Below are 72,089 nucleotides of genomic sequence, written 5' to 3' on the forward strand. Positions count from 1 at the left end.
AGGATGCTTTCCCTGTGCCCTCTGGTGAGTCTGGCTAAGGGTTTATCTATCTTGTTGATTTTCTCAAAGAACCAGCTCCTTGATTGGTTGATTCTTTGAATAGTTTTTCTTGTTTCCACTTGGTTGATTTCACCCCTGAGTTTGATTATTTCCTGCCGTCTACTCCTCTTGGGTGAATTTGCTTCCTTTTGTTCTAGTGCTTTTAGGTGTGTTGTCAAGCTGCTAATGTGTGCTCTCTCTAGTTTCCTTTTGGAGGCACTCAGAGCTATGAGTTTTCCTCTTAAAAATGCTTTCATTGCGTCCCATAAGTTTGGGTATGTTGTGGCTTCATTTTCATTGAACTCTAAAAAGTCCTTAATTTCTTTCTTTATTCCTTCCTTGACCAAGGTATCATTGAGAAGAGTGTTGTTCAGTTTCCACGTGAAGGTTGGCTTTCTATTATTTATTTTGTTATTGAAGATCAGCCTTAGTCCATGGTGATCTGATAGGATGCATGGGACAATTTCAATATTTTTATATCTGTTGAGGCCTGCTTTGTGACCAATTATGTGGTCAATTTTGGAGAAGGTACCATGAGGTGCTGAGAAGAAGGTATATCCTTTTGTTTTAGGATAGAATGTTCTGTAGATATCTGCCAGATCCATTTGATTCATAATTTCTCTTAGTTTCACTGTGTCCCTGTTTAGTTTCTGTTTCCATGATCTGTCCATTGGTGAAAGTGGTGTGTTGAAGTCTCCCACTATTATTGTATGAGGTGCAATGTGTGCTTTGAGCTTTACTAAAGTTTCTTTAATGAATGTGGCTGCCTTTGTATTTGGAGCATAGATATTCAGGATTGATAGTTCCTCTTGGAGGATTTTACCTTTGATGAGTATGAAGTGTCCCTCCCTGTCTTTTTTAATGACTTTGGGTTGGAAGTCAATCTTATCAGATATTAGAATGGCTACTCCAGCTTGTTTCTTCATGCCATTTGCTTGGAAAATTGTTTTCCAGCCTTTCATTCTGAGGTAGTGTCTATCCTTTTCTCTGAGATGAGTTTCCTGTAAGCAGCAAAATGTTGGGTCTTGTTTGTGTAGCCAGTTTGTTAGTCTATGTCTTTTTATCGGGGAGTTGAGTCCATTGATATTAAGAGATATTAAGGAAAAGTAATTGTTGTTTCCTGTTATTTTTGATGTTAAAGTTGGCATTTTGTTCTTGTGGCTGTCTTCTTTTAGGTTTGTTGAGGGATTACCTTCTTGTTGTTTCTAGGGCGTGGTTCCTGTCCTTGTATTGGTTTTTTTCTGTTATTATCCTTTGAAGGGCTGGATTCGTGGAGAGATAATGTGTGAATTTGGTTTTGTCGTGGAATACTTTGGTTTCTCCATCTATGTTAATTGAGAGTTTGGCTGGGTATAGTAGCCTGGGCTGGAATTTGTGTTCTTTTAGTGTCTGTATAACATCCGTCCAGGATCTTCTGGCTTTCATAGTCTCTGGTGAAAAGTCTGGTGTAATTCTGATAGGCTTGCCTTTATATGTTACTTGGCCTTTTTCTCTTACTGCTTTTAGTATTCTATCTTTATTTAGAGCATTTGTTGCTCTGATTATTATGTGTCGGGAGGTATTTCTTTTCTGGTCCAGTCTATTTGGAGTTCTGTAGGCTTCTTGTATGTTCATGGGCATCTCTTTCTTTAGATTTGGGAAGTTTTCTTCTATAATTTTGTTGAAGATGTTTGCTGGTCCTTTGAGTTGAAAATCTTCATTCTCATCCACTCCTATTATCCGTAGGTTTGGTCTTCTCATTGTGTCCTGTATTTCTTGGATGTTCTGAGTTAGGATCTTTTTGCATTTTACATTTTCCTTGATTGTTGTGCCGATGGTCTCTATGGAATCTTCTGCACCTGAGATTCTCTCTTCCATCTCTTGTAATCTGTTGCTGATGCTCGTATCTCTGGTTCCAGATTTCTTTCCTAGGGTTTCTATCTCCAGTGTTGCCTCATTTTGGGTTTTCTTTATTGTGTCTACTTCCCTTTTTAGGTCTAGTATGGTTTTGTTCATTTCCATCATCTGTTTGGATGTGTTTTCCTGTTTTTCTGTAAGGACTTCTACCTGTTTGATTATGTTATCCTGTTTTTCTTTAAGGATTTGTAACTCTTTAGCAGTGTTCTCCTGCAATTCTTTAAGGGATTTTTGTGCTTCTTTGAGGGATTTTTGTGCTTCCTCTTTATTGTCTTCTGCCTTTTTAGCAGTGTTCTCCTGCATTTCTTTAATTGTGTTATTAAAATCCTTCTTGAAGTCCTCTATCATCATCAGGAGATATGCTTTTAAATCCGTGTCTAGCTTTTCCGGTGTGTTGGGGTGCCCTGGACTGGGTGAAGTGGGGGTGCTGGGTTCTGATGATGGTGAGTGGTCTTGGTTTCTGTTAGTAAGATTATTACGTTTACCTTTCGCCATCTGGTAATCTCTGGGGTTAGTTGTTATCGTTGTCACTATTTAAAGATTGGAGCAGAAGTTGTGTTCCACTCACCAGCAGTCTCTAAATCCTGCGGCGGGGGTCGTGGGTAGCTGACGGTACCCCGGTGCTGGTCCAGCCGGAAGAGGCTTGTGGTCCTACTCAGGCCGTTTTTCTGCTTCCCTAACTAATGCAGTCTCTGGTCCCGCGTGCAATTGGATTGGAGCAGAAGCTGTGTTCCACTCTCCAGAAGTCTTAAGATCCAGCAGTCCCAAAATCCTGCGGCGGGGGTCGTGGGTAGCTGGCGGGTGTCAGGTAACCCTGCGCTCCCGCTACCCCGGCGCTGATCCTGCTGGATGAGGCCTGTGGCCCTACTCCGGATTAACTCTTAAGAGAGGAACAGTGGTATGTCCGTTCTTAATAGGCCCTATAAGGCCCCACTGCTCTACCTTCCTCACATTTGTTTAATCAGTTTCTTTTGATTGAAATCAGGCTGTAGCTATTGCTTTGAGCTATTCTTTATATACAAAGCAGTTGCTTTTCACCTGAACCTCATTCCAAGTGATGCATTTCACAAGCCACATTCTGCACCATCCTGAGTGTAGACACTGGTGCAGGTTTACCTTATTCTGCATGAAGGCACCACTGCCATGTCCAGCACCACCCATGAAGTGCATTCCCAGAGTCAGAAGCCATTACCCTATAAAATTATCAATCTAGACGGAGACCATGTGAGTACATAGGAATGCCATGAAAGCAAGGCCTGAGAATTTATGAATGAACTAGACCAAACAAATAATGTCAGACCCTTACCTGGAACCCATAAGTGAAGGCCACGTAGCACTCTGGTGGCCCCAGACCCCACTGGCCTGTCATATGACCACTAATATTTAAGTCAAAGGAAGTTAGTAGAGAACTCCTGACTGTAATGGTGCTTTCAGATCAACTCAGTCTCTGCTACTGTCACAGCATAATTCACAAATTGCCATCCATTCATCCATCCATCCATCTATCCATCCATCCATCCATCCATCCATCCATCCATCCATCCATCCATTTGTCCATTCAAACCCACTACTGTGGTTGTTATCCATAGTCTTTTTAACTTGCATTTCTTCTCCAGGGCATTCTCACCTCAGCATCTGGACTAGTCTAAAGATTTCCCTAACTCTGTGGCAGGGATCAAGCCTGTGACCCTTCAGCTCAGCTGGGTTCATTATTGGCATTTATCCATCCCTTTGAAGCTGAATGTGCTTCCTTCTTTTGCCTCAGGAAAGCCTCTTTTACCTGCTTGAACTGTGCTTCAGTCTCTTTAAAATGTGTCGAGCCTATAGCACACAGAGAGAGAGAGAGAGAGAGAGAGAATTACTGTGGGATATGTAATGTGTGAGCTGAGAATTAATATTAGTAATTAAGATTGGAACAAAAGAACCCATGTTTGCCCCTGTCAGCTATCAAGAAAAAGCAAGCAAGACTACTTGGCAGACTGAAACCAAGGAAACTGGCAAAGCTTCTGAATTTATTATTATTCAATAAAGTCTGACACTGGGGGAAAGACACAGATATGTCAGTGTGTGTTGCTGACATCCAGTGCTCCTCTATGGAATTTTAAATATTAAGGAGCAGGACCGTGATGCTTTCCCCCTTCTTTTGCATGATATTTCAAACCTAAGGAGGGCAATTGTGATATTTCCTTCTTTATTGGAATTAATGTGTTACTGAGGACACGGGAAGGAAGCCCAAAGCTAATTATGGGGAAGGTCTTCAGTGACCTAATTGCTAACTAGCTACCAAGTGTGAGGGAATCACTAAGAAGGCTTCTGAAAAAGTGAAAAGGCACACTTTGTCCATGAACACATGCCAGCTTCACCAGAGGGTTCTGGGCTTGAGATCTTTGTTTGCTATGTAATCTTTGATCTATTACTTAACTCATGCACTGTAACAGGAAACAATGACACTTGGCATATAGTGTAAAGATGAAAGACAATCTGTAAAGTATTGCTCAATGTCAGCTCTCAATTCCCAGAAACTATTGCTAATTTTCTTATCAGGCCCACTGTTGTTAGATGGTATTTACCTCTTCTGGCAAGGAAGAATAAAAAAGACAGGGACAGGTTGGAATCTGAGAGTAAGGACCTTAAGAGGCTGTTTCCATCAAGAGATGTATGAATGACTCACGATGGATAGTTTTGATTTCCTTTTTATTATCTTGGGGAAGGACACTTCATTACTTCTCAGGGACCTTTATTCAGTGTCTCATTGTCTTAGTGGCGATGGACCTCATCCTGCAGTCAGCAGAAACCTGGTTTCATGGATCTTGTTTCCACACATTTAGCCCCAAGGAGAAAAGAGAGGCAACTCTGTGAGGATTTCTGCTGAGGAGCCATCACCTGGAATCCCAAGAATCCGCACTCTCTCCAGTGTCCCAGGCCAACTGACCCTAGGGCCTCTGCACTCTTCCTAGATCTCAGTTCGAAGACACTGCCATCTTTGCTTCAGTTTTACTATACAGGTATAATCTTGTTCACATCTAGTTAAAAGCTCACCCTTGTCTTCATAGAGAGCTGAACTATTACAGGATCCTAGGAAGAGACATCACAGGCCTGTTAAAGATTGAAAAAAAGAAAACAAAAGATTATTTTGAGGATATGCTAACAAATCTCAGGGCTTCTTTAGAAAAAACTTCCAGCCACTGGAAAAGACCCCTGGGTACTCATCATGGTGATCCAGGATATTTGCCAAGGGGACTTCTGGAGTTGTCAGTTTTCAATTCACAGAAACTATTATCAATAGCTCTTCTCTGTTCCAAGGTCTCAGCTTTCTCTATTAAAGAAGGAATTTTCCCATTCTTTCTTCTACAAACCACTGGATATCTAGATTTTGATGTATATCAAAGAATAATTTTTATTAAGTTACCCTTTCTCTGAACATAAGCCATCTCAAAATTGTCCATTGAGGTCCATGTAATTTTGGTTCAAAGGTTTGTAATTGACTTTTGGTTTCATTATATTATTTATCATATTATTATGAGGTACACTTAAAAGAAAAGGGAGTTCTCTTTTCAGAGACTATGTAATAATTACAGTTGTATGATATACCATTTTAATTCTATGCATCTCTAGTTTTATCTATCTGATAAAATGACTGGAAATGAATAAAATTAAGTTTTTGTTGTTTGCCAAAATACACTACCAGCGGAAAATACTAACTTCAAAATCAATTCATAGGCAACCACATGTCCTAGTGATGAGCTGTTTCCTGTCAGTTCCAAGGTCACCTTTCCCACCTGCTTTTTTCTTCATAGTGGACACATGTTCATCCTTTTCAGAACACTGAACAGCAGGCATGCAGCAGGAGATGGCCTCAATGGAAGTCAATGGACTTGTGAATTGAGGCGAGGGACCTACTGGAGCTTTGGCATAGCTGTGTGTTTAGAACTACTCCAATCCAGCCTGGTGCTTGTTCTGTGGTCTTTCAATGGAAATCAGCATTTTATGGCTAGGATATGTCAAATCCCTCTTTAGGTCCCTGTGAAGAGTCCTCTCATCCACTGCTGCTCTGCACACTCCCGTACTGGTTGGTGTCTGGTGCATCCCGACATTGGGTTGACAGCATACCAGCACAAACTCCAGCAAGCCAGTCAAGGTCCCAGTGTCAGGAATAAAGCCATACATTTGCAAGCCGTAGGCCTGTCTGTATCTTTATATTCCTTTGGTATTCCCCCTAAGGTCTAGGGTTCAAGAGAATGGTGTTTTCGCATCTTCTGTATCAGATGTTAATTTATCATTTATATGAAGGTTCTATGGTTTTCTTCTCCTAGATAGTTTTAGGTAACCCACAGTAATGTGTCTCTCCTAGGTCTTTGGCTGTATGAGGCATCATTGATTGAAGACCTTAAGTAATGCTGTGATGTAAGATCCCAGCGTTCAAGCCTTTCAGTGCTCTCACATTTCACATTTCCTTTCAGTGCTCTCAGCCCACAATGGAGAACATAGGGACACTAGGACAGGTTACTCCCTGGTTGATGAGAGTGCATTTAATGGGTAGCCCTGGATAAAGAATTCCCCCTGCAGATTTCTTCTGTATTAGTCTCAAAGATTTATCCCATCCAAGCTTTTCTTTCCTATTTTATCCAGACTAGTTCATCTCTCCTAACACCTTACCCGCTTGTTCTCAAATCAGTTTTTTCACAAACCTCTCATAACTCTAGATTTAATCTCTTCTTCTCAGAGAACCTAAAAAAGGGCACTTAAGTCAGAGATTGGATGAGTTAGTACAGCAAAGTCTGTACTAAGTTCCTAATACTCAGAACACTGGTGTTCACTTCATTAGTCAAGCATTGGAAACTTTTAGGGTGTCTCTGGAGGTGCCAAGACAGACAGTGATCTGTGGAGATATGGGAATAAAAACTTGGTTCAGATTGATTTCATCAATCTGGATCAAACTGTAGAGAATCTGATGCCAGGCAGTTTATTACCATCATATTTAAACCCAGTATAATTTGAAGAAAAGTTGTCTGGTGTAACAAAATCCATGGTGTACAACGAAGCATAACTACATTAAAATTAAACTCAAGGTACATGTTATTTCTTCCAAGAAGATGGGTTCTGAAGCCAGCACTTAGGAAAGGATCTGATGTAGTCTTGGTCATATAGATAGAGTAGAGGTTATTTGGCTATTATCCACTTCTGGTCCTGTTTATAGGAGCTTGGGGAGCCTCTGACTATGCAGATAACATAGGGGTCATTTAGACTATTAGGTATCTCTAGTCCTGGTTGTGGGAACTTGGAGGAGCCCCTGGCTATACAGGTAATGTAAAAGTCATTTAGTTTACTAGCCACATCTTGTCCTGGTTGTGGGAGCTTGATATGACCTGGGTCAACAAATACTATAAATCACCGGGCTATTAAAAACTCCATTTCCCAGATTTCTAGATGGAAGAACAGGTTATACATTGATTACCTTGAGAGGACAACTCTGTGTGCTTACCATTCCTAGTTTTCCTGAAAATCTATGGGCATAAAGACCTTTGAGATCCCAACAAATTTTGTCTCTAAAGGGACCACTGTGAAGCAATCTGGGTCTCTTGCTATGTTGAAGAAGAAATGATTATTGCAGGAGATAAATTTCCCAATTTCATTGCTGGCCCAGCTTGTCCCTTTTCATTTCTCCTGAGATAAGGAGTATCTCAGGCTTCCTCTGCCCCCTAGAACAGACTGCCTAGAAACCTCTCACCTAGCCAGCCCAATGGCTCCTGCATAAACTCCAGGATAGATTATGCTTTGAGTCTCAAACCCTTCTGCCTTAGGAAACTTTTTTAATTCTTTGATGTTAGCTGGCCATGAACCCTAGGTTTCTATAATATGAGTAAGATGGCTGTTTTGCTCACTTTGGTCCATTGAGCCCTCTGACTCACTAGACACATGCAGATGAACAAACTGAGATGACTTGTGGAGAGCCATGCTGCAAGCAATCACCATTATAAGATGGCACTGGCCTCCGCTGTGCCTAACTAGTAAACAAGCCTTGTATGCAGGTGCGAGAGTGAACTCACGCCTAGTCACTGCCCATCTCTGGGCGTAGTAATGGGGTGATGGGCGAGCAACGAATCAGGAGCTGACACACCACATCAGGTGCTGAAATGCCATGGCTGAGGGCTATATAAGCAACGCCATTTTCCGGGGTCTGGGTCTTCCCTTCTGAAGAAGCAATAAAGTTTTTTGCTGCAGAAGAATCCGGTTGTCCGAGTGTGTTCTTGCGGGGGGGAGAATGGTAGCTTGGGACAAGTGGCGCCAAGGAACCTGGGAACTTTATACCATCACACCGGTTCAAGGGAGATCCCCCGTTCACGGGGCAGAATCAGAACTGCAGGACATTAAGGCTCTGTAAGGTATATACAGTCTTGAAATTTCTCCAGAGTTAGACGCCCACCCTTTTGATTGTTTTCACGGCGATTATTCCTTCCCTTTCGGTTTCGTTTTGCTTCCACCGCTGGAACTGCTGACTGGTTCTCAGTTGCAGTCAGGCCTGGACAGTGACCAGTATGGGAATCTCCCACTCTGTAGTAATGGCCTTACGGTTGGTCTTGAAGCAGTGCGGCCTGAAAATCGCCACTAAGACTATAGAGGGATTTGTCAGGGAGATAGACCGTGTGGCACCATGGAATGCTTGCTCAGGGTCATTAACTGTTGCCTCATGGGACAAACTGAAAGGAGATCTAGTTAGGGAACAGCAGAACATCAAACTTAAAGCAGGGGCCATGCCATTGTGGAAACTGGTAAGATCGTGCTTAACAGACGAGGATTGTAAGCAAATGGTTGAGGCAGGGCAGAAGATCCTGGAGGAGGTTCAAGACAGTCTATCAGAGACAGAGTGGGGAGAGAGAGAAGAGTTGAGAGGAAACAAGGTGCACTGAAGAATAAAGGCCTTTCCATGGGCCTTGAGCCCGAGGAAAAGAGAAATAAGGGGAAAAAATGCCCTGGGAGAGCTTAGAAAAAGGGATGGAAAGGGAGAGAAGAGAGATGGAGCTGGGGAGGCACATAAGGAAAGGAGCCTCTACCCGCCATTAGATGAGTTCAAGGCAGAATTAAAGCCTTTATTTGATATATTAGAGGGAGATACCCACATCTCCTCCCACAGAGCACTTACCCTAGCTGCATGTCAAGCTTTACAAACTATAGACAAGATGCTCAATTACAACACATTGACAAGTCAAAGTCATTTGAATTGTGCATATTAAAAACTGCACAGTTGCCAACAGCAGTCTTGTGGCAAAATGGACCCTTATTGTGGGTCCACCCTAATGCTTCCCCTGCAAAAATCATTGAGTGGTAACCTAATGCAGTTGCTCAACTTGCACTTTGGGGGATAAAAGCAGCCATTACTCATTTTGGGAAAGAACCTCATATGCTAATTGTGCCTTATACCTCTGCTCAAGTTCAAACCCTGGCAGCAACAACTAATGATTGGGCAGTCTTGGTTGCCTCCTATTCAGGACAAATTGATAATCATTATCCAAAACATCCAATTTTACAGTTTGCCTTAAGCCAAGCCATAGTGTTTCCAGTAGTAACAGCCAAACACCCACTTCTGGATGGGGTAGTAGTGTATACAGATGGATCCAAATCTGGTATAGGTGCATATGTAGTAAATGGTCAAGTAACATCTAAACAATATAATGAACCCCAAGTTGTAGAGTGTTTGGTAGTTCTAGAGGTCCTTGAAACTTTTCCAGGACTGCTCAATATTGTATCTGATTCCTTATATGTGGTTAATGAAGTTAATACGCTTGAAGTTGCTGGCTTAATTAGACCCTCTAGCAAGCTTGTTCACATCTTTCAGCAAATTCAGTCAGCCCTGTTACATAGAAGACATCTTGTGTATATTACTCATGTTAGGGCTCATTCTGGCCTTGCTGGCCCCATGTCTCATGGAAATGACTTGGCAGACAAAGCCACTAGAATCGTGGCTGCTGCTCTGTCCTCGCAGGCAGAGGCTGCAAGGGAGTTTCATAAATACTTCCACGTGACGGCTGAAACATTACGCCGCCGTTTCACTTTAACCAGGAAGGAAGCTCGTGACATTGTCACCCAATGTCAAAACTGTGGTCAATTTCTGCCTACTCCTCATGTAGGGGTAAACCCCCGAGGCATCAGGCCGTTACAGGTCTGGCAAATGGATGTCACTCATATTTCCTCCTTTGGAAGAAATCAATATTTACATGTTTCCATTGACACCTGCTCTGGTGTTATGTTTGCTACACCTTTACCAGGTGAGAAAGCCTCACATGTTATACAGCACTGTTTAGAAGCGTGGAGTGCTTGGGGAAAGCCCACAATTCTTAAAACGGATAATGGGCCAGCATATACCTCTACTAAATTTCAGCAATTTTGTCATCAAATGGATGTCACTCACCTGACTGGCCTTCCTTATAATCCTCAAGGACAAGGCATTGTGGAATGTGCCCACTGTACACTCAAGTCTTATTTTATAAAACAAAAGGGGGGAGTTGATGACACTCTGCCCTCAGTGCCAAGAGTAGCTGTATCTATGGCACAGCACTCTTTATATTTAATTTTTTGAATCTTGATGAGCAAGGTCGCTCTGCAGCCAATTGACATAGCTCAGACCCTGATAGATCAAAAGAAATGGTGAAATGGAAGGATGTCTTATCTGGTCTGTGGAAAGGCCCGGATCCTATTTTGATAAGATCCAGGGGAGCTGTTTGTGTTTTTCCACAGAGTGAAGACAACCCATTTTGGCTGCTGGAATGGCTCACCCGAAAGATAATAATCAAGGATGGTGTGGAAGATGCTGACCTCCCGAGGACTGCTCCTGATCCTGACAATGCTGAACTTGTATCAGGTTCCTAGTATGATGGGCGAACAGAGATGGGCCATTCTCTCGACTTTCCCTAAACCAATGCCAGTTCACCATGATTCTATAGTTTTTCCAAAATTCTTTACTACTAATAAAACATTAGATTTGCCATATCTACCCTATGATCCCACCCGAGCACCATTAGGAGAAAATCGCTCTTTATTAGAACAGGATTCTTTATGTTTTCAAATTAATGGACCAGGAAAATGTATCAACCTCACAGCCCGAGCCTTAGGGATGTTTAATGAGCACCGAGGAGGGTGGGTGAGCACAACCCAAGATACTTCCAACGCAAATATAACCATTACAAATCTGACCTTATGGCAGGAGGCATTGGGTTAATGGTACATTTCTACCTCCTAACTTTTCAGACAAAGAACGTCCTCCCCAACCAAAAATAGCCCCTCATTGTAGCTTGGAAGATGAAAGGCTGATTCTGCCTTGGTTTGATTGTCAATCCTTCATCACTCGTTGGGCAGATCAGAGTAAAACCTTTTCCTTTTCTCCCAACATGATAGATGATCCAGAGAAGGAATTTGTTATGAAAAAGGGACTTTTCATACAGGACTTTAGAGTGCATCCCTTTCACAAGTGGGTGCTTTGTGGAGTCAATGGCAGTTGTACAGAACTCAATCCTTTGATCTTTATCCAGGGAGGAGCAGTTGGAAAGGCTTCTTTTACTGGCATCTCAAGATTTGCTCAGTATTGGGGAATACATGCTGCCTCCCTGGACTCTTATGGATATACTAATACCAGTGTAGAGATCACTGGGTTCAATAAAACTTTGGTAAACCAGATTAATTATCCACCTACCCCAGTCTGTGTTTACCCCCCTTTCTTGTTTATTCTTTCAAATGATTCATTTGAAGTCTGTTTCAATGATTCTTGTTGGATTTCTCAATGTTGGGATGTAAGAAAGGATACCCGTGCCATGGTGGCACGGATCCCACGTTGGATCCCTGTTCCGGTGGAAACACCCTCCACCTTATCCCTGTTTTGACAAAAGAGAGATTTTGGCATTACTGCTGCTGCAATCATAGCAATTTCAGCCAGTGCAGCTGCTGCTACAGCTGCAGGGTATGCTATGGCTAGTACGGTTCAATTAGGCACAAAATTAAGTCAGCTTTCAACAGATCTGACTGATGCCATCACTGTCCAAACTTCTGCTAGTGCCAAGTTAAAGGGAGGGCTGATGATTTTGAATCAGCACCTTGACCTGGCAGAGGAACAGATAGGCTTCCTATACCAGATGGCCCAGTTGGGTTGTGAAAGAAAGTTGGGTGCTCTGTGTATTACCAGTGTACAATATGAAAATTTTACTCGTGCAGCTAATCTGTCTAGACAGCTTTCCTTGTATCTTGCAGGAAATTGGTCCGGGGGATTCAATGATACTCTTGAGGCCCTGAGGGTGGCAGTTTTAAAGATCAACTCAACGCGAGTGGACCTGTCATTGACAGAGGGCCTCTCCTCCTGGATTTCATCTGCATTTTCTTATTTTAAGGAATGGGTGGGAGTAGGTTTATTTGGTGTTGCCACCTGCTGTGGACTTGTGTTCATGCTCTGGTTGGTTTGCAAGCTCAGAACCCAACAAACAAATGACAAGGTGGTGATAGCTCAAGTACTTGCTGCCATTGAGCAAGGGGCCTCCCCTGAAATCTGGCTATCTATGCTCAAGACTTAGTTGACATTGGCGGCTGGCCTCTTTTGTAGAGTTTGCCCTAGGTCATTTAGTAGTTGCTGTCACATAGCACTGAGGTATCCAGGGATGGGCAACTTTCCTCATGCACAGATCAACCTAAGACATGGGGACCAGTGGCGATAGGGTTACCCTATGACAGGAAAGGCTGTGACATAAGAGGAACGACCTAAGACAGGAGCCACAGCGGATGGGCATAATTACACAGATCTAGTCCAGCCTCATTTTAATAAAATAAAAAGGGGGAGATGTGGAGAGCAATGCCGCAAGCAATCGCCATTATAAGATGGCGCTGGCCTCCGCTGTGCCTAACTAGTAAACAAGCCTTGTATGCAGGTGCGAGAGTGAACTCACGCCTAGTCACTGCCCATCTCCGTGCGTAGTAATGGGGTGATGGGTGAGCAACAAATCAGGAGCTGACACGCCACATCAGGTGCTGAAACGCCATGGCTGAGGGCTATATAAGCAACGCCATTTTCCGGGGTCTGGGTCTTCCCTCCTGAAGAAGCAATAAAGCTTTTTGCTGCAGAAGAATCCGGTTGTCCGAGTGTGTTCTTGCCGGGGAGAATGGTAGCTTGGGACAATGACTGGTTTGATGCCATTCCACATGTGTTTGGTCCTTGGTACTGACTCCCAAGCCTCTCTTCCTCCCACTGGTTTTTCAAGAACTCAGGTAACTGATGATGAGAAACAGGTCTCTCTCTCGCCCTGCTCATTTCTGATGTGATTTGCCATATTTTGCACCCCATAACATTAGGCGCTCATTACTCTCTCCTTCTTTTTGTCTTTCATTGTGATCTATGGATTAAAAACAGGGTCTCACCAATGAATGCTTGACAAGTTCTCTAGCACTGAACTACACCCAGTGCTGACTTCCACTAAGAAACTGATTGCAACAGTTTTGCTGTTGATAAAAATGTTACAAGGACTGTTTTTCCATGGAACCCAGCTAGATACTTTTGGAGCCTTCTAAATCAATTCAGAGAATATGGCTAAACATGCTGACTGAATCAAAGCCTAGGTGTCGGGGTTGTTGATGTACATTCTGGAGTCTGCATTCAAGGAGCAACAGTTTCACCTTGAAAATGCAACCTGAACAGAGTTTGCTGCAGGTTAGTTCACTGTCTCTATTACATCTCTGCCACAGAAGAGACAGTTTTTGCAAGCAGAAAAAGTTTGGGACTTACAGGCACAAGCACACATTTAAGCATAAATCATTCTCAAGAAGCCTCCAAAAGTGGTAGCTTTGATGAGTGTGCTCTGCCATATGTCATTTAAACCATTAAAAGAAAATGATGATTTTTAAAGAATTAAAAGTGGATGTGGATCCAATCGGTAGTTACAGAAACAAGTGCCGTTTTAAAGTCTATTGCTGAAAACATTGTGCTAAGCAGAAATGGCAGCTAAGAAATCGATTTCTTTGACAAAGAGAAACCTTTTGTCTTCTCAGCTTTCAGTGGCATGGAACGAGGATTCTGAAATGTACAAGAGTGCAGGATACTTTCTTCTTTTGGCTGGAAGCCAAATATAGAGTTTCATATCATATTCAATTTGCCTCTAAACTTCTCTTTTCCCCTGCTTCACATAAGCCTGCCTGGTGGGAATGACTTCTGCACCTGACAGAGTGGGTATATCCATGAGGACATTACCTCACCATCTTGTCACATGATGACCACATATCTACTGATTTTCCACACCACACAGGGGACTGTGGCCTACTCTCTTTCCACTCCCTAGAGGAGGGACTGGGGATTCTTAAGTGTTTGAGAGATGCCAAATTGGCTCCAGATGAACACAGTTCAGAGGGGCTAGACACATTTTCATTTTAAAATTACATTTCTTATTTTATCTGTGTATGTATGTCACTCAAGGATGGGAGCATGCATACCACAGAATGCTTGTGGAGGTCAGGGGAGAGACAGCGGAAAGGAATTGGTTTTTTCCTTCAACCATGTGGGTCCCAAGGCTCAAACTCAGGTATCATGCTTGGTTCCAGTAACTTGACTCATGAAGTCATCTTGCTGGCCCAAATATACTTTGGTTTGCTTAATTTATTTGTATAGTTGAATGCATGGCAGAGTCATACATAAAGATCAGAGGACAACCTTCTTTTTTTTCCTTTTCTCCTTTTTATTGAAAATAGATTCTTTTCTCATAAACTATATCATGATTACAGTTTCCCTCCCTATACTCCTCCCAGCCCCTCTCCACCTTATTTCCTATCTGGATCCACTCCTTTTCTGTGTCTCACTAGAAAAGAACGGGTATGTAAAAGATAAATGACTAAACATGACAAAAGAAAAATTCTTTTATATAGAATTTGCCACAGCAACCCAGCAGGAGGAAAGAGTCCCAGGAGCAGGCACAAGAGTCAGAGCCCACTTGTTCTCATAGTCAGGAGACCCATAAAAATACTAAACTAATAGCTATATGAAAGGGACTTGGTAGAGACCCATGTAGGCCCTATGGTTGGTGCTTCAGTATCTGTGAGCTCAAATGTGTCTTCCTTAGTTGATTCAGTGGGCCATATTCTCCTGGTATCCTTCACACACCCCTAGACATTACAATCTTTCTGCCTCCTTTTCTGTGAGATTTCCTGAGCTCTGAGGGGAGAGAGATTTGATGGAGATCTCTAATTTAGAATCTCTTCCAAATACTGTCTGGCTATGGGTCTCTGCATATGTTCCCATCTGCTTCCAGAAGAAGCCTCTTTGAAAATGATTGAATAAGGCACTGATCTATAAGTATAACAGAATATCACTAGGAATTATTTTATTGTTTTTTTTTCCATGTATATTTGATTTTACCCTAGACTTCTGGGCTACCTAGTTTCTGGATCTTGGTTATCTAAGCAACATTGTGTATGTATTCCTTCTTATGAAGTGGGTTTAAGTCAAGTCAGTCATTAGTTGACTCTCCCATGTGTTCTGTGCCATCATTGCCCTACCATATTTTGCAGGCAGGATAGATTGTAGGTCACATGTTTCATGGATGGGTTGGTATCCACATTTCTCTTTCAGTAGCATGGAGAGTACATTTATGCATCTAAGAGACTGGAATGTAGGAGGAAAGGCTTCATGTGTATACCAGCTCAACCTCTCCATGTTCAGGGAGCTGTGTGGATATAGTACTAGGCAAGCCTAGTATGAAGCCCTGCTGTCAGCTCACAGAGAACAATCCTTTGTCTTAGCATCAGCTTGGGTTGTTTTGGGATTACCATGGGACCCCCATGGCCAACAAATCAGTGAATGCAATCCAGTCCCTCCACTGGAATCTTTTCCTGGCTACAAGATATGGCTTGTAGCTCTGTACCTCCCATTATTAACATTATTAGCATCACCTTCATAGATTCCAGGAAGTTTTCTGTACACTAGGTTTCCATCACATCTCCCAAATGCCTCCAAATTCCAGCCCAGAGGACAACTTTCAGGAGTCAGTTCTCTCTTTCTACCATGAGACAATGAGAAGTGACTGATCTGGCTGCACGGATAAAACTTCAATGTCCTATGCAAAGATGACTGTCATTCACCAGCCATAATCTAGATACGTTCTTAGTACCCCCATGGTTTTCATTTCATGATAGCTATATTTACCATCACCTCATGCCTGAGAGATAACAGTTTTCATGCAAATATGATTCTGACTTACTTGTTAAACATTTGCACATGTGTGCCTGTATATAGCAGTTTTCAATAGATACTGAACAAATGGCATTAATAGCAGGTATAGATCAGAAAAAAGAAGCATTTCACAGTAGAGTAAGGGGGGCATGGAAGGCAGCGGTGGTGAGTCGATGGACAGAGCCTTAGAGTGAGATCTACTCAAGGTTCATCCAGGAATCACTGATCTAGAGAAACCTGGAACTCCATCTGCAGAGGGACCTAGTTACAAGGTCACTGGCAATGGGATGCTTCAAAGCTGAGGGGTTCTTAAAAAGCAGGAGCTAAGATCCATGTTTAATCAGAAACTTTCTAAAACTGTCTCGGTAGATGGTGCTGCACTAATTATTAACTTGATTGGAATGTTGAAATGTGACCCTGCCTAGGACCTGTCTCCTAGGCCTGCTTCTCTCACCTTCTCATCCCAAATAGCACAGCTACATAGTCCTAATTCCAATCAAGTTGCTCTTTGGAAAATGTGTTTATGTTTTCCTTGCTAATAAGAGCAATAGCTAAGCTTGGTATGATGGTGTGTACCTACAATCCGAGTGTTTGATGAAGGTGAGGTCAAACTGAGTTACAAAATCTTAACAAACACAAACAAAACAAAACAACAAAACCCCCCAAAGACCAAAACTTCCAAAACAAGACACAAAATTCAATTGTGTATCATGAAGGAGAGAGAAAAAAATTAAAAGGAAAGTAATATGCTAGGCAATCCTTTACAGCACTGAACACAACTCAGTCCTTGCTTCACAGCCTACATAGGCTAAAAGTTGGCATTCTTTTGGGAAAGTTGTCTCTGCTGCCCTGTCCCTGTGTCTCAAGAACAAGACTAGCCCTCAGAAAATACCCTAAGATCCCAAAGGAGAAAGATGAGATAGATGAAGTAGCTGGAACAGCCCAAAGCTAGAGCTACATTCTAAAGGGCTAGCACTTAGAGCCAAGGTGCTAGGCTTTCAAAAAGACTTTAAAATCCTATGATCAACTGAATCAAGTGTATAATCTTCAGGCTGTTTAATCACCCCTAATTAACCTCTTATTTTCTCAAGATCCAGTTTTGAGGTAATTATTAATCTATTTCAAATACAAATTTAGCTTTTCCCATTTGTCAGGGTATTTGTTTGTTTGCTTGCTTGTTTTAAAACAGACACTATTTTCAGTGTCATGAGTGATTTAGGGTCAAAGAGCCTAGAAGGTCCCAGATATCTTTATCACATTCACAGAATGAAAAATGTGCTTTAGATTTGAAATACATGCCAGTAGCTAACAAGATTTTTCAACTCATTACAGCAAAAATTGTGAAAATGATTGGGAGATGGATGGTTATGAATCAATAAGATGCTGACACTTCCACACCAGTTAAAGTAGATCTCTCTTTTTGTTTATTAGTTCTTCATTCTTGTGTTCCTGGGACCCCATAATCCCAACAGCTGGGAAGCAATAAGATCAGGAACTGCATGATCTCCTAGGATTGATTTTGAAAATAAACTCAAAATATAACCTGCCAGACTCTCCCTGTTGCCATCTAAAGGAAACAGCTGCTTCTGCCTAGACCTTTGCAGTTGATCCCTAAGCGTATCTAACAAGCCATCAGTCACAATCTCCCAACTTTTCTGCATGCTTCTCTTCTCCAAATAGAAATTTCAGAACTATATATTCAAAACTGCAAGAGCTGGTATAATTCTTCAAGTTTCATGATGCCTGTCACATTTGTTTTTTACTTAGCAAACAGTTTAAGAACAGACACTGAAAGCACACAGCTTATCCTCTTTTCTTTCCAGATGGAGCCCAAAACATTTGCCAGTAACACTGCTTTCTCCTGACTTAGAATAGAAGAAATATATAGTGATCCTAATAATTCTCCCCGCTACAGACTATTTTCTGCAATTAACAACGGAAATAACAGAAATGCTGGGAAAACACAGATTCATCAAAATAGCAGAATTTTGTCTTTGTGAGCTGTAATTAGTTCCTATGGCAATTCTATCCTCTGAATTGTATGCTGGATGATATACAATTTCTGGTGTGTGCAGGAAAAATGAATGTATTAGCTCATAAGCATATCGTGACCAGATTATAAATTAGCTTCCCTGGACAATATTCCAGTAATAAAGTCTTTCAGAGAGAAGTCCTTCATCCCAGAAGTGTTTATTCAGGAATCTTGCTTTCTACTCCTTTGCTGATTTTTTGTCTTTGGTGGTGCAATTTTTCACACCATTTTACTTAGGTGTATGCTTAAGTGTAGAGAAAATTCTTCAATTTATTTATGCATCACTTCCTAACCAGCATGATCATTGAAACCAACCATACAGCTTAGAAATACTGATACCAAGGCCGGACTCCAAAGATCCAGGCTATTACCTGGGTGTTGGACAATTTAAAGTCTCCAGTTAGGCTAAGGGTTGGGATACACAGGCTTTGAGCCCTGTTCAGTAGCAAGAGCCGAATGGAAAGCTCAGTATCCCACCTTCCCATCCAGCCAGGGGCACTATAGACTTTTGTCCAAGTGAGAAGTAGAAACCCCGGAAGGATAATCTACTTTCATCTCCTTCACTACAAGGGGTGCGACAAACACCTCATGAATAAAAAGTTTATATTTTCTTTTCTTAGGAATCTTTTCTTATGCTTATTACCTATCTTGTTACTGGTGTATAATAATAATTCCTTAATCAGCCCAAGGTCTCCTAAAAGGAGGTTTTGTTTATGTGATTTGTTTTGTTGGCCTGACTCTTTTGTGGGATTTTTTTTTCCTCCCTATGAGGAATAGCTTTTATACCATAAAATTATGAAGTTTTACCTCTGAGTTGTGTGTCTCTGACAAAGTTTTCCTCATTCTGAAATTATTTTGTCAACAACACAAAAAAGATCTTTTTGAATTTTATTGGCTTTATTTTGATACTTGAAATGTTTATCCTAGCATTATTGTGATATATGCTGTATGACATACTAATTTTATTATTTACCCAGATGTTCAAATCTCCTAGACTGAGTAGTTAATCCCCCCATTTATTTGAAATATCACCATATCAAACGCTAAACTACCATATGTGAAGGTTATTCTACATTGTCAATGTGACTGGATTTAAAATTTCCCAGGAGACCATGGCACACCTGTGAGAGTGTCTGGGAGGGCTTTTCAGAGGGGCTTAACTGAAGGGGAACAACATGCCCTGATGTCAGTAGTCCAGGCATCAGTTGCTGTAATTTAGATCTGCAGTGTCCCCTTGTGACCCATGTGTTGAAGGCTTGTTCCCAGCCCGTGGCACTACTGGGAGGGGGGAACATTTAGAAGTCAGAACTCAGTGGGAAAAAGTTAGGTCATTGAGGGCGTGCCCTTGAGCATGATACTGGGGCCACAGTAGCTTGTCTTGCTTTTGTTGCAGTGAGTTAAGCATCCTCTTTTGTGCTGCACTCCCTGTCATGTAGTCTTACCAGAGAGGTCTGGAACCTGTACAGCTGTGAGCCAAAATTAAATTATCCTCTTTTAAGTTGATTTCTTTGAAATATTTCTATATTATGATTTGTAGCTGATTCATATACTAGCCCAGTGCTAATAATTAATTTATTATAATTATAGTATTACTTGTTATTACATTAATATATTTTATTTTGTATATTTATAATTCCATTCTTATTAATTATAATATAACTTATTGTATTATAAGTTTATGACTAAGATTTGTTACACATTATGACAAGTGTACTATAATTTCTGTTGTTCACTTTGAAGTCCACTCTTCTACTTCTAGGAACTCTGCAAGCTTCTCTGGAGGCTGTGTTGGATTTATTGAATTACAACAGCACATAGTCCTTCAGTGACCCACATCTTACTAATATCTGCTTATACCATGGAAGTCCCAGCATTCGCTGGTACCCATGATCAAACTGCTGCTTCTCAACATTATCAGTTCATCTGCTCTCTGAGGGCATGGGTCAATCCTCTCTTGCCCAGCATCCTTTCCTGATGTCTCCACTGCTTACTCTGTCCCTCAGCTTAGCAATATTGTTTTTTTTTTTCAAAAGGGTTGGTGATTCTTCAAGGACCACTCTGTACCCTATATTATAGTAGTCTGTTCACAGGTAGAAGGGCTAAGACTTAAGCATGCAAAACATTGAAAAGCTATATTTCTGCAATGGATCTTATTTTACTTTAAAGTGTCCATATCATTTGTGAATTGGGAAGGGAAATGCCTTTAAAATTACTATCTAATATCACTTTTAAATTTAAAAAGTCTTAGTGTTCAGTAATCTAATAGCTCCAGTTCCCTTCAGAGCTGATTTTGGTCTATGACTGCCCTTCCTGTCTCCTGTCAAATGGTATTTGAGCCTATAAGAGCTTTTTTGGCTCTGACAGAAAGGATCTCTGCAGAGTCTCTTGTGCTCAGCTCAGGCTTGGCAATGGAAGCTACTATAACCATGCTCACACAGTAGCCATATTTGTGGGGCTTCTCACTCTGGCACCACTAAAAGCCTTTGTAAACGTTTTCCATTTGATGTGCTTGTTGAACAAGGCTTCATTCTGGTACTCTGAAAGCCAAGAGGCCTAAGACTGAGGACATGGGTGTCTTGGATTGCTTGAAAGGCTCTGTGACCTTAGTCAAGTTTACTTTCAGTGCTTTAGACAATTCATATATAAAGCAGATGATGTTGTTGAATGCTGATCTCTGATTGTAATAGCCATTACCGTCTCAATCAGAGCATCTCTGTCGGCTCAGAAGAGACCCTCAAGATAGAGTGTGTTTATGTTGCTGCATTGAAGCAGGGCTTTGGGGAGGGTTATTAGGCCTTTGTATCAGATTTCAGGCAACTATTCCTATACCATTCTGTCAGCTGTATACAATTTAGCTCAAGCTGCATCTGATCTTGTGGTCTGGAGAGTGTTTGTGATCTACATAGTCATGTATAGACTGACTAAAGCTAGCATTCCACCTATGCAGCTCTAGGGAAGTCATTATCTGTCCAGGGCTGAGACTTTCCAGTGGTGCAGCTGTTTGGGGGGGTCACCCACACTTCTGTATATGCCCTCTCACTTGTGCTCTGTAAATGAGCACAATAAACTCAATGGTACCCCAAGCTACACTTAGGTGGAATCATTACATCTGTCTGTTATCCATGCTCTGTCTGGAGTGAATAGACATTTGCTTACTTTTAAACTTACTTTTAACAAGGATTTTCAAATGCTTTGAGCCCCCCCTTCTAGCCAACCATCCAAAGGTAGGGATGAAAAGATGGTAAATAGGATAAGGGAATGCATTTTTATGTACAGATGGATTGTGCCTACTTGGTTATGGCTTTCAATACATGCATTCAATGAGTATGTGCAACTTTATCATTTATTGTTATACTGTTCTACTCCACATCTACCTTAGGTACAGTTATGGTATAAAGAAGCATCAGAATACAGACATTTACTGATGAACTTCCTGAAATAGAAATTTCTGGATGTCATGTGATACAGATTCACGTGGTGAGGCTGATTCAAGTGGTGTTTTGCTTAAGCAAGACCCGTGGGAGGACACATGTTATTTGGAGAAAGTCTAAGTAGGATTCAACAGACAATGACAGAGTACTTACCTAGCTAGCTTTGCAATGCTTCCTTGGTGCCGAATCCTTGTCTTTGCTGATCTTAGCTTCATTGAGGAAGGCATTGCAGAGAACTTCTCCTAGCATCCCAGCTGGTCCTGGTTGCTCCTGCTGACTCCTGCTAGTTCAGCAGAGGCCTAGATGTTTCTTCTGGATTGGGCCATCACTCCTGATTTGTATTTGGTATCCTGATGCAATGGAACCGGACTGCTGATATACTGACAAAGAGAGATTGGAATCACCCCAAGGAACTACTTCTAAACAGGTCCACATCCTCTTTTCCTATTTACCATCTTGTATTCCCTTCTTTTGGATGGTGGACTAGAAGGGGGTGAGGGGCCTAAGCACTTGAAAACCCTTATTAAAAATTGGTTTAGAAAACCTAAGCCTACAATTCACCTTCTTTTCTAACTTAATATGGTAAATAAATAGGATAGTTCTATTTTTACTTCATTTTTTTGTTGCTCGTAGATTATTTGAAATATACATAATGAAGATATTTGCATTGGTTACCCACATATTTAAAAAACATTCTTGTGTAGATATCCACTTATGGGTATTACAAACCGTAGACATTTCCACTTTTATGCAGAAAATAATAAATTGAACACACTACAGACATTTTTCTGATAAAATCTGAATGTAAAGAGAAGCAGACAGACTAGTGGACAGTGCACGCTTTCCCAAGGGAAGATAGAGTGACTCCATAGGTCCACATGGCAGAGACAACAGGGCCTTGAGTCCAAATGGAATAATTCAGATTTTCTGATGCAAGAAACCAAAGGAAACTTAGGAGCAATGAATGTTGGAAAGAATGTGTAGGTGGGACAATACTGGAAGGGGAAAAATAGAGAGGATCCCCAGTCTCTATCCATACATCTCAGACAGACTCCCAAATGCATGTGCATTAAAGAGACTAAGTTAAATGTAAGAACTGCTACCAAACTGCTGTCCAATAAACAATTCAAGTTCAATAGCAGGCAAGAAAATCATCTATTTACAAAAAAGAAATAACACTATAGGAAACAAGTTACATCATCCAGGATCTATGAACATCTGTAATGACTGAGATACAATTCAAGATTTTCCCATTCATAATGATGCAGGAAAATGGAATGCATTCTCAAGAGAAAAGAAAATGATATGTGTCCAAGCTGAAAACGAATCAGCTGTTGGATATTCAAGCAGTAATTATTGGAATGCAAGGAAATGCCACAGGGTATGCTTGCTGTGAGTGGAAATCTCAGCAGAGAACTTTAAATCTCAAAAGAGAAAAACAATAACATACAGAAGGAGATTTCTAGACCTACAAATTGTAAGTTTAAGATAGTTCTTGGAAAAACACAATTTTTAAATAGGCATAAAAGAGGAAAAAGAAGTTGACTCAAAATTCACTAGGCATGATCCATGGTGAAAACTAGAATATTTAGAAAAATTAACAGTATTCTGTTAAACTAATAAGTTTTATCTCCACCCCCCCACACACATACAAACACACACACGGGTGATATACACTTAAATACATAAGAATATCAGATAGGAAGATAAGGGAAACAAAATCATCTTTTTGAAGAAATAATAGCTGGATATTTATTTAATTTGATGACAGACTTGATTGATTAGATGATTAGATACATGAGGATCTCCAAATAGCAATACAATGGATACAACAGTCCCAGGCTATAGCACACTACAGTAAACAATAGAAAACAAATCAATAACAGATATTGAATATTAATACCACATTCACAGAGACAGTGATTTGCAATTGGGTTGTCATCAGAAACTGGGAAGGTCAGAGGAGAGGGCTCATGACAATGCCAAGACAAGCACAACTGCGACCTGAGAATTCAGATTCTCATTCAATATTGATGAATGAGAGTCCCAGCACAGTAGTAGACTTGCTATCTTGCTTTTGGTGTCCTAAAAGCCCAGATAACCAACTAGAATGATGATTGGTTTATTTTGGCTCATAGTTTTTGAGAAATTAGCCCACTGATCAATTGGTATCATTGCCTTTATATGTGAGGCAAAATAGCACTTTGTGGTAGGACCATGTGGTATATAGCAAATCTGCTCATTTCCTGAACAGAATCAAAAAGAAAGAGGTGAGGATGGAGGGAAACATGAAAAATGATGGAGACGAAAAAGAGAAAGCAGGGGAAGAGCAGAGAAAGGAGGAAGAGAAGAAGGAAAGTGATAGCCTGAATATTAGTGCTTCCTTCAAAGGTATCCATTTGTAGGCCTGCCATCCAGGACCCTCTTAGATGCTACTTCTTCTTTTTTTTCTCTCTCTTATTGGATATTTTATTTGTTTCATTTCAAATGTATTCCCTTTCCCAGTTTCTCCTCTGCAAAACCCCTATGCCACGCCCCCTTATCTATTTCTATGAGGTGCACCCCCACCTACCCACCCACTCCCATCTCACTGCCCTAGCATTTCTCTACACTGGAGCATTAAGCCTTCACAGGACCAAGGGTCTCCCCTCCAATTGATGACAGATAAGGGTCCTTCAGCTCCTTTAGTCCTTCTCCAACTCCTTTTTGGGGTTCCTGTGCTTCTGTATTGGTCAGGATCTGGCAGAGCCTCTCAGGAGACAGCCATATCTGGCTCCAGTCAGCAAGCACTTCTTTTTTTTTTTTTTCTCATCCATTTCTTTTTTTTTTAATTTTTAACATTTTTATTACATATTTTCCTCAATTACATTTCCAATGCTATCCCAAAAGTCCCCCATACCGCCCCCCACTTCCCTACCCACCCATTCCCATTCTTTTGGCCCTGGCATTCCCCTATATTGGGGCATATAAAGTTTGCAAGTCCAATGGGCCTCTCTTTCCAGTGATGGCCGACTAGGCCATCTTTCGATATATATGCAGCTAGAGACAAGAGCTCCGGGGTACTGGTTAGTTCATCATGTTGTTCCACCTATAGGGTTGCAGATCCCTTTAACTCCTTGGGTACTTTCTCTAGCTTCTCCATTGGGAGCCCTGTGATACATCCAATAGCTGACTGTGAGCATCCACTCTTGTGTTTGCTAGGCCCCGGTATAGTCTCACAAGAGACAGCTATATTTGGGTCCTTTCAGCAAAATCTTGCTAGTGTATGCAATGGTGTCAGCGTTTGGAAGCTGATTATGGGATGGATCCCTGGATATGGCAGTCTCTAGATGGTCCATCCTTTCATCACAGCTCCAAACTTTGTCTCTGTAACTCCTTCCATGGGTGTTTGTTTTGTTCCCAATTCTAAGAAGGGGCATATTGTCCACACTTTGGTCTTCATTCTTCTTGAGTTTCATGCATTTAGCAAATTGTATCTTATATCTTGGGTATCCTAAGTTTTGGGCTAATATCCACTTATCAGTGAATACATATTGTGTGAGTTCCTTTGTGATTGTGTTACCTCACTCAAGATGATGCCCTCCAGGTCCATCCATTTGGCTAGGAATTTCATAAATTCATTCTTTTTAATAGCTGAGTAGTACTCCCTTGTGTAAATGTACCATAATTTCTGTATCCATTCCTCTGTTGAGGGGCATCTGGGTTCTTTCCAGCTTCTGGCTATTATAAATAGGGCTGCTATGAACATAGTGGAGCATGTGTCCTTCTTACCGGTTGGGATATCTTCTGGATATATGCCCAGGAGAGGTATTGCTGGATCCTCTGGTAGTACTATGTCCAATTTTCTGAGGAACCGCCAGACTGATTTCCAGAGTGGTTGTACAAGCTTGCAATCCCACCAACAATGGAGGAGTGTTCCTCTTTCTCCACATCCTTGCCAGCATCAGCTGTCACCTGAATTTTTGATCTTAGCCATTCTGACTGGTGTGAGGTGGAATCTCAGGGTTGTTTTGATTTGCATTTCCCTGATGATTAAGGATGTTGAACATTTTTTTCAGGTGCTTCTCTGCCATTCGGTATTCCTCGGGTGAGAATTCTTTGTTTAGTTCTGAGCCCCATTTTTTAATGGGGTTATTTGACTTTCTGGAGTCCAGCTTCTTGAGTTCTTTATATATATTGGATATTAGTCCCTTATCTGATTTAGGATAGGTAAAGATCCTTTCCCAATCTGTTGGTGTTTTTTTTTTTTTGTCTTATTGAAGGTGTCTTTTGCCTTGCAGAAGCTTTGCAGTTTCATGAGGTCCCACTTGTCAATTCTCAATCTTACAGCACAAGCCATTGCTGTTCTATTCAAGAATTTTTCCCCTGTGCCCATATCTTCAAGGCTTTTCCCCACTTTCTCCTCTATAAGTTTCAGTGTCTCTGGTTTTATGTGAAGTTCCTTGATCCACTTAGACTTGATCTTAGTACAAGGAGATAGGAATGGATCAATTCCCATTCTTCTACATGATTACATGCCTAGGAGTGGTATAGCTGGTTCCTGAGATAGTACTAGGTCAAATTTTCTGAGGAACTTCCAGACTGATTTCCAGCTTTCAATCCCACCAACAATGACAGAGTGTTTCTCTTTCTCCATATCCTCACCAGCATCTGCTGTCACTGGAGTTTTTGATCTTAACAATTCTGATTGGTGTGAGGTGGAATCTCAGGGTTATTTTGATTTGCATTTCCCTGATGATTAAGGATGTTGAACATTAGTTTAGGGGTTTCTCAGCCATTCAAATTTCCTCACTTGAGAACTCTGTGTTTATCTCTGTTCCCTATTTTTGATAGGGTTATTTGGTTATCTGGAGTCTAACTTCTTGAGTTCTTTGTATATATTGAATGTTAGCCCTCTATCGGATGTAGAATTGGTAAAGATCTTTTCCCAATCTGTGAGTTGCTGTTTTGTCGTATCGACAGTGTCCTTTGCCTTACAGAAGCCTTGCATTATGAGCTCCCATTTGTCGATTCTTGATCTAAGAGCATAGCCTATTGGTGTTCTGTTCAGGAAATTTCCACCAATGCCCATGTGTTTGAGGCTTTTCCTCACTTTCTCTTCTATTAGTTTCAGTGTATATGGTTTTATGTGGCCATCCTTGATCCACTTGGACTTGAGATTTGTACAGGGAGATATGAATCGATCAATTTGCATTCTTCTACATGCTGACCTTCAATTGAACCAGCATGATTTCTTGAAAATGCTTTTTTTTTTTTTTTTTTTAACCACTGTATGGTTTCAGTTCTTTGTCAAAGATCAAGTGACCATAAGTGTGTGGGTTCATTTCTGGGTCTTCAGTTCTATAACACTGATCTACCTTTCTATCTCTGTACCAGTACAATGCAGTTTTTATCACTATTGCTCTGTACTACAGCTTGAGGTCAGGGATGGTGATTCCCCCAGATGTTCTGTTAGTGTTGTAAATTGTTTTTGCTATCCTGGGTTTTTTTTTTCCCCCTCTGTGCTCTCTGAAATCTTCTCTAGGAATTGGCAAACATGCTTTTTTGTTTGTTTGTTTTTTATTAGGTATTTATTTCATTTATATTTCCAATGCTATCCCAAAAGTCCCCCACCTGCTCCCCCACCTACTCCCCCAACCACCTACTCCCACTTCTTGGCCCTGGCGTTCCCCTGTACTGAGGCATATAAAGTTTGCACGACCAATGGGCCTCTCTTTCCAATGATGGCCAACTAGGCCATCTTCTGATACATATGCAGCTGGAGACACAAGCTCCGGGGGTTTAGTATCCTGGGTTTTTGTCATTCAAAATTAATTTGAGAATTGCTCGTCCTAACTCTATGAAGAATTGAGTTGGAATTTTGATGGACACTGCATTGAGTCTGTAGAATGCTTTTGGCAAGATGACCATTTTTAATATATTAATCCTCCCAATCTAAGAGCATCAAAGATCTTTCCATCTTCTGAGGTCTTCAATTTCTTTCTTCAGAGTCTTGAAGTACTTGTCATAAAGAACTTTCATTTGTTTGGTGAGAGTCACACCAAGATATTTTATGTTATTTGTAACTGTTGTGAAGGGTGTCGTTTCCCTAATTTCTTTCTCAGTCTGTGTTTCATTTGTATAAAAGAAGGCTATGGATTTGTTTGAGTTAATTTTATATCTAGCCACTTTGCTGAAGTTTTTTTCAGCTGTAGGAGTTCTCTGGTGGAACTTTTGGGGTCATTTAAGTATACTATCATATCATCTGCAAATAGTGATACTTTGACTTCTTTCTTTCCAATTTGTATCCCTTTGACCTCCTCTTGCTGTCTAATTACTTTAGCTACAACCTCAAGTACTATATTGAATAGAAAGGGAGAGAGTGGGCAGCCTTGTCTCATCACTGATTTTAGTGGGATTGCTTCAAATTTTTCTCCATTTAGTTTGTTGTTGGCTACTTGTTTGCTGTATGTTGCTTTTACTATGTCTAGGTATGAGCCTTGAATTCCTGATCTTTCCAAGATTTTGAACATGAATGGATGTTGAATTTTAATTCTAAAAAGCCTTTACTTTCTTTCATTATTTCTTCCTTTGAGTAGGACATTGTTCAGCTTCTGTTATTTTCATTATTTTTTTTTATTATTGTTCAGCTTTCTGTTATTTTTGTTGGTATCGAAGATGAGCCTTAGTCCATGGTGATCAGATAGGATGCATGGGATTATTTCAATCTTCTTGTATCTGTTGAGGCCTGTTTTGTGACCAATCATATGGTCAAGTTTGGAGAAGGTACCATGAGGTGCTGAGAAGAAGGTATATTCTTTTGCTTTAGGATGAAATGTTCTATAGATACCTGTTAATTACATTTGGTTCACAATTTCTGTTATTGCACTTCCCCTGATGTGTCCTTTGATGAGAGTGGGGTGTTGAAGTCTGCCACTATTATTGTGTGAGGTACAATGTGTGCTTTGAGCTTTAGCAAGGTTTCTTTTATGAATTTGGGTGCTCTTGCATTTTGATCATAGATGCTCAGAAATGAGAATTCATCTTGGTAGATTTTTCCTTTGAGTATGAAGTATCCTTCCTAATTTTTCTTTGATAACTTTTGGATGAAAGTCATTCTTTTCAATATTAGAATGTCTATTCCAGCTTGGTTCTTGGGACCATTTGCTTGAAAAATTGCTTTGTAGTATTTTACTCTGAGGTCTCTTTGTCACTGAGGTGCATTTTCTGTATGCAGTAAACTTGTAGGGCCTGTTTACATATCCATTCTATTTCTTTTTACTGAGGAATTGAGCCCATTGATCTTAAAAGATATTAAGCAAAGTGATCATTGCTTCCTGTTATTTTTGTTTTTAGAGGTGAAATTGTGTGTGTGTGTGTGGGGGGGCTATCTTCTATTGGGTTTGTTGAAAGAAGATTACTTTCTTGCTTTTCCTAGGGTGTAGTTTCCCTACTTTTGTTGGAGTTTTCCATCTATTATCCTTTGCTGGGATGGATATGTGGTGAGATAGTATATAAATTTGATTTTGCCATGACATATCTTGGTTTTTCCATTTATGGTAATTGAGAGTTTTGCTGGGTATAGTGTTCTCTTAGGGTTTGCATAACATCTGCCCAGGATCTTCTAGCTTTCCTAATCTCTGGTGTGTAGTCTGGTATAATTCTTATAAGTCTGCCTTTATATGTTACTTGACATTTTTCTCTTACTGCTTTTAATATTCTATCTTTATTTTGTGCATTTGGTGTTTTGAAGAGTTCTTTTCTGGTCCAATGTATTTTGTGTTTGGTAGGATTCTTGTATGTTTATAGACATCTCTTTAGGTTAGGGAAGTTTTCTTCTATAATTTTGTTGAAGATATTTACTGGCCCTTTATGTTGGGAATCTTTGCTCTCTTTATACCTATTATCCTTAGATTTGGTCTTCGCATTATGTCCTATATTTCCTGGATCTTTTGAGTTAGGAGCTTTTTGCATTTTGCATTTTCTTTCATTGTTGTGTCAATGTTTTCAATGGTATCTTCTGCACCTGAGAGTCTCTCTTCTATCTCTTGTATTCTATTGGTGATGCTTGCATCTATGACTCCTGATATCTTTCCTAGATTTTCTATCTCCAGAGTTGTCTCCCTTTGTGATTTCTTTACTGTTTCTACTTTCATTTTTAGATCCTGGATTTTTTTTTCAATTCCTTCACCTGTTTGGTTTTGTTTTCCTGAATTCTTTAAGGAATTTTTATATTTTCTCTTTAAGGATTCTACCTGTTTACCTGTATTTTCCTGTATTTCTTTATGCCCTTCTTAAGGTCCTCTATTATCATCATGAGATGTGCTCTTATTCTTGCTTTTTAGGTGTTTTGGGGGAATTCAGGGCTTGTTGTGGTGGGAGAACTGGATTCTGATGATACCAAGTTCTCTCAGCTGTTCCCTCTTGGGCCAGGAATTTGAGCAGAAGTGGTAGTCTCACCTGTCCTCTCAGGTGTGTCAGCACTCCTAGGAGACCAGCTGTCTCCTGGCAGAATTTGGTTTCTGTTGCTTATGTTCTTGCCCTTGTCTCTCTCCATTTAATTATCTTTTGTGTATGTGGTCTTGTCATCTCTGACTGTGGCTTGTCCCTCATGTAGGCCTGTGTGTCAGCACTCCTGGGAGACCAGCTCTTTCAGGGCAGAATTTGGGTATGGAGAGCTTTGGCACCGGGTCTGCTCTGGGGCTCAGACAAATACTGGAATCATCCTGTCTCTGGCTATTCCTTGGTTACCATGTTTTGATGTCTCTGGCCTGGTCCCAGTTGGGTCAGGAATTTAAACAAAATTGGTGGTCCTACCTGTCCTCTCAGGTGTGTCAAGCACTTCTGGGAGACCAACTCTCTCCTGGCAGATTTTGGGTAAGTAGAGCTGTGGCTAGACTCTACTTTATAAAGTTTTTTTTTTTCCTAAAAGTGTTTGTTTTAGATATAATTCTAAAACATGCAAATTTTTGAATTAACATTCCAGTCCAAACTATAGCAGTGCTGACATTCTCATGCTTCTTTGGCTGTCTTTTCATGTGATACCAGAACAGACAATTTGAAGGATAACAGAGAGGTGCTTGGGACTCTTTTAATAAAATAAACACTTTTTCAGCATTTATATAGACTGATTTAAAGACTCATTATAAAACTCAAGTAAATTAGGATTTGGGTGCTGTGTACAGTAGGCACACCTTAACAAGAAATAGATGTGGCCCTAGTTGTAGCTCTTTTTCCTGAAACTCTTTTGATAATTTTATGTCATTTCCTCATCTCTGTGAGTTTAGCATTACATTCCCCACCTCTTCAAAAGCAACAAGATAATAGTTTATATGGAATTCCATTGACTGCTTATTGTATTTAAGAAGGCTTGACCTCAGAACAAGGCTGACTCTTTAATCTATGAAAACTCTATATCTTTTCAATTACTTAGGTTTTCTTTTCATGAAGGACTCAGTTTTTAGTGTATAGATTTTAAGTGCCATGGTAATTTAGAAATCATGTAGAAACCCAGTACTGTAGAAGCTTACTACAAATAAATACACATATGAAAGTAATCCAAATTATGCCACAAATAATAGAAGAGAGAAATTTCCAACTAGACATTGCATGCCACCAAGTATGTGTTATATCTTCTTGAATCCCTGGGCAAAAGGGTCTCATAGATATCTCCAAACTTCATCTGCAATAATAGGTTAGACTCCAGAACTTTATGATAATGTCCTATTGCTGAAGACAACATTTACATATCTCACCAAACACAAAGAATTAGAGCTGGTGACTAATTAGAAGGTTTACCCTTACTAACCAGTATTTATATTACAAGAAGGTACTCTTAATGCTACCAAAAAAGAAATGTCAACATCATCCCAGCTACAAATCCTGTGACTTAACCTACAACAATGTGTTGACTACAAAATTTACTAATGTAATAGTGGCACAAATGTTATAGAAGTAACTGACCATTTTCTGATTGAATTGAAGGCCTACTATGTGAGATGGAACCCACATCTGACATTACTGAAGTTGCCCAGAGCATGAGTCTAGGTAGACCATGCATATTGGGGACAACAAATTATTATTATTCTGCTAAAGGAACATAGCTTTAAAATGGCTACTAATGACATTTTGCTATTCCCATTCATCTATATCCCACTTAGCCATCATCAGACAAGCTTCTTCATCCAGTAGGTATGAACTAATATAAAGACCCACACTGGAAAATGTTTAGAGAGTGAGAGGTTTTGGAGCACTCAGTTCTAAATGTTTTTATTAAATCCTTCAAATCAAGGCTTAAGGACTTATGTAAAAAGGAGACAGAATGGTTTTAAAAGCCAGAAAGGGTGGATGAATCCAAGGAAACTGTTATCCAGATACATCAGGACTGATAATATATATATATATATATATATATATATATATATATATATACTGTACTAGCATGTACAAGCCCTACACAGGTTCAAGCCAGATGGGGTCCCAGCTGAGATGGGGATGCAATGAGAGAGAGAAATGAACATGGGTTTCCAACCCTATCTAAGAATCTAAATTCAAGAGATACCTGCTAGGGAAGGAAAATTGTTTCCTCCAGTGGAGTTTCACTTCACTTCAGGGTAAGTCCATGCCCAGGAGCTGTTGGCCAACACAAAATGAACTCAATGATATTTTGTAGACTTTTTGTTTCATTTTGCATTTTTTGGATTTTTTTCTCTTGTTGATCTTTTGCTTATTTTGTGTGTGTGTGGGGGGGTTTCTTTGTGGATTTGTATGTTTTTTGTTTGTTTGTCTGGTTGGTTGATTTTGGTTTAGTGTTTTGAAGCAAGAGAGAGAAAAACATCATAAAGTTGTGTGGGTGGACAGGTGGGAAAGACCTGGGAAGAATTAGGGGAGAGAAGTATGATCAAAATGCATTGTATGAAATACTTTTTTCAATAAAAACATTTTTTTCAATCTGAAAGTGTGGAATTCTGTGAAGAAAATATATTCTTTAAAACAAGTATTTGGATGTGTGTGTGTATGTGTGTGTATAAATCAACAATCAACGTTTCAACCATATTATATGTATATATGTATGTGTCCGGATACATATATATGCTTTAAAAATAGACTGTTGACTTTTAATGAAAGTATATATGTAAATTAACTAAAATATATCATATGCATTAATATAAGAGCTAAAATATGAAATTCCAACAATAAACTTTGAAAAAAGTGTGCTATTATTTCAGGCAAAGTGTCTACTAAAAGATCAGAAAAAAACATTTTTTAAAAAACATTTTTTAAATGAGCTTAAGATGAAAATTACTTTCTCTTTGAGATATAATTATGGAAAAAAACCAGAACAATGATTCAGAAGTAACAATAGGAAATATATTTGACAAAAACATATTTTCTTTCTTTTTTTTGATATTTTTATTACATATTTTCCTCGACAAAAACATATTTTCATGCAGTCAATGTAAATATAGAAACTAGGCAATAATTTTAAGATGTTTTTTGAAAGATCAATGGCCAATAGGCACATGAAAATTCATTAACAAGAGAAGGCATCAGAGAACTGTCGCTAGAGACCACACAAAGCCAGTGAGATACTATGGAATACCCATCAATATAAGGGGCATTAAATGAGTGGCAATCGCAGGCACTGCAGAGTCACAGGGAGAAATCACGCACTGCCTCTGCGAACACAAAAACTGGTAAAATATTTTGGAAATCGCTAAGACAGCATCTTGTCATTTAATTTAATTTTAATAATTAGATTCAATAGTGCCACACCTAGTAGGCTTTATCTAAGAGAAATTAAAACATATACAAAATATGAATACAAATATTATTAGCAGAATTATTCATAATAGCAAAAACCTGGAAATGACAGAAACCCATCTGTTGATGAAAGGAAAGCAAAATCTGGTGTGTGCTTAGTATTGAATAAGCAAATACTAATATCTAAGCAAACATAAATGAATATCTAAAGAATTTTCTAAGTAAAATAAGTTAATATGACAAATTAATACAGGATTCCGCAGATGCTATATATACTTGAAATGGCTACTTAGACCTTAACTAAAAAACTTATGGCACTGTACTGGTAAATCCAGCAGCCAAACAAAATGTGTTTAGTTCACTGTGTTTTATACAACTAAATGATTTTTAGCAAAATGCTTGTATATATATACATACATATATATGTATATATATATGCACAAATATATACATGTATAATATACACATATATACACATGTATATATATATGTGTACAGATATGTGTATATATACATTTATGTGTATATGTGTGTGTATGTGTGTGTGTGTATATATATATATATATATATATATATATGTTTTATGAAAGATGAAGTGTCAATGGCCAGTAGAAATATGAAAATTTGATCAACAAGAGAAGGCATCCATCAGAGAAATGTAACTGAAAACCACATTAAGCCAGTGAAATTCTTCCAGATCCTTCACCCCTTCCTACCACCAAACTTTATATTTCTCTCTCTCTCTCTCTCTCTCTCTCTCTCTCTCTCTCAAGCTGAACCAAAAGCAAACAAGAAAAAGAGGAAACACAAAGAAAAAACTCCCACAAAATCAAACCAAAATATATACTGTTATACACATACACACACAAACACACACACACACACACACTGACCTAGTCATTCTCAAATAATAAGATGTAACTTTTTGAAAGAAATTAAATTCCCTATAATAAGAATTTATGAACTGATGTGAACTAACAGTGTGAGATATGAGTGGAATGACTTGTGAAATATCTTTTTCAGCAGACAGAAAGGGTTCTCTGAGCAAAGGATTAGGGGAGCTGTGAGAAGACTAGCTTGTATGTGACACTCGCTTGTATTTGTGACTGTATCCTATTTCCCACAAATATAGCTCAATACTGTCACTCCATTATTCGAGACTGTGTTTCTAAGAGAAAGAAAAACTTCCATTTCATTCACTTCCATTCCATTCACATATTTTCACAATAATGTTGTAATATTGGGTAAATATCTGGATGGATCTCCATAGAACCTATTGCTGGAGTTCCAGAACAACCCTAATGCTATATATGAGGGAAGACCTAAATTATATAGAAAAGCCTTTGAAATTTAATTTTGATACCATTACCTTAAAAAAAAGCACACTAGAATTTCAGTTTGACCTTACTGAGATGGCTTCTTATTAAAATAAGAACACAGTAACATTATCCAGATAACAATATGGAGTGGGCATTTTTTTGCCATTACTGTTCAGAGCATGAGGAAGAGAAATACAAACAGTACAACAAACCAGGAAATGTAAAAGTCCCAATAGATTGGAAAGAAAGAAATAAAAGTAAAATTGCTTCTCTCTACAGTGAACATGAATTTCTAAAGAAAATAATGTGGAATCTATTAACAAATTCTGAAACTACTAATTTAATTTAACAAATCACAGAATAGAGTTATTATATAAGTCCAATTAATTGCAACTGTGTGTATGAAGATAAATATGTATAATCATATTGATTTATGTGTGGGTAACAATAACTGAAAATGGAAATATAAAACTGTATCACTTATAGTAATAACAAAAATGAAATGAAATAATGAATATAACAAAATTATTGCACATTTAAATTTAAACTGTCAAGAGATGACAAAAAATACAAAAATATAAACAAATGTAGAGGTGTGACACAAATATGTCTATACATCAAAGATATGATCATGTATTGTGCTAAATCTCCCATGCATTACCTTCAAATTCTATTTAACTCCAAATAAAATATGAAAAAGCTTCCTTATATATATTCATATAGTGAATCTAAAATTCAACAAAAAGCCAAAGGGATTAGATGGGCTAGTTAAATTTTTAAAAATGTAACTAGGTTGGAGACCCACTGATCTAGTTCAGGACTTACTCTAAATTGACAGTAATTGTAGCAGTGTGAGTTGGGGAAACAACAGACATACTGCTTAATAGACAGAAAGACAAGTCCAGAGACACAGCTGGCAAAGGTGGATAACCGTTTTCATACAGGTTCCAAGACACTTCCTGGTAGGGGAAAGGCTTTCTAGCATGTTGTATCAGAACATTCAGGCATCAGCTCTGAAAAAACAAACTTGGAATCATATAAGAACACTAGACTTTATAAAAAAATCAAAATGGATCATGGACCCATATAAAAAAATGGAAAGTTGTAAAACTTACCTGACAAGGGAGCACGTTACAATCACTTTGTTAGACAAAGAGTTCTTAGCTTTGACAGCAAAGGCAAGATGCATAAAAGAAGCACATTATAAATTGGACTGAGCACGGAGTCCCTAATAGAGGAGTTAGAGAAAGGAATGAAGGAGTTGAAGGGGTTTGCCACCCCAGAGGAAGAACAATATCAACCAACCAGACACCCCAGAACTCCCAGGGACTAAGCCATCAACAAAGGCATACACATGGTTCCAGTTTTATATGTAGCAGAGGATGGCCTTCTCAGGTATCAGTGGGAGGAGAGGTCCTTTGTCCTATGAAGGTTCAATAGATGTAGGAAAATTGAGGGCAGGAAGTAGGAGTGGGTGGGTGGGTGGAGGAACAGGGGGAGGGGAGGATTGATAGGCTGTTTCCAGGAGGGAAACCAGAAAGGTTTAAATGTAAATAAAGAAAATATCCAATGAGAGAGAGAGAGAGAGAGAGAGAGAGAGAGAGAGAGAGAGAGAGAGAAGAAAAAGGAAAAAAGAAAGAGAAAAAGAAAAAGAAAAGAAAAAGAAAAAGAAAAAGAAAAAGAAAAAGAAAAAGAAAAAGAAAAAGAAAAAGAAAAAGAAAAAGAAAAAAATTGAAATTCAATCAAACAAGAGTCCTTGACTCAGTGGAAGATGTTCTTAAGAAATGAAAAAGACAAGTTAGAGAGAAGCTATGTGAGTCTATCAAATAATGTAAATCCAGAATTTCTGAGAGCTTTGAAAGCTCATCACTCTGAGAAACAACACATAACACAACACAGTCCACTTTAGAAAGAGACTAAAATTTTTTAACTTAAAATTTAAACATGAGTGATAAGCTTAAAAGATGTTTCTCTAGAGGTTGTAATCCAATGGCATATAAACTGTTCCAAGCACAAAATGGCATGAAAATAAAGGAATATTACAAAATCTCAGTGAGTACATAAAACTACTAGAAAATGTCAGTTTTGAATCAGAATGTAAAAGTGTATAATCACCTTGGCAAGTAGTTTGACCAGTTATTAAAAATTTGAACAGGAACTGAACATGTATGAATCAGCAAATTTGCTCTTGAGAACTTACCCAAGTGAAATGAAAACATTTACCTAAAACCCTGTGAGAGTTTATAATTCTCCCCAAATTGGAAATAACCCGAGTTTTTCAGATGGTCAATATCTAAACAAGTTTGTGCAACCCAGTAATCACATACACTCAGAAAATTACAACAGAGAGGCCAAGGCAAAGGTACAGGGCAGAGATGAGCTCAGAAGCTGCTAAATGGGATTCAACACCAGAGTGTAGCAACAGGTGCATTCTTTCTATAATGAAGCCACCTCTTGTGTTAGTGATTAAACAATTTATGTGTCAAAACTCATGGAACAGCAGAGTAAGAGAGTGAATCTTATTATATATACGTTCAATTAAAAACCTTTAAGAGACTTTGAGAGGTAGACTGTGCTTTCCCTAAGGTCCCTACTTTGATAAGAATTTGAAGAAGCCCAGTAGAAAAGACTTGGAGACTTTTGAGACTTGGAAAAACAAGTGCTCAGTACACATTAAATGGCAATGAGGAGCCATTGTTTTTCTTGTGGGTAACATCAGCATTTGATGAAATAAAAAAAAAATAAGGACCTTGTATTGTAGACTCTTCTAATAGAATAACAGTGTTGCATTTTCAAGACTCTCTTATTTCACGTGTATTTAAAAAGTTTCAAACTACTTAGAAATAATCAACATGGAGAGGGGTAAGCTCATTATTTTCAGAACCAATCTAAGCTTATTTTAAAAAGAAGGCTTGAAGATTTTTAGCCCTTGCAGAAGTATACCAAAGGCACATTGTTTACTATTATACTATGCTACAAAATTCCCTGTATACACTACTACTTATTGAAGTGTATCTATTTCTATGTCAGTAACATATAACACATGAATCACTGAAGAAGGACTAGGAGATGACATCATCAAAGGTATGTGAACATATATAACATTAGGAATTTAAAACAAATATGGGATTGGTCTTTTTACTTAGAGAAAGTCACTAAAATTGATCTGATCAAGAAAAGGAAAAGTAGTCAGAAACTGAAAAACACATTTTTTTAAATTAGGTATTTTCTTCATTTACATTTCAAATGATATCCCAAAAGTCCCCCATACCCTCCCCCTCCACTCCCCTACCCACCCACTCCCACCTCTTGGGTCTGATGATCCCCTGACCTGAGGCATATAAAGTTTGCAAAACCAAGGGGCCTCTCTTCCCAATGATGGCTGACTAGGCCATCTTCTGATACATATGCAGCTAGAGACACAAGCCCTGGGGGTACTGGTTAGTTCATATTGTTGTTCCACATATAGGGTTGCAGATCCCTTTAGCTCCTTGGGTACTTTCTCTAGCTCCTCCATTGGGGGCCCTGTGATGCATCCAATAGCTGACTATGAGCATCTACTTCTGTGTTTGCTAGGCCCCGGCATAGCCTCACAAGAGACAGCTATACCAGGATCCATTCAGCAAAATCTTGCTAGTGTATGCAATGGTGTCAGCATTTGCAGGCTGATTATGGGATGGATCCCCAGGTATGGTAGTCTCTAGATGGTCCATCCTTTCCTCTCAGCTCCAAACTTTGTCTCTGTAACTCCTTCCATGGGTGTTTTGTTCCCAATTCTAAGAAGGGGCAAAGTATCCACACTTTGGTCTTCGTCCTTCTTGAGTTTCATGCATTTAGCAAATTGTATCTTATATCTTGGGTATACTAAGTTTCTGGGCTAATATCCACTTATCAGTGAGTACATATTGTGAGAGTTCCTTTGTGATTGTGTTACCTCACTCAGGATGATGCCCTCCAGGTCCATCCATTTGGCTAGGAATTTCATAAATTCATTCTTTTTAATGCCTGAGTAGTACTCCGTTGTGTAAATGTAGCACAATTTCTGTATCCATTCCTCTGTTGAGGGGCATCTGGGTTCTTTCCAGCTTCTGGCTATTATAAATAGGGCTGCTATGAACATAGTGGAGCATGTGTCCTACTTACCAGTTGGAACATCTTCTGGATATATGCCCAGAAGAGGTATTGCGCAATCCCCCTGTAGTACTATGTCCAATTTTCTGAGGTATCACCAGGCTGATTTCCAGAGTGGTTGTAAAACCTTGCAATCACACCAACAATGGAGAAGTGTTCCTCTTTCTCCACATCCATACCATCATCTGCTGTCACCTGAATTTTTGATCTTAGCCATTCTGACTGGTGTGAGATGGAATCTCAGTGTTCTTTTGATTTGCATTTCCCTGATGATTAATTATGCTAAACATTTTTTTCAGGTGCTTCTCAGCCATTCGGTATACCTCAGGTGAGAATTCTTTGTTTAGCTCTGTACCCCATTTTTTAACGGGGTTATTTGATTTTCTGGAGTCCACCTTCTTGAGTTCTTTATATATATTGGATATTAGTCCCCTATCTGATTTAGGATAGTTAAAGAATCTTTCCCAATCTGCTGGTGGCCTTTTTGTCTTAATGACAGTGTCTTTTGCCTTACAGAAGCTTTGCAATTTTATGAGGTCCCATTTGTTGATTCTCAATCTTACAGCACAAGCCATTGCTGTTCTATTCAGGAATTCTCCCCCTGTGCCCATATCTTCGAGACTTTCCCCCACTTTCTCCTCTATAAGTTTCACTGTCTCTGGTTTTATGTGAAGTTCCTTGATCCACTTAGATTTGACCTTAGTACACGGAGACAGAAATGGATCAATTCGCATTCTTCTACATGATAACCGCTAGTTCTGCCAGCACCATTTGTTGAAAATGCTGTCTTTTTCCCACTGGATGGTTTTAGCTCCCTTGTCAAAAATCAAGTGACCATAGGTGTGTGGGTTCATTTCTGGGTCTTCAATTCTATTACATTTGACTACTTCTCTGTTGCTATAACAATACCATGCAGTTTTTATCAAAATGCTCTGTAGTACAGCTTAATGTCAGGCATGGCAATTCCACCAGAGGTTCTTTAATCATTGAGAAGAGTTTTTGCTATCCTTGTTTTTTTGTTATTCCAGATGATTTGCAAATTGCCCCTTCTACTTCCTTGAAGAATTGAGTTGGAATTTTGATGGGGATTGCATTGAATCTGTAGATTGTTTTTGGCAAGATAGCCATTTTTACTATATTGATCCTGCCAATCCATGAGCATGGGAGTTTTTTCCATTTTCTGAGATCTTCTTTAATTTCTTTCTTCAGAGACTTGAAGTTCTTATCATACAGATCTTTCACTTCCTTACTTAGAGTCACGCCAAGGTATTTTATATTATTTGTGACTATTGAGAAGGGTGTTGTTTCCCTAATTTCTTTCTCAGCCTGTTTATCCTTTGTGTAGAGAAAGGCCATTGACTTTTTTGAGTTAATTTTATATCCAGCTGCTTCACTGAACCTGTTTATCAGGTTTAGGAGTTCTCTGGTGGAATTTTTAGGGTCACTTATATATACTATTATATCATCTGCAAATAGTGATATTTTGACTTCTTCCTTTCCAATTTGTATCTCCTTGATCTCCGTTGGTTGTCGAATTGGTCTGGCTAGGACTTCAAGTACTATATTGAATAGGAAGGGAGAAGTTGGGAGCTTTTTTAATCCCTGATTTTAGTGGAATTGCTTCCAGCTTCTCACCATTTACTTTGATGTTGGCTACTGGTTTGCTGTAGATTGCTTTATCATGTTTAGGTATGGGCCTCGAATTCCTGATCTTTCCAAGACTTTTATCATGAATGGGTGTTAGATTTTGACAAATGCTTTCTCTGCATCTAACGAGATGATCATGTGGTTTTTTCTTTGAGTTTGTTTATATAGTGGATTCTGTCAATGGATTTCCATATATTAAACCATCCCTGCATTCCTGGAATGAAACCTACTTGGTCAGGATGGATGATTGTTTTGATGTGTTCTTGGATTTGGTAAGCAAGAATTTTATTATTTTTGCATCGATATTCATAAGGGAAATTGGTCTGAAGTTCTCTATCTTTGTTGGGTCTTTCTGTGGTTTAGGTATCAGAGTAATTGTGGCTTCATAGAATGAATTGGGTAGAATACCTTCTGCTTCTATTTTGTGGAATAGTTTGGGAAGAACTGAAATTATTTCCTCTTTGAAGGTTTGATAGAACTCTGCACTAAACCCATATGGTCCTTGGCTTTTTTTTTTTTTTTTGTAGGGAGACTATTAATGACTGCTTCTATTTCTTTAGGGGATATAGGACTATTTAGGTCATTAATCTGATCCTGATTTAACATTCGTACCTGGTATCTGTCTAGAAATTTGTCCATTTCATCCAGGTTTTCCAGTTTTGTTGAGTATAGCCTTTTGTAGAAGGATCTGATGGTGTTTTGGATTTCTTCAGGATCTGTTGTTATGTCTCCCTTTTCATTTCTGATTTTGTTAATTAGGATGCTGTCCCTGTGCCCTCTAGTTAGTCTGGCTAAGGGTTTATCTATCTTGTTGATTTTCTCAAAGAACCAGCTCCTTGTTTGGTTGATTCTTTGAATAGTTCTTGTTTTCACTTGGTTGATTTTAGCTCTGAGTTAGATTATTTCCTGCAGTCTACTCCTCTTGGGTGAATTTGCTTCCTTTTGTTCTAGAGCTTTTAGGTGTGTTGTCAAGCTGGTAGTGTGTGCTCTCTCTAGTTTGTTCTTGGAGGCACTCAGAGCTATGAGTTTTCCTCTTAGAAATGCTTTCATCATGTCCCATAATTTTGGGTATGTTTTGGCTTAATTTTCATTAAACTCTAAAAAAATCTTTAATTTCTTTCTTAATCCTTCCTTGACCAAAGCATCATTGAGTAGATTGTTATTCAGTTTCCATGTGAATGTTGGCTTTCTATCATTTATATAGTTATTGATGATCAGCCTTAGTCCATGGTGATCTGATAGGATGCATGGGACAATTTCAATATTTCTGTATCTGTTGAGGCCTGTTTTATGACCAATTATATGATCAATTTTGGAGAAGGTACCATGAGGTGCTGAGAAGAAGGTATACCCTTTTCTTTTAGGAGAAAATGTTCTCTAGATATCTGTTAAGTCCATGTGTTTCATAACTTCTGTTAGTTTCACTGTGTCCCTGTTTAGTTTCTGTTTCCATAATCTGTCCATTGATGAAAGTGGTGTGTTGAAGTCTCCCACTATTATTGTGTGAGGTGCATTGTGTGCTTTGAGCTTTACTAAAGTTTCTTTAATGAATGTGGCTGCCCTTGCATTTGGAGCATAGATATTGAGAATTGAAAATTCCTCTTGGAAGATTTTAACTTTGATGAGTATGAAGTGCCCCTCCTTGTCTTTTTTGATAACTTTTGGTTGGAAGTCGATTTTACTCTATATTATAATGACTACTCCAGCTTGTTTCTTCAGACTATTTGCTTGGAAAATTGTTTTCCAGCCATTCATTCTGAGGTAGTGTCTGTCTGTTTCCCTGGATGGGTTTCCTATAAGCAACAAAATTTTGGGTCCTGTTTGTGTAGCCAGTCAGTTAGTCTATTTCTTTTTATTGGGGAAATAAGTCCATTGATACTAAGAGATATTAAGGAAAAGTAATTGTTACTTCCTATTATTTTTGTTGTTAGAGTTGACATTCTGTTCTTGTGGATATCTTCTTTTAGGTTTGGTGAAGGATTATTTTCGTGCTTTTTTTAGGATGTAGTTTCAGTTCTTGTATTGTTTTTTTCTTTTTCTGTTATTTTCCTTTGAAGGGCTGGATTTGTGGAAAGATAATGTGTGAATTTGGTTGTCATGGAATACTTTGGTTTCTCCATCTATGGTAATTGAGAGTTTGGCTGGGTGTAGTAGCCTTGGCTGGCATTTGTGTTTTTTCAGTTTCTGTCCAGGATCTTCTGGCTTTCATAGTCTCTGGTGAAAAGTCTGGTGTAATTCTAATAGGCATGCCTTTACTTGTTAATTGACCTTTTTCCCTTACTGCTTTTAATATTCTATCTTTATTTAGTGCATTTGTTGTTCTGATGAAGAGGAAGCTCAAAAATCCCTTAAAGAATTGCAGGAAAACACAACCAAACAGGTGATGGAATTGAAAAAAACCATCCAAGACCTAAAAAGGGAAGTAGACACAATAAAGAAAACCCAAAGTGAGGCAATTCTGGAGATAGAAACCCTAGGAAAGAAATCTGGAACCATAGATGTGAGCATCAGCAACAGAATACAAGAGATGGAAGAGAGAATCTCAGGTGCAGAAGATTCCATAGAGAACATGGGCACAACAATCAGAGAAAATGCAAAATCCAAAAAGATCCTAACTCAAAACATCCAGGAAATCCGGGACACAATGAGAAGACCAAACCTATGGATAATAGGAGTAGATGAGAATGAAGATTTTCAACTTAAAGGGCCAGCAAATATGTTCAACAATATTATAGAAGAAAGTTTCCCAAACCTAAAGAAAGAGATGCCCATGAACATACAAGAAGCCTACAGAACTCCAAATAGGCTGGATCAGAAAAGAAATTCCTCCTGACACATAATAATCAGAACAACAAATGCACAAAATAAAGATAGAATATTAAAAGCAGTAAGGGAAAAGGTCAATTAACAAATAAAGGCATGCCTATTAGAATTACACCAGACTTTTCACCAGGGATATTATGAAAGCCAGAAGATCCTGGACAGATGTTATGCAGACCCTAAACAAAACAGCAATGACTTGTGCTGTAAGATTAAGAATTGACAAATTGGACCTGATAAAATTTCAAAACACACTGCCAATAAGACAAAAAGGCCACCAACAGATTGGGAAAGAATTTTTACCAATCCTAAATCTGATAGAGGACTAATATCCAATATATACAAAGAGCTCAAGAAATTCAAATAACCTTATTAAAAAATGGGGTACAGAGCTAAACAAAGAATTCTGAACTGACAAAAACTGAATGGCCTTTCTCTACACAAAGGATAGAAGGACTGGGAAAGAAATTAGGAAAAGAACACCCTTCATAATAGTCACAAATAATATTAAGTATCTCTGTGTGAATCTAACTAAGGAAGTGAAAGATCTGTTTGATAAGAACTTCAAGTCTCTGAAGAAAGAAATCAAAGAAGTTCTCAGAAAATGGAAAGATCTCTCATGCTCATGGATTGGCAGGATCAATATAGTCAAAATGGATATTCTTCCGAAAGCATCTGCAGATTCAATGCAATCCCCATCAAAATTCCAACTCAATTCTTTACTGAGATAGAAAGGACAATTTGCAAATTCATCTGGAATAATAAAAAACCTAGGATAGCAAAAACTATTCTCAACAATAAAAGAAGCTCTGGTGGAGTCACCATGCCTGACATTAAGCTGTACTACAGAGCAATTGTGATAAACACTGCATGGTACTGGTACAGTGACAGACAGGTAGATCAATGGAATAGAATTGAAGACCCATAAATGAATCCACACACCTATGGCCACTTGATCTTTGACAAGGGCGCCAAAACCATCCAGTGGAAAAAGCATTTTCAACAATTTATACTGGCACAACTGGTGGTTATCATGTAGAAGAATGTGAATTGATTCATCCTTATCTACTTGCACAAAGCTCAAGTCTAAGTGGATCAAAGGCCTCCATATAAGACCAGAGACACTGAAATTAATAGAGGAGAAAGTGGGGAAAAGCCTCAAAGATATGAGCACAGGGGAAAGCACTTGCTGTTTCAAGCTCTTCCCAGCACTTCATGCGTATTGACTCTGCAGCCTTCACACAGTGAGGCTTGTCTGTTTTATAAATGAGGGACTTTGAGTGACAGGTAAGTAAGGAATAGGAACTTATCCTCATGTGTGACAATTGTTCATGCCAGGATTTGAAATAAGGCCGTCTCTTTCTAAGCCTCTACTCCAAACCAGTACTAGATTTTATGAGACTCTCACTTTAGGTACTTTCTTCTCACCTGTGATTTGTATACCAGTACCTGGGGCAGCTTAAAACTGCCTATATCTCTAACTGCAAGGGGTATTACACCCTCTTATTCTCTTGGAGGACATGAATATACATAAGGCATATAAACACATACAGAAAGAAATAAAAATTAAATCTTAAAAAAATCTTAAAATAGCTCTTCTCTCTCTCTCTCTCTCTCTCTCTCTCTCTCTCTCTCTCTCTTTCTCCTTTCTTCATCTACTTTTAAACATGAATATCTGGGTGAGAAATCCTGGAAAGAAAAAAAAACAGACAACATGAGTCCCAAGAAAAGTGCTCCAGATTGAGGCGAAAGCCAAAACTACAGTGATGGCCAAGAGTCAGCTGTAAACACATCTGGATGCTGGACTGATTTTCTGGTCAAGTGAGTCCTTTGTTAGGTTGTATCATGGATTCCTTTTGCACTGAGGCCAACTGTATACATCTAGACAAATCAGCACAAAGACTGGCCAAAAACAAACAAAAAACATGCATTCTTAGCCCAGAAGTATGAGATAGTCTGGGTTCGAATATAAGATGTCAGGTATGGAAGTGTTGGGCTGGCCTGCAGCTCTCATGTTTGGGTTCGATCCTGGGAGGCAGCCTGGAGCTGAAAGAGAAGAGGGAACCTAGGCCGGTCAAGAAATAATGGAACCAAAACATGCTAGTCTGCTCAAGGTTCGATTGTTTAATAAAAGTCTGCGCTTATAAAGAGGGAAACCCATCCCCAGTCACGCCAAGTTTCTTGATGTCCTCAGCACAGACTTTTAACAGCAATTCGCCAGATTCACAGGTTGTAGTTAACTCTGGAAAGTCTTGGAGAACCGGTTTGGCCTCAAGGCAGGTGGCAGGCAGTGTAATATCAAAGGAAACTAGTAGAGTGGAGAAGCAGCACAGCAGGTGGCCCTGCCTCAGTGGCATATGGTCTGAACCAGCCTGGCTAGGCTGCAGGAGGTTACATGGAAGGGGTAAAGCAATGAGTATGAAGATGGTGGGTAAAATAATATGATGATGCTAATTAATTTTTATCCTATGCTAGAGGAGAGAAGAGAGGGTCAAAGTTAGTTAACCCGTCTAGCCCACCAAATTAGTACAGAGCCAGCTCTGACTCCCAAATCATCTCTTTTACTGCCCATTTTGTTTCTCTTCCACCTAGTCACTTCTCATGTAGGTAGGAAAGGCTCTAAGGGCAGTTTCAGATGATGTTTGGTGACTTTAACTTGTGTAGTTGAAATTCACTCTATAGAATTGCTGTACATTAAAACATACTTTAAATATATATGGCAAAGTGCCTCTAGTTCTAGAAATAGTTTTTAATTTTGAACATCTTGTACCATATTGCTCCATGGTGACCTCTTCTTGTTTGGTCTTAAATACTTGTCTCCATCATGTTAGTAGTAGGAGAGCCATTGGATTCAACCAGTGGCCTTTTGCAGGAAGTAGGTAATCAATCAGCGATTGTAAGAAAGGGGTCAGTGCCTGGTGAAGAAAGATGCAAAGTAGGAAGCATAGGATTCAATGGCATCTATGTTTCTGCCACTTGATGCATCTCAGTGTCTACTGGAGAAAACAATAGCACAAAAAGTCAATGTCTTTATAGGTGAATGCGATAGAGTTCTACTCTTGTTTCCCATGCTCCTTGTAATCAAGATATGATTTCTGAGGTAGCTAAAATAGATGAAAGGCAGAAAGAGAGAAGTATATGATCTCAAACAGGTGGGACCAGGTTTATTGGCATACATGGCAAAGGGGGCATACTCTCATACCACACATGCTATGGTGAAAGAAATGGTTGTGACACATAGCTTTCATTTCCTCCTGAAATCCCTCCCTTCCAAAGTTGCCTTGCCTAGTTGCAAGGGATGCTGGGAAGTATAGTCTTATAGCAGGAACCTACCAATCCACACTCTAAGGGGGCATGGAAATATTGGGGGATGGGTGCATGATAGATCCTTTCTTAACTGTTTCCTGCTGCGGATCATTGTTGGGTGGGGTAGCTCTGGGTCCATTGAAAGGGGATCCACTGGTCACTTAGCAGGAGAAGAATTTTAACTGGATTGACTGCAATGGATTATGTGATTGTTGCCCTGCATTCTTACAGAAACTTTTGAAACATAATCTTTAGAGGGCTTCAAGCAGATGTATGGTTACAGAGTAAAACTGAGAGATTGATTACTTTGGAAAGTGAAGGGGGAAGGGAGAAAGGTGGTAAAGACAGAGTGAGCTGGTGAGAGTAAGTGGCTGTAGAGTTGTGTGGTGGGTGGAATAGGTATGATCCCTATAGACTCATGTATTTAAATGTTTTGCCCATGTGGAATGGCATAGTTAAGAGATATGGCCTTGTTGGAGTGGGTGTGCCCTTGTTGGAGGAAGTATAACATTGCCAGGGTGAGCTTTGAGGTCTCCTATGCTCAAGCTATGCCCAGTGTGGCACATAGTCTCCTTCTTGCTGCCTGTATATCAAGATGTAGTACTATCAACTCCTCTAGCACTATGTTTGCCTGAATTCTGCCATGCTTCCTACCATGATGATAATGAACTAAACTTCTGAGACTGTAAGCCAGTCCCAGTTAAATGTTGTACTTGATAAGAGTTGCAGTGATCATGGTGTCTCTTCTCAGCAATGAAACCCTAAGACAAGTCAATTCAGGGTGACAGTGACTAGTCTCTCTGCCAGGAGTACTGCACCATAGTAAGCTAGTAGAAACAACAGAAAGTCACAGGGCATTTAAGGAAGACAACAGGAGACAAGAGAGGACAAATATAAAGAATTGTATCTAACCTGGGCTGATAGGGATGAAGATTTTAGAGTTTCTAAAAGATCCTTTTAAAGATGTATCTGAACAAATGTAGCTATTTTAGGGTGAGAGCCATTCAGCTAACTTACTAGAACATTTGCTTGGGCACAGGAGGAAGTAAAACATTTTAAAGATAATTATGAGGGTTATAAGGAGGAAAGAATGGATCAAGGGAACCAACCAGAGTGGGAAGAAAACCAAAAACGTGTACAGTGGAGGAAGGTTGTGGTTGAATTTCTCTTGGGTCTCTTATGTATAGGACCCCATCTCAAACTAGTTAGGATTTGTTGGTGTGGAAGCACTATTGCTTGTGGAGAGGGTTGGGGCACAGATCCAGCACTTGTGGAGGCAGGTGGTCCTATTAGAGTAGGATAGCAGCCCAAAGTCTTGTTGTTCCAGAAGGATGCTAAGCTGATCTAAGATTTCTCTTAAGGTTTGTTTGTTTTTTTGTTGTTTTTTTTTTGTTGTTGTTGTTTTGTTTTGTTTTGTTTTGTTTTGAGAACTGGTAAATCAGAAAGGTTAACTAATGACAAAAAGCTTCAGTTAAGCTCTTTTAGTTCCGAATCTTGAACATAATGGCCAGACTAGCAGAACAGTCGGACATTGGATGGCCCATTAGTTCCCCATTCAGGGGTCACCCAGACTGCTCTCAGGGGGTTGGGGCACCAATCTCTGTGTAACTGCTTCAAGCTTCAAGGTGACAAGATGTTGACAAGGAGAAGGAGCACTGGTCAGAATGGCTTAGATGCATCTAAGGGGCCATGATAAAACTTAACAGTTGGCAAACATCCAGAATGTAAGTCAGGGGCAAATAACTGTACAACCTTGTGAGAGCATTAAGAGACAAAGTTAATGAGAAAAAAAGTTACATCAAGATTAACATAAGTTACTATAAGGTTAAATGTAAAGTTAATGTGAAGTTAAATGTAATTGTATACAATAGAATTGCATTTCTATTGTATACATGGCTAGACCATGTACTTGAGTTATGTAGAAAAATAAGGTAACTGTAATTAGCTGCATTTTAAAAAATCATTCTTATTAGATATTTTCTTTATTTACATTTCAAATGTTATCCCCTTTCCTAGTTCCCCTCAGAAACCCACATCCCCTCCCCTATCACCCAGATCACCAACCCACCCACTCCTGCTTCCTGGCCCTGGCATTCCCCTACACTAGGGCATAGAGCCTTCACAGGTCCAAGGGCCTCTCCTCCAACTGATGACCAACAAGGCCATCCTCTGCTACATATGCAGCTAAAGCCATGGGTTCTCCATGTGTACTCTTTGGTTGGTGGTTTAGTCCCAGGCAGCTCTGAGGGTACTGGTTGGTTCATATTGTTGTTCCTCCTATGGGGCTGCAAACCCATTCAGCTTCTTGAGTCCTTTCTCTAATTCCTCCATTAGGGACCCTGTGGTCAGTTCAATGGTTGACTGAGAGCATCCACCTCTGTATTTGTCAGACACTGGTAGAGGCCCTCAAGAGACAGGTATATCAGGCTCCTGCCAGCAAGAACTTGTTGCCATCCACAATAGTGTCTGGATTTGTTGACTGTATATGGGATGGATCATCAGATGGGCCAGTCTTTGCATGGTCTTTCCTTCAGTCTTTGCTTAGGTACAAGGTCACCCTGTTGATATCATCCTCATTTGCATTTCTGTTGTTTGAGATTTTTAGGATATGGGTGCAGACTCTAAGATCTTCCACTGGACAAGAGTATCCATCCCCCTGTCGTTTGAGACTTGAGAAGCAATTTATCTTTCCTGTAGATAAGGAGATTTTTGTCTGGGTTAGCCTACACAGTCAGATCTTGCCAGGCCTACATACCTGGAGGCAGAAGCACCAGGCTGCTGGCAGGTCTTGTTTCCCTGTGTATCTTTATTCTGTAATGTGGCTGGTGTACAACTTATTCTGGTGGGATTGTACTCCACTCAAGGGAACTACTTGGGCCTTAGGGCATCCTGCCATTCAAGCATTTGTAAATTTTCTTCAAGCATTTAAAAATATACCCAATTTGAATATTATTTTAAATTAAATGAACTTTAAATTTACCTTAAATTTGAGTAGCTTGTTTGGGGCTTAGCTTTGACAACATATACAGAAGACTATATAATAGGAGATATAAATTTATCCTTACCATCAAGCTTGTCTCTGTAAATGAATTACATATTTACTTAGAATGACTATAAATAGTGTTGAACACATTAAAGAATCTGATCATTTATAAGATGACTAATTATTAACTTGTAAATTTTAAATATCTTTAAGAGTTTATAATATATAAATTGGCTTATATATAGTTGTTTTCTTATAGTTCTTTTTTAATTAATCAATTTATTCACTTTACATCCAGATATCAGCCTCCCCTTTTGCAGTTGTCCCCCTATTCCCCCCTAAACTTATCCTATGAGAAGAGGAGCCCACTCTGGTATCATCCCAACCCCACCCCCAGCCCCCCACCCCCAGCCCCATTCCCAGCACATCAATCACTGCAGGACTAGGCACATCCTTTCTCACTGAGGACAAACAAGGCTGCCCAATTAGGGAAACAAAATCTACAGGGAGGCAACAACTTTAGGAACAGCCACTGGGAAGTACATGAAGACCAAGCTGCACATCTGCTACATGTATGCAGGCACCCTAAGTCTAGTTCATGCTTGCTCTTTGGTTGGTGGGTCAGACTCTGGGAGTGCTTAAGGGTCCAGGTTAGTCTTGGTCTTCCTGTAGAGTCCCTGTCCTCTCCAGGTCCCTCAATCCTTCCCTCAATTCTTTCAAAATATTCCCTGAGCTCCATCTAATGGTTGGCTGCATCTGTTTCAGTCAGCTGTTGGGTGGAGTCTCTCAGAGGACAGTTGTGCTCTGATCCTGTCTGCAAGCATAACAGAGTATCATTAATAGTGTCAGGGACCTTGCCCATGGGATGGGTATCAACTTTGGCCAGTCACTGGCCATTCCCTCTGTGTAAGCTCTATCTTTGTTCCTGCACATCTTATAGTCAGGATACATTTTAGGTAGAAGTTTTTAAGGGTGGGTTGCTGTCCTTATCCCTCCACTGTGAGTCCTACCTGGCTATAAGAAGTGGCCACTTCAGGCTCCATATTCCCCACTGATAAGAGTTACAGCTAGTGTCACTTCCATAGCTACCGTGGTGCTTCCCATCATCCCAGGTCTCCAGCACATCCTAGAGATCCCCCTGCTCACCTCTGATTTCTGTTCTCTCATCCCTGCAGCAGCAGGCCTCCAGGGATGTAGGTGGAGTTTTGGCCCTGGAAATGGAATGTAGAAGGGGCAGGGTGGAGCTTGCCACTGCTTAGTTTTCCCAGAGGAGCCATCAGGCAAGGAATTGGGGTCAGGGTGTCACCTGGTAGTCAATGGTTGCAGTTATCTGGTGTGGATAGAGGTGTGGAACCAGAATATTGAGCCATAAGGTTAAGAGTTTATAATTTTATTCCTGTTAAGATTTTTGATCCATAAAAAAATGTATAATTTCTGAATTTAAAATCCTTTAGTATCAAAATAAACCTTAAACCATAAACACAGTTCATAGGAAGAATAGGAACCTCATTTTTTGATCACCTTATAGTGTGTCTTAGAGGTGTTACCTCCTAAATCTAAGGAAAATAAAATACATCATCTTGGAGGCCTTGTATACCAAGATGGAGGTCAACTAACATGATATTTGCCTTCTTAATAACACTAGTAAATATAGTGACTAGGTGACATAGCTCCTTGATTCTTGTAAAGGCCACAGGTCAAGATAGTGGTCAGCCACATGGTTGGTTCCATCTTGGTGTGGTTATCAACCAAGATAGCCACATTATTAACATGCTCCCAGATCCCCAATAATACATGCATATCTCAAACACTTCCTTCCTTCTATTCAAAAGAATCTACTTTCTTGAACAAAAGTTGAATCCAAGTTTATACATACATATATATATATATATATATATATATATATATGCATGTGTGTGCATGCATGTGCGTGCATGTGTGTATGTGTATGCATTGTGTGTAGGAAACTAAAATTACCTATACATAGACTTGTTTATTAACTCTTCTTTGTTACGGATTTTTAAGCTAACTTTTTCCTGCTTGTAAGTTTATGCATGTTTAAAACCATACCTCCAACAGTCTGCCACAGTCTGAGATAAGAACTTTTGCATTTTAGCAAAATATTAAAATATATCTATGACCTTAAAAAGGAGAAAATTTTAGTAAACCACCAAAAAGAGTGGTTAATATTGAGGTCAAACATCTGTGACTAAATGTTGCCATTGAAATATATATATATATATATATATATATATATATATATATATATATATATAAATTTAACTTTTGTTAAAAATAGTTTACTTCTTAGTTGTCCTCAAGCTCTCCATCTCTTCCTGAGCTCTTCTGTTGTTACTCCCAAAATAATTTAATCTCTCTAAGACTGAGTCTAGTCATCTACATATCCATAACAAGTTTGTATTTGTCTATATGTGATGGTTTGAATATGGTTGGCCCAGGGGTGGCACTATTAGGAGGTGTGTGTGGCCTTGTTGGAGGAAATGTTTCATTGTGGGCATGGGCTTTAAGACCTTCATCCTAGCTCTCTAGAAGCCAGTGTTCTCTTAGTGGCCTTTGGATGATGATGTAGAATTCTCAGTTCTTTCTCCACCATGATGCATGGTGCTCTAGCCTTGATGATATTGGGCTGAACTTCTGAACCTTTAATCTAGTCACATTTAAATGCTGTCCTTATTAAGTGTTGCTTTGGTTACAGACAGGAGCCTGGCAAGGCTGTCCTCTGAGAGACCCTACCAGCAGCTGACTGAGACAGAAGCAGATACTTACAATCAACCATTGGACTGAAGTCAGGGACACCTATGGTTGAATTAGGAGAAGGACTGAAGAAGCTGAAAGGGAGAACCACCCAATAGAAATACCAACAGTCTTAACTAACCCAGACCCCAGGGGCCTCCCAGGCACGATTCACCAACCAGGAACATATGCTCCTGTCCATGTGGAGAGCATAGACAACTAGTGGGCTCTGAATTCCTGACCCAGTCTTTGGCACCCTTATATTAGATTTCTAATGTGGTTTAATGAAGAGGAACGCATAGAAAGGGGGTATCTGAATTTAGATAGGTGAGACCATATTTATTGGAGTACATGGCAAGGAGACATAATTTCATATTGCAAGAGACTGCCTGCTGAAAAAGATGGCTGTGATTCTTTATCGGGACAAAAAAATATTATAACTCATAGCTTATATTTCCTCCCTTGTTCTGTCCCTTCTAGAGTTGCCTTGTCTGGCTGCAAAGAAAGCTGGAAGGTGTAGTCTTTTATCAGGAAACTCTCAATCTATGTCCTCCTTGTCCTTTATTGCTTTAATTAAATACACCTTTCTTCTCTTTGATTACATGAGATGTCCCAATCTGCATCTTTTACAAATTTTGAGTGCCCCCCCTCTTTATATAAGAAGAACAAGAAACTACTCTTTTTTCCTGGGTATCTATATTAAGTTTTATTAATGCTAAAAATCCTTGTTCTTCCTTACTTTGAATAAAATATTTATTCATATGCTTTCTCATTTGGCTTGCCTCCCTCCGGGTAAAAGGGACATATCCTAGTCCTGTTGAATGTGCATTTGACACAAGGCTCCTTTTGGCCTTGTGGAATGTGAGAACTGCCATAGGAGCCAAAGGAGCACAGCTTTTCAAGAAGAGGCACACATCTACGTCTGCAGAGGAGCTCGTATCTACGTCTGCAGACGTTCTCACATCTAATTCTGCAGAGGTTCTCACACTTTCCTGACGGGGAAAAGATATACCAAATATACATCACAGCTTTAATGTGTCTCCCACAAAAGCAGGCTGATGGAGCATATTAGCACAGTATAAGCAAGAAAGCCCTTGATTTGTATCCTACATGACAGACACACCTCTGTTTTGTAAGTCTACAGGGAAATGGCTGTGCAGTCAATTTGCTGTGTGTAAAGTGCTTTATATATATATATATATATATATATATATATATACATATATATATATATCTTTGATAATAGACTGTTATCACCCTCCTTTCCCAAAATTTTGTGAAAATGTTAGAATTTAATATTAGAATTAACAGGAAAGTGTTAGAATTTAACAGCATTCTCAGTGGGGAGGTATGGGAAGGTGGAGAGAGTAGTTGTGGGAGGAATTGGAGAGCGGTAACTTTGTTCATGATACATTTTATGGAAGCAATTTCCAAGTAATTAAAAAAATATTGCTTAAAAGAAGTTATCAACTTTCTTAAGGTTGCTGGAAGAAGTGAAAGTCAAGCATAATCTTGCTCAAATCAAGATGATATGCTCTTAAAGATACTTATCCACCTTCAAGATGCATCAGTGTTCAGAGGTTTCTACATATAGCATATTTACTTGCTGTGTACAAAGAGATATGGCTTGACTTAGAACATACCTAAATTGTATTCTATTCTGAGATTGATTGATTGATTGATTTAATATATATGATGAGGTCACTGTAGCTGTCTTCAGACACACTATAAGAGGTCAGCAGATCCCATCAGATGATTGTGAGCCACCATGCCATTGCTGGGAATTGAACTCAGGACCTCTGGAAGAGCAATCAGTGCTCTTTACCTCTGAGCCATCTCTTCATCTCCTATTCTGAGATTTTTACAAGTATTACATTATACACATATTCATGAACCTTTATAAAGTTTTGCTTTTGTGGTGTCTTGAATAAAAATGACCTCCAAAGACTCATATATTTTATTGCTTTGTAATCAGGGAGTAGAACTTATTGATTGAAATGGAAAATTTAGAAGGTATTGTCTTGTTGGAGGAAGTATGTCAGTGGGGTAACAAAGTGTATCAATAAAGTCCACATCTGTCCTAGTCTATAGGCTTGTATTTTTCAAAACCTAATTTAATAAGGGTACTTAAATGCCTTCACCTTCCTTCTAGCCCACCACCTACCAGAGGTAGTAGAAAGAAGAGGTTAAGAGGGCAAAAAAGGGTGTGGACCTGTTTAGAAATAGTTCTTTGGGGAGATTCCATTTTTTTGTTGTCAATATAGCAGCAGTTCAGTTCTCATGAATCAGCAGTGGTAGCTTGATCCACCTGAAAACACCATTCACTAATCAGCAATGGCAGTTCAATACAAAAGAAACTAAGAGCCTAGAGGCAACCGAAGTAGCAAGAAGACACCGGAATACCATCAGAAGTATTTGGTGTGTTTCTGTCTGCAAAATCATGACAAATGATGATCATCAAAGAAAACAAGGCAAACTAATGCCACAGCTTCAGCAAAGCCCAATGAAGGCCAACAAATAGTGGCAAGGGTAACCAATGCCACACAGCATTGTACAGTGTGTGTTACATTATATTTATACCATTTCCAAACATCAACCATTCTCTCAAGTGTCCATTCCAGAAAAACATCAGATGCTCCTTTTCCAGGCAATTTCCAGAAAAGCACCATGTATCTGTTCTCAGAAAAACATCCTCCCACATATCTGCTTCAGCAAAGACATCCTTTCATAAGACCATTTCCAAAAAAACATCACATGACACAACCGAGTCCCCTAAGAAAACAGAAATTTCCTCTTCACTAGTCTCTCTTGGCCTCTACATAATGATGTAGTTCTTGGCAACATCTCCAGCACCATGTTTGCCTGTTTGTCACCATGCTCCCTGTCTCTATGTTCCTATTGTGATAAATGAATTAGTCTTTGAAATTGTAAGCAAGCTCCCAGTTAAATGGTTTTCTTTATTAGAGTTTCTCTGGCCATGGTATCTCTTCACAGAAATAGAATAATGACTAAGACAATATAGATGTAACTACAAAAATTCAAGGAGTAAGATTTATTAAATCTGTTTAGCAGATGAAGTAATCAATTCTTGCTCAGGCTGTTTAATTCTTGTCACCCCTTCCAATGGACACAGTATGTACTGTGTTTCTTTTTCTGAGCTAAAAATTCTCCCTATGACCATTATGCAATTTAGAAAATTATATTTATATGTTTTTTTCAGAAATTATGTATAAGTAAGCTATATCTATGACAGACACTAACCACACAGAACTCTGTCACTAGGGAAGTCTTTATGATAATAACAGGTGGCTTCAAGGATTAATTAATGATTCAACAGCACTTCTAACTACTATTTTGGAAAGAGTGTTAGACATTCTAACAAGCAGTTTTAGGGGTAATTGTTAACTGTTGTTATTTTTAGAAACATGGTGGAGTCTAAGTAGCAATTCATTTTATTTGCCTAATTTATAGCAGTAGGAAAGTTTGTCCTCCCTGGAGCTGTCCATTGGCTTTAGGCAGGAGAGGGTGGAAGGAAGAGAACATGTATCCAGCATGAAACTCTCACATCCTACAGGCCTTCATGTAGCCTCTCCACACTCATCCTTCTAGCATTTTCTAGAAAGAGAGAGCAAGCATGTCAAACAGTTGTATACTGTACAGATCAGAGGGCTGAATTCTGAAGCCATGTTTATGGCTTCCAAAATTTTCCGCTTCAAAGCCAATTTTGCAGAAACTATATCTTATGTATGCTTTAGGATATTTCTTTAAAACACTTCTTCCTGCAGATGAGAAAGAAAGTTGACCCCAGAGTACCAGGACAATATGTTTGGATATTTATCTTTTCCTTTCTATTGATTAGGCTGATACGTTGATTGTACTTCCAGCTTCTTTAATCATTTACATACAGTCTTCACTTTTTGTGTGAAAAGAGTTAGGATTTGCTTATAAAGTACAGGAACTGGTGGCTTTCAGCTAAGAATTAAAAGAATCCTGTCTGTGAGTTCAGTTTGAAAATGTTAAATTGGGAGTTCAGAATCTATCTATCTATCTATCATCTATCTATCTATCAACCTATCTATCTATGTATCATCTATCAACCTATCTATCTATCTATCAACCTATCTATCTATCTATCTATCTATCATCTATCTATCAACCTATCTATCTATCTATCTATCTATCCTCAATCATCTTGTAAGGAGCTGTCTTTCATTCTCCAGTGCTGTCTGCAAACCATAATGACTACCTGTAGTCTTTGACCACATCAGGCAAACCTAGTACAGTGGAGAAATAAATGCTGGCATAACAGGAGTTTTCATGGACTCCAGAAACAGGTGGAGGCAGCTATTTGGTTATAATGAGAAGAATCCAGCAGCAATCACAAGTGTACACAGTAGCAGGTGACAGATATTAGCAAAGCATGCATAAATTTGAATACACTGTGCCTGGGGCCCAGAACTTCACCCACACAAAGCCTTCCTTATTCTTTTTACTTTCTCATCTTGGATCAGTTAGGAGTGTGCCAGTTTTTCTCAATGGAGCTCTTTAAGGATGATAAGAAAATTTTTGCTCAAATGGCTTAGCCTGTAGAAGGTATGAATATTCACCTTTGTGTTAAGTGGGCCCCATAGCAGTTGCCTATTAATAACACCTATTTCATAACACATTCAGCATTTTGAGTTGAATTTTAGAAAAAGAATAATATTTTGAAAAGGTTCCATTTATTGTCAACAGTAAATGAAATGGATATTACACATTCATTTTAAATAGCATAATTTTTACTCAGCCATAGTTTTCCCCCCGTGAGAACAGGAAAACAATGTTACTGTCCCATTTATCTACTGCTCTTTTACCTTAAAACAAACCAAAACAATTGGGTGCCTGCTCCTTTAATCTTCAGACTATTCCATTTTCCCCTAATGTTTTCCAGAAGGCTTTGTTTTAATCCATGTTTATATACAAGTATACTGTGATCTCACATAGTGTTGATCTTCAACTGCCAATCTAGGCTTCAAGAAAAGTGACCACTCATCAAAATCCACAGCACAACAGCTTAACTGAAAGTGACACAGAAAGTACAGACAAGCCATGCCTGGTCTATTCAGGGGTGACATTTTAAACAACAGAGCTGTCAGACCCTACTGTGAAGAGAGGGGCTTAATCATGGCAGGAATTAATGCACACGGCAGGTGATTATGTGCTGGACGGATGCCAGGGCAGGGCCAGCTGCAGCGCTTTGCAGTATTTGTAATCTTAGTAATTAACGGTTTGGAAAAAATTATTTGAGATTGGAGAACCCCGGGTTTGAGGAAGAAGTAAACAAAAACTGTATACAACCCACTTATTTCCACAATAGAGGTCTCTGTAAATGGGAAAAGTTCAACCAGTGTTGTAAATGTAAGTCCATTCCCGTCTCTCCAATTTAACAGCACAGCAATACAACTGGCCTTCTTTTCTTTTCACAAAGTCCAATTATAGTGTCTCTTTACAAATAAAACAATCCTTCAGCAATCTGCTTACTAATTTGAGATGGGAATCCTTCTAAAATTATTTGGTCTAGGCTATTTGAAACCAGTCAGGGAAACAAAGGATTCAACTGAAGCAAGCATTTCCCCGATTGACTACAGTGCTCTTTAGCTTCTCTGGGAGTTTATAAAACGGTACCATAACTTTGAGGCCATTTGTGGGAAGTAATTTAGAATGGTTGACGTTCCTAGCAAGGAAATCCAGGAAGAGGAGGGGTGTGGAGTGCAATAAAGTTTTACTGTTAGTGGTCTGTCTTCTAGGTTTTGGTTCTATGGCAAAGATGCCAAGTGAAAAGCCAGTATGGTGGTCCTGGTCTTCCTGACATTTTAAGGGAAAACTTAAGTCTTTCTTTTGTCTCCATGTACTTATTTCTACAAAGCAATGTTGTTGGGGTTTTTTGTTTGTTTGTTTTTTTGGGTTTTGTTGTTGTTATTTGTTTGTTTGTTTTTGTTTGGTTGGTTTTGGTTTTTCGAGACAGGATTTCTCTGTGTAGCCCTGGCTGTCCTGGAATCACTTTGTAGACCAGGCTGGCCTCGAACTCAGAAATCTGCCTGTCTCTGCCTCCTAAGTGCTGGGATTAAAGGCGTGCACCACCACTGCCCGGCTGCAATGTTGTTTTTCTATACATGTTTTGTTGTCTGTCCTACAGGCTAATTTGAAGCTTTCCAAAATGTTGCAGAAGTAGAGTTAGTAACTTCTTTTATCAACAGATATTTCCACTTTGTCTTGTGATTTGTCACTCTTTTGTAAAAATATTTTATATGCTTCTTTTCCATGTGAGGCAGGTAAAAACAGTGGCTAGAGTCATCATCACGTCAATACTGCTTTATAGCTATCTTTTCTTATTTGGAATATAATCCAGTATAGCAAAATATACTTTCGCATGCTCCGTTAGTCTCTAATCTAAGCATGCAGTTGGCTTTTTTTTTTTTTTTAAATTATGGGCACGAATATTTTGAAGGAGAGTGGCAATTTATTTCACAGAATGTGTCACCTCAGGTTTTGGTGGCCTCTCCTGATTTGATTCTAGCTATGAGTATTAAAGGCTGTGGAACTTATGGAAGAGCTGGGGGGAGAATTGAGGGCCCTGAAGAGAAGAGCAACTCCACAGGAAGACCAACAGAGTCAACTATCCCAGAACCCTGGGAGCTTCAGAAACTGAGCTACCAACCAGTGTAGCTCAGTCTTCATATGGCTGCCAACAACTGGAGCAGGGGCTGTCCCTGTAGCTGTAGGGCTGTCTTTTCTGACCTCAGTGGAAGGGGATGCACATAATCCTGCAGAGAATTCATGCACTAGGGTGAGTGAACACCCCGGGGGTGGGGACCCCACCCTCTCAGCTGAGAAGGGGAAGGACTCTGTAAGGATGGATCAGGAGGGAGATAGTGTTTGGGATGTAAATAAACTACAAAAAAAAAAAAAAGCTGTGCAACTAAATGGCAGGCACCATGTCTCGGCCCACCCCCAACCCCCTGCACATCATATAATGAATCCTGGACAATTGGTTTGTTTATTGTTCATCATGTCTCCTTCCATCTTTTCATTACGTTAGCACAGGGGTTGAGAGAGCTCTGCAGAGCAGAGTACTTGATGGTTTTGCAGAAGTTTCAGGTTTGTTCCTTCCACCCACAGGAAGCTCACAACCCTCTGTAAGTCCCGTTCCAGGAGAGTCAATGCTCTCATCTGCCTTGGCAAACAGTGAATGCATGTGCTGTATATACATACATGTAAGCAAAACACACAAAAACAAATCAAGTCTTTTTTTTAAAGGATTGTGGCAGCCACAATTCTCTCCATTGTAGTTTTTCTCTGTAATTAATGTTCTTTGAGGTTTCATCTATATATGTATCCTGTTTCTTGCTCACTTTTTACAAGATTTAGTATGAATTGATGTTTTTTTATTATTCATTTTACATTTCTTAATCATTATTAAACTCTAAGGAAAATTTTCCCATCCTTCATTTAATCCTTAATTCATTCGTTCACACTCATTCAGACACAACTTCCTATTTTCTTCAGTAAGCTATGATTCATATTTCATTTTGAGACTGCAAATTTCCATGTTGGATGAAGAGAAGCCTCTTGGAGCTAGCTGTGTATTTTGATATGTCGTTGCCAGTTTGCACTTCCTTTGTGTGTCAGTTGAGGACCCATGAGAGACACAGTAGGAAGCAGATATTATAAGGAAGCAGCTTTAAAGAGCTGCGTTGCATGGTTGGCTTCTAAGATCAGGAAGCTGCCTGGGCAAATGAGAAGCCTGCTGGGCACTCTCATGAAAAGGAAACTCTCTCTCCTCTCTCTAGGGATGCCTTTGATTGCCCTTAAGGCATTGTAAGTGACTGAGTTCTTCAGGATATTACTTTTACCTGAAGCAATTTGATTGTTATTAATAACATCCTCATAGTACCTGAACTATAATATTTTCATATTATATCAGATTGTATATTTCATATAATCAGATACTACATTCTAACAAGAAACCAGAATTATTGATGCCATTGTTTCACATACAGAGTGTGCCATTTCCCCCGGAGGCTTCTAGATTTTTCTATTCCCTCTTTAGTGCTCAGGAGTTCAGTCATAATATATTATGCTATGTTCTCTCTGTCTCTCTCTTAGTTTGCAGAGCATCTTAGGATTTACTATAGTGTATAGTATATAATATTGTTTCATTAAATTTTAAAACTGATTAGTCCTTATTTCTTCAAATTTTGAGTTGTTCTATTTATCTCTGTTAGCAATGAGCACTCCCCAGCCTAAAAGCAACCCTCCATGACAATGTTGGCAATCAGGCATCTTTCTAGTCAGTCCCCAAGGGACTCCTCACGGCAAGACACATGTCATCACTAGTGGCACATTTCCATTGTTGACCCCTGTTCCATGTCATCCTGTGCATGAGCCACGGCCCTGATAAATAGCTCCATTTCTGCTCCCCCTCCCCCTTCTTCCCTTTTCCCCACCCTTCGTAACTCTTCCTTTAATTAAGCTCCCATCGAAACCTGCCATTTATTTCCATCACTCTTCCTGCCACCAGTTGCATATATTCTGATCAGTTTAGTATCGTACTACAAAGTTCTAGTCATGTTTTCGCAATAAAATTTTCCTTTCTTTTCCATAGAGCTTCAAGTTAATTTGCATTTCCTGCACCACTACCAGTAAGCTGACAAGCCCATCCAATAAATGGATCTAAGTCTGTGTATAGATTTTTATCTCCAAAAGTATCTATTTGCTTCTCTTTTTCCATTAATCTGGAGATTTTCCCTTTCTGTCCCTTATGACTATGTTCCGTTTACGTTACATAGTATTGTACTTTCTCTAATGTTTTTGCTGTTTAATTCCACCTGTGCCATCTTAGACTTTGCTAGTACTGGTTGTTTTTCTCTTTACTTTCTCTCTTCCGATATTTTCCTGTGTCTGATACAGTGTACAAGTCATTATTAATGTTGAATTCATTGCTAATGACCGGACACTCTTTGTTTAAGTAGTGAAAGAACTTTGTTGGAATCTAACCTCAATATGGACAACAGTGATGTTTGTTATTTCTTCCAGCTAGCCAGCTGTGACTCTTGTCTGGGACCATGGACTCTCTGGTGTTTGTAAAGTTTTGGCTTCAGCCAAGGGTAGGTAGACGTTGATTCAGCTTTAAGAGTTCCCTTCTTTGGGTCCTGTGTCTGAGCTTTCCCACCAACTATGATGTTCTTTAGCACCTCCCAAATCTACAGTCTTGGATCAGAATATGTGCTCATTGTGGGACAAAAGACAGTAGATCAAGTCCTACTGCATGTCCTGTGACCATGTCACTCTCTAAGAGTAAAACAATCTCCACAGTTCTCAGCAGTGCATGGAGTCTTATCCTTCCCACACCCTTCTCTTAGTGTAAAAGAAAAAAAACCTACACAATCACACACAGACACACACACACACACATGGAAAATAAATCTTAAAAACAACAAACATGTATCATCACATCAAGTGAAAATGATAATAATAAAACAAAAAGAACCTTGTCCACCCAAACAACCAGATAAGAGGCCAATGCCTTCCTCCAATTTGGGGGAGGGACAGAATGATTTGTCAGTGCTCTAAACCTCCTCACCATACCCTTCTCTTCTCCCTCTTCTTGTTGTGAGAAAGCCACCACATGGGTTCACGCTCAAACCCCAGCCTGATTTCTGTTATTGCCAGGATAAAGCTCCCTTGGATCTAATATTCATTTGGCTCCTCAAATTTACAACAGCAGGATTTTGCTTTAGTTCTCCTGTCTAATGCCACAGAGGCCAGGATGTACCCTTAACTGAAACATTGTCTAAGCACAATTTTGTTATTTTGAGAATGGGCTGCTTTCCAGCTTATCCACACTTTGGGTCAGTCTACATTTTTCACAAACAGTTCTTTATTTGATGATATTCACCTGAGTTCATTTTTATCATTAGCAGGAAGTAAATTGCAGTGTCCCTGTCATTTCTCAGTATGTGGTCCTGGGGATGCAGCCTGAGATACCCTGTATGCTAGAAAAGGATTCTCCTACAGAGATATGCCCACAGTCCCTTCTCTCTTTTAGTTTTTAAAAGACCTCATGAAGTTACCCAGGCAGGCCTTGAGTTAACTCTGGAGTCTAGGCAGACTTTGAACTTAAGAATTTCCATCTTCAGCATTACAAGTAGGTGGAATCATGGGATCGTGCCACCAAGCCCTATTGTAGTACATACATTTCAAGTATAATGCTCTAAAATGGTAAATGATCTATGGAACATTACAGATCACATGGACCAAGTATTGTATTATCATATTTTAATGTGTCTATGTCCAATTTATTAGTCAGTTGCAGGTTCTCTGACCTCCAACATTTTTTTCTTTTGCAGCCTTATTCTTTAGGACTGGTGCTCAGAAAAGATTGATGGAAAGGACAAGGTTGTTGTTCTACAAGAAACCCACCTTCAAGTGCACCAGTTTCCAAGTCATCCCACAAGCCAAATATGCTTAGCTTTGTACAGAAACTGCTATTGGAGCTCAGATGATCCTGTTTGTCAGTGTGCTATCAAGAAATGCTTCCCTATGACTGTGTCAAAGCTCAGACATTGAGTGCATGAAAAAGTCAAATGCATGTGTCATAAGCCCTTCACAGAAGGACAGGTTGCTGAACTCTGTTCTTGGTTAATGTGAAACTACCAATACATACAGTGAGAGGTTGAAAATATACACTCCACTGCATATCAATGCTTTGAGAAAGACCGTTTTAAAAACTACACAGCAGGGATATGCAGAGTGGTGGTCTCTCATAGAGATATTAACCCTCATTTGTGTGGTTAGGCCAGTTGACATGGCCAAAAGGGAATTTGCAGATGTGATCAACAGTCTGGATCTTGAGATGTAGAGCCTAATCTAGATTATTAAAATAGTCTGGAGTAACTGACAGAATATAAGAAAATCTCTGCCAGTTGTATATCTGACCAAAAAAATAGTATATCTGGCAAAAAAGTGTGTAGAAATATGAGGATATTGTGAAAACAAAATCCCTGTTCATTATTGATGGGAACATAAAATGATATGGAAATTGTGAAGTTTCTTGAAATGATAAAAGTCAAACTACCATATGACTACCAACCAAACTACCAACCTTATGTCAGAGACAGCTGTATGTCCATGGATATTGCTATAGATAATGGCTAGGAAATGTATTCAGCTTAGATGTTCATCAATTGATGTCTGACTGGTAAAAATATGATGCATTTCCCCAATGTAATATTATTTAAAATTGAAAAAAATCATTTAATTTTCAAGAGAATGGTTGGAATTGAAAAATATATTAACTGGCATAGCCACAGCCTTAAATGACCAACATTGTGTGCTTTTTCTCACATGCAGATGCTAGTTTTGAATATTCCTGTTTAAGTTGGGATAAGTCTCTTTAGAGGCCAGGAATCAAGAAAGAAACCGTGGCTTGGATGGGTGGTGTCCTTCTAGGAGATATGATATGAGAATGATATAAAATGATATAGAACGCAACCATATGAAAGTAGATGGGGAATACTGGGAGCAGAATGATTTAATGGAACAGGAGATGAGACAGGAGAAGGAAAGAGGTAGCAGTAAAGAAAAGGGTCAACCTGCACTCAGACTTTATGATAAAGCTATATGGAAACCACTATTACCATTGCTGTTCATTGCTGTGTAGAACTAAGTATTTTGATAAGACTCTATTGCTGAAGACAGCAAACACTCTTGATATATTACACAGTGAAATCAAGCTGGAACTGGAGAGGAAGCTTCTTCCTAGCTAGCGAGCTTCATGGAACTAGAACGTGCTACGAAAGTTACTGGGAGAGAAAATCCTTTCTCATCTAAGGACCTGGAGTGTTACAAAAAATGGCCTACACGACAAGATATGGCTAATTATTAAATAGTTCCATGATTGGTGCAGGGTAACTAACTGTATTCTAATTAGAATTGAGTGGAGTTTTTTCCCCCACTACATGGGAGGAAATACAAGCTGGCACTGTAAGCCTGGTCAAAGATTGTGTCTGGGGAAATCGCAGCCTCTGGGTGGATTTACTACTGATGTTTTGATGAGTGGACATGTAATCAAGCTGCCTTTGGTAAATGTATGTTTAGACCCACAGACTATTGCCTTGCTCAGAGAAGCTTCTTTTTGTAGAAAAGTTAATGTAGAAACTCATAGCTGAATAATGTCCTAGGAATAAATAATTGCCCAAATGGGACCTTTATATCACTTTCTCCAAGACCCAAGAAGTCTTCTTCCATGACAGAAAAGGGGACAGAGAGCACATAAGAGAGAGCTGGAGGATGGAGCAGAGTGATGTGCAATGGTATCTTCTGAAAATGACATGCCCGTTATAGTCATGAAAACACTATAGTTGTTGCTATCTGCAAAAGGCCAGTGCAAGGACATAAGATATGAAAGTAGGAGGGTGTGGTGGTTTAAATAAGAAGGATCCCCATAGACTCATGTGTTTGAATGCTTGGCCCATAGAGAGTGGTAGTGTTAGGAGATCTAGCCATAATGAAGTAGATATGTTCTTGTTTGAGGAAGCATGTCACTGTGGTGACAGGATTGAGATATCATATGCTCAAGATATGTCCAGTGTGGCTCTCCATCTTCTTCTGCTGCCAGCACATCTAGATGTAGAAATCACTGCTCCTTCTCAGCACCATGTGTTCCTGCATGCTGCCATGTTTCCTTGCCATGTACCTTGGCAATAATGGACTAAACCTCTGAAACAGTAAGCCAACTCCAAATGGATATTTTTCACTATAAAAGTTGCCTTGTTTGTGGTTTCTCCCCACAACAATGAAACCCTAAGTAAGACAGAAGTTGGTACCACAGACTGGAGTATTAGACCTGGCCATGCTTTTGTTTGGAAGAATGTAAAATTTGGTATTTTGGATTTGAAGCACAGTTGAATGCTTTAAGAGGGGCTTAATGTGCCATACTAGAAGAAGGCTTTAAGAAAGTGGGGTTGAGGGTAATTTGAACTGTGGGGACTGGCTTAAAAGGTTTTAGAGGACAAAAATTTGAGTCGATGATCTAGAAACTGTTCTTGTGATATCTTGGCAAAGAATGTGGCTGCTTTTTGCCCTTGTCTAAGAAGTCTTCATGGGACTAAAGTAAAGAGTTTTGGATTAATTTCATTGGTACTGACTCTGTGTGGTTAGTAGTGTTCGCTCTTATAAAAATCTACAAAGGAAAGGAAAAAACAGAGCAAGAAGCAATATAAAATGTACATTTTAAGAAGAAAAGAGCCACCAGGAAATGGAACGGAGCTAAGTTCTGTGTCCAAGAAGATAAAATGATTAAAGAAAAGCCAGATGTGAAATGGAATAAAGGGAGTAGTAATTCCAGCTAAGCTTCCAACCTACGAAAGGAATTAAAGCAAAGTGAAAGAGAATCAAAGAAAAACTTAGGAATGGTTATGGCGGTACATACCTTTAATCTCAACACTTGAAAGGCAATGGCTGGTAGATCTCTGAATTTGAGGCTAGCCCTGGACTACAGGGTGAGTTCCAGGACTCCCAAGCTTAGACAGTAAAGGTAACTATTAAAAACAGAAAGCTGATGAATGTGAATTTCAATAAGAGGGCATGCTACAGCCCCTAAAAGTAGAAGAACTCAGCAAGTTTGGTCATGTGATTCTAACTTTATGTGTTTTTTTGTTTTTTGTTTTTTGTTTTTTTTTTCGAGACAGGGTTTCTCTGTGTAGCTCTGGCTGTCCTGGAACTCACTTTGTAGACCAGGCTGGCCTCGAACTCAGAAATCCGCCTGCCTCTGCCTCCCGAGTGCTGGGAATAAAGGCGTGCACCACCACGCCCGGCTTTGATTCTAACTTTAGATGAAAGTAAGGAGATAGGGAATCTCCCTCCATGACTAAGGAGAGCCACTGAGTTAGGTATGTACAACAGGGTTGTCTCTGTGTGGAGGCCCAGAGGAGTCACTGTGTGAAACTTTAATAATGAAGCATAGATTGCCTTGGAGACCCCAAAATGTTGCAAATGCCAATGACATGGAATACTGAAAAGGATAGTTGCTCACATGGAGTGGAACCAGCCCAAGAGAAAGAAGTGTGTTGCAGTTAACAAAGCTGTAAAGAGCTGTATATCTGAAGAGTGCTTTGACATCACACATGAAGATGTAGTGTTTGAAGTTTGCCCAGCTACCTTTTGCTCTTTCTTTGGTACAGTATTTCTCAACTATACTCCCTTTTGGAATGGTAATGTATATCTTGTGCTATTCTATGTTGAAAGTCTGTGATCTGCTTTTTGATTTTGATTTTACAGGTGATTCAATTAAGAGATAGCATAAATCTCAGAATATACTTTGAACTCTGAACTTTGGAAGTTTATACACGTTTGTGACTGTTATAAACTATGGGGATTTTTGAAGTTGGACTGAATGAATTTCTGAATTAAGTTATGGCTACAAGCCTATAGGGCCCACAGTTTGGAATGTGGTGTTTTGAAAAGGAATGACCCCCATAGACTCATATGTTTAAATCTATGAGCAAGCTATATCCAGTGTGGATCTCAGTTCATGAGGTAGAACTCTCAGCTCCTTCTCAAGCTTCATGTCTATCTACATGTTGTCATGCTTCCTGCCATAATAACAATGGACTGAACCTCTGAAACTGTAAGTCAGCTCCAATTAAATGCTTTCTTTATAGGAGTTGTGGTGGTTGTGGTATCTCTTTACAGCACTGAAATCCTAACTAAAACAGAAGGGAACTAGTTTAGAAGAAGAGGCATGGCAGGAGTGGCCCTTAGAGACTATGATAGGGTTGAATATGATGAAAATGTGTGTGTATGAAACTGCCAAAAATGAGTCATTTGACGGGTATCTGTGGGACTTAAGTAACCAAGACTTATGAACCCCAGAAAGACAACTCACAAGTTTCAGGATGTTCCTGAAACTTAGAAGAGGCACACTTTCCCTCCCCAAGGTTTTATAAGAAGGAAGAACTATTGAGGAGAGGAGGCTACCCATCCAATCTGTTAAGCTCCCTTCATGTCATGCAGGGAAATCCAGGGATATAAACTTTTGCAAGTTGTCACCCAGGCTGAGGTAGGATTTTTGGTGATCCATCTGAAGGTGAGTCATCCAGGCACCCATAAACAACCTTTCTCTTATGAAGTTACCACTGTAAGTAACTTAAGTAAACATAATGGTTTACTTTGGTCTGTTGACACTGCCATGCTTCAGGTAATTAGACATTTCTTTACATATTTCCAGAAAAAGTCCAAGAAATTTGGAAGTCATTAAAACAAAGACCCCTTCCATGCTAATCTGTGACAAGATGGAGGATGAGAAATGGGATGAAGTTGATAAGTATAAAAAAATAAAATCTCTAAAAGCCGAGAAATGCTGTCAGCTCCTAGATTCTGAAAAGACAGGAAAAGATTCTCTCCCAGTATATATAAAGGAGTGCAGCATTACTGCCCCATGATTTTATAGACTTCTGCTCTACAGATAAATAGCTCAATGCATTTATTTTTTGTAAGTCACAACAATTGTGATGATTTAAATAGCAGCCGCAGAAAGCCAATCTGTGGACACATAGTACAAAGCACATGAGGATGGATGCATTTCAGGTCCTGAGTTCAGTCCCTAGCACTGTTGGGTGGATGTGAACTCCAGCTTATCCTTTTTTTCACCTCTTTGGGAACCAACACCCAAGTACCACTCATGTAAACACAGAGAGATACATGTACATAGAAAGAATAAATATGTTTCTTTTAAAAAACTTATACTACAACTATCTACCACAGTATAGGACAGAACAGCTCTCATTGAATCAACTTTATTTCTGTAGCAACATAGTTGTATCAGGTACCTTCTTGTCTGCTTCTGCCATCTGTGATTCTTGAAATCACTGGGGAAAAATAATCATCTGAGAAAAAGAGACAGCTCCAAGGGCTTTCATTGGGTTATGGTTACCAGGGGAACCATTTTACTTGGTAATCGATGTGTTTAGTGTGCTTCTGCTGCTTCTGTTTAATTTCTAAAGATATTAACACAGAGCAGACCCATGGAAAACATAGGGGTGGGGAGAAGGAAAGCCTTGAACAGTAACTTCAATGAGAGAAAAGCTGGACAACTCATTCCTATAAAGCTGAAGAAAACGTAAAAAAATAAATGACTTTGATTTTGTGTAAGCTCAAGAGAATGGTATTTATAAATTAAATATGAGGTGTATTTTTTCTGTAGCAGATTGGCAGGATCAAGTAAGGTCCCTGAAATTCTTTTGCAGTGACTTAGAGGAAAAGTAACTGTGTCAGCAGCAAGCCAAGGTTGTCTTTGTAAATTGATGCCCCACCTCTCTCCTCTTCTTTTTTTCCTTCTTTCTCTATCCCCCTTCCCTTTTCTCCAACATGTTTTATTTTCTTAGAACTTTTTCATTTTTAATATATGAAAAAACTGGAGCTCAGCCTGGCAATGCTGAGCATTCAGTTCTATTCACTGTAATACAGAACCATGGGCTCCTTTACACAGCCAAGTACTTGAGCCCCCGAGAGAAGAAACAGCAGTCTATGTTTGGAATTAGAGGAAATGAAGGAAATTCTTAGGGAGGGAATGGGACAAGTGGGAACTGTTTCATGTACTGTGTGTTGAGGTCCTTTGGGTCTTTTTCTTTAAAGAACACAAGAGTTGGTTCTTTGATCACAGCCAGATTATCACAGCAGCAGACTATAGCCCAGGGGATGACTAAGGCTGTCCCATGCTGGTATTGCCCAATCACAGGGGGCTAGTTCTAGAGACAAATTTATTTTATTTTATTTTTTTAGATTTGAGGCCATGCAAGAATCTGCAATTCTATCCCAGTCTTATACTCCAAGGCTAATCAGTGTAGGTACTTTGATTTCTTGCATTTATATAATTTTAAGATACATTGTAAAAATAACAATATTTGAAACTGTCTTGGTCATAGAGATTGGTAGAAACATAGTGACAAAACAGAAGCAAAATGAAGTATCAGAGTAAGCGTTCTAAATAGGTGAATTCATACATATATTCATAGACCCATGGGTATATTGTTGCTTATGATCATCTGATTCAGAAAGAATTTTACCTTCTCATTACTTTTCAGCTCAATGAGTTTCTTGAGCTGTGCTTTTATAAAACATGAAGTGTGTGATGTACTGATTTAAGATTTAAGTTCGGTCTTAAAACTTAACAGCTAACAATAAACATAAAATACTCAATTCCGATTAGTATGTAGTCTTAAAATTAGTTTTTAAAACATATATCAGATAAAACTTAAATGGGGATATAAAAGCACTAGAATTTCTGGGCTGTCTAAAATAAATGTGGATACATGAATGTAACAAATAAAGAGTGGGCAGGCAAGGAGCTCAGCTGGTAGAATGGTTGCATAGCATTTATGAAGCTCTGGCTTTATTCCCCAGCACTATCTAATGGGGCACACCTGTAATGCCAAAATGGTAGAGGTGGAGATAGGAGATCATTCCCAGAATAGACATTTAAGAAAATATAAATGGTGTGTGTGTGTGTGTGTGTGTGTGTAAATACCTAACTGTTGAGGGATAGATTGGCCCCAAGATTTCCCTGAGATCCTGCTATATGGAAAAGAAATGTAGTTTCTTCTTTTAACCAGGAATATGCATAACAGAGCGAGTAATGGCCAAGGGCTGTGGCTTTGGGGAAGCTGTGGCTTTGGATCTCAAGAACATGATTTTCCTACCCTAATGCTGAGGAATGCTTGGACCGTAAAACCTTGAGATACCATGTGTTGTTCTTGTGCTACATTGTGTAATTAGCCTTAGCTGACTTAGTCGCCGTGTATGTCCCAGTCACTGACACTGTCCCACTTTCTCCTAAAAACTGTATATAAGATGCTGTACTTCACAGTCAGGAGAGCAAACAAGTGACATGCCTGAAGCTAAACAGCCCCACTCCCTAGGTTCACTTCCCAAAGACCCATTCCACTGCCCCATCCCATTTTACCTCTCACTCCACTGCCTTTATCCTGCTCCAACTCCAGAGGACTTCTACTCCTGAGGTGCAGGCCACACTATAGTCAGGAGAATGACCTGTCTGCCTGTGGGACTCCCCCACTCCCTAGATCCTAGATTCAGTTCCCAAGACCTAATCCACTGCCCCCTCCATCTGGCACCATCTCCTGTCCCATTGCTGTGCCCCTGCCCCCAACTTCTGCAGACTTCAGTTGCCTAGGTGCAGGCCCAGTCACTCAGAAGAACAGGAGCAGATCACTACAGTTTGAAGAACAGGTATAGGCCAACCAAGTCAGAAAAGCAGATAGGCAAACTCAGGTAGAGATTCCATGCTGGACCAGATACCATAGCAGCCTATAGAACCACAGATAGGTCACCAGGTCACCTCCTCAACTCAACCAGTGTCTCCAGTCCCCATTTCTTTCCTCATCATCATATCCCATTCCCCCAACTCTGATAGAGACTACCTGCTTTGTCAAAGGCCAAGCTGGCCACCAGAGGTCCAACATCAAACTTGGACAGAGAAGACTCTTTACTGTATCAGTGGCCATGCTGTCTACTGTAAATCCTGCCCACAAAGACCAGAAGTCCAAAGAGGAAACAAACCAAAGAACAAAGCACCCATCCAACAGAGAGGGACTTAGAAATCATCAACCTAGACATGTAGTCAACTCAAATTAAGATGCCTAAACATTAGTGTAAGAACACAATTAGCAATGACTAGGGAATATGGTACCACCAGAGTTCAGCTACACTGTAACAGCAAGACCTGAGCACAAGAAAATGACCTTAAAGCTGAATTTATGACAATGGTAGAGGCCCTTAAAGAGGAAATGGAAAAAAATCCATTAAACCAACTGAGGAAATGACAAACAAAAATTTGAAGGAAATTCCTAAAAGAATGCCAAGAAAGCCAAGAAAAAAAATATAACAAATAGGCAGGTAAAGGAAACCTTTTAATGATCCCAAAAGAGAAAAAAAAAAAAAAGCAATAAAGACAATACAAACAAAAGAAATCCTAGAGACGAAAAATCTAGGTTGGCAAACAGGAACTACAGATGCAAGCATCAGCAGCAGAATACAAGAGATAGAAGCAAGAATCTCAGGCATTGAAGATAATATAGAAGACATGGATTTCTCCTCTTTTTTTTTGAGACAGGGTTTCTCTGTATAACCCTGGTTGTCCTGGAACTCACTCTGTAGACCAGGCTGGCCTCGAACTTAGAAATCCACCTGCCTCTGCCTCCCAAGTGCTGGGATTAAAGGCGTGCACTACCACCACCTGGCTGGACTTCTCACTCAAACAAAAATGTTAAATCTAAAAAATTTCTAACATAAAACATCCAGAAAAACTGGGACACCATGAAAGACCATCCCTAAGAATAATGGGATTAGAAGAAGGAGAAGAATCCCAGCTCAAAACCAGAAAAACACAGGCTGGATCTAGGTTACCCACACATATGTAGCAGATGTGCAGCTCAGTATTCATGTGGGTCCCAAACAACTGGAGAAGTAGCTATCCCAAAAGCCGTTGCCTGTATGTGGGGATTTGTTCTTTTAGCTTGGCTATCTTGTCTAGCCTCAGTGGAAGAGGATGCACCTAGCCCTGGGAGATGTGAAGTACAAGGATGGAGGTAGCCAAAGGGAACACACATCCTCTCAGAGGAGAAGAGTAGAAGGGATGGAGAAAGAACTGGGAGAGAGAGAGTGACCAGGATTGGGGGCAGCAATTGATATGTAAAATGAATAAATAAAAATTAATTATTTTTAAAAATTAAAGAAGAAATTTTTA

General features: G+C 39.4%; 1 long non-coding RNA gene across 1 annotated transcript; it reads right to left on the minus strand.

Annotated features, from left to right (window-relative positions):
• Positions 1–3,581: 3,581 nt before the first annotated feature.
• LOC147004432 (uncharacterized) lies at positions 3,582–21,957 on the minus strand. The gene is made up of 3 exons (XR_015047267.1): positions 21,740–21,957; positions 4,975–5,031; positions 3,582–3,756 (listed from the first exon to the last, which is right to left on the minus strand). It is a non-coding gene; the product is annotated as an uncharacterized LOC147004432 (long non-coding RNA).
• Between the last annotated feature and the right edge of the window lie 50,132 nt (positions 21,958–72,089).

This window comes from Mus caroli, unplaced genomic scaffold (assembly GCF_978045245.1).
Source record: "Mus caroli unplaced genomic scaffold, Mus_caroli_1 scaffold_6, whole genome shotgun sequence".
Taxonomy (NCBI): Eukaryota; Metazoa; Chordata; class Mammalia; order Rodentia; family Muridae; genus Mus; species Mus caroli.